At 34.5% G+C, this 72,089-nt stretch overlaps 2 protein-coding genes across 4 annotated transcripts; one reads left to right on the top strand and one right to left on the bottom strand.

Moving 5' to 3' along the window:
• Window positions 1-3,562: 3,562 nt before the first annotated feature.
• Window positions 3,563-8,521, bottom strand: LOC149142737 (uncharacterized). Its single transcript, XM_089451568.1, has 4 exons — window positions 8,036-8,521; window positions 6,342-7,600; window positions 5,343-6,233; window positions 3,563-5,195 (listed from the first exon to the last, which is right to left on the bottom strand). Exons 1-4 carry the CDS (start codon window positions 8,519-8,521, stop codon window positions 3,563-3,565), a joined length of 4,269 nt encoding a protein of 1,422 aa, XP_089307694.1.
• A 26,289-nt stretch (window positions 8,522-34,810) lies between these two features.
• Window positions 34,811-45,618, top strand: LOC149142736 (glutathione S-transferase L3-like). 3 transcript variants are annotated; one of them, XM_089449447.1, is made up of 7 exons: window positions 34,813-35,256; window positions 35,568-35,655; window positions 35,758-35,823; window positions 35,939-35,999; window positions 36,098-36,181; window positions 37,067-37,221; window positions 43,243-45,618. In XM_089449447.1, exons 2-6 carry the CDS (start codon window positions 35,645-35,647, stop codon window positions 37,217-37,219), a joined length of 375 nt encoding a protein of 124 aa, XP_089305573.1. In that variant the 5' UTR covers window positions 34,813-35,256; window positions 35,568-35,644; the 3' UTR covers window positions 37,220-37,221; window positions 43,243-45,618. The 3 variants fall into 3 exon arrangements, with proteins under 3 accessions (XP_089305572.1, XP_089305573.1, XP_089305571.1); XM_089449445.1 differs by having other exon boundaries at window positions 34,813-35,655; XM_089449446.1 differs by lacking the exon at window positions 43,243-45,618 and having other exon boundaries at window positions 34,811-35,655; window positions 37,067-37,289.
• The last annotated feature ends 26,471 nt before the right edge of the window (window positions 45,619-72,089 follow it).

Raw genomic sequence — 72,089 nt, 5'->3', positions numbered from 1 at the left:
GAAGAACCCAGATTATTGGTCCAACAACTAACTAAGAAAATTAATTTAGCCATGTGCAGCAACTGCATATGCTAATTAATTTTATAACAGATCATATTTGAATTCGCAAACATGTATCAAGCTTGAAATTATTAAAGATAAATAGACTTTTAACAATAAAACATCAAAACCTACGATTATAAGCCTAACTGCATAGATGAATAATTACAATCACAATGTTTTGGGAAAGAGAAATAGTAAATTACAAGTTCCAACCATGTGCAAGAATTCCAAAGTCCAATAAATATCCCATTATCTATCATGTTCATTGATCCATAAACGGATTCCAAAGTCCAATAAATATCCCATTATTTATCATGTTCATTGATCCATAAACGGTGGGCCGTTTCGTCAACAAAGATATTGTGTGGAATTATATTTTGTTCTTGGCTTTTGAAAGGGTACCTTTGTTCAAATTTTGGATCAAGGCCTCCATTCAAGATCTACCCAAATTTACGATGCACTTATGTTTCATTTGAATTTGTTAAAACATACATCCATTTTTACTTAACAATGCTCTGAACAAAAAGACCTCTGTTGTATAATGAACTTTCAAAAGCTGATATGCGCAAGTCTTTGTCAATGTATTCAAGCTCCGTTATGACAGTGCCAATTCTTTGCCCATTCACACACCTAAGGACATATCTTGCTGAACGGGGGGGCCTTGGAGACACTAGCTTTCCTGCGTTTGGAAGTGAATCACTTTGCACTCTATTTACTTAATTGTCCACAATTCAACCTAGATATGATCGCCACTCACAACGACAGTAAAGGAAAAACATGTGTGTCTCGCTTTCCACAACACTCAATGGTTTGACGATAGGAGAGTCGATGGCCTGAATGCTCTGGTTTCAAGGCTTCCGGGAAAATAAAATCATTTACTCAGCTCGCGTTCCAGCAAATCATCTCTTTGGGTTGTAGATTGCTATGGCACTATATGAGCCAAATCGTGCGCAGTTGTGGGGCTCAATTTTGCGAATATGTGTTTGTTGTGGTGGTAAACAATTATGTACATAAATTATAAAATGCTTAGTTGAATGCAATGTTTTTAGAATTGGACCGGTCATGAAATTAGTGGCCTTCACACAACTGACCAGGTAAAAAAATAAATTAAAAAAAACTAGTTAAACACATAAAATATTCAAAATTTGAGAAAAAAATATATATATTTATGTATTTGTTTAATAAGCCATGAGACGATTCTCCTCCGACCATTGCTCTAAACAGATGTACGTGTTCACCCAATGTTATGGTTGTCTTTTAACCATAGACATTGATGTACCATTAGAAAAATGAGTGGAGATTTATGAAATAATAATTAAAGACTCAAAATATTGAATCAACATGAAAGAGAGTGAATGTATAATGTATTTTTATTTGATTGGTATAATTTTGTATTTATTTTATAAAATTTTGGTTAAATACAAGTTAAATTTTTGTTTAAAAAGTTTATAAGTGTAAAGATTTTGTTATTATATTTAGATAATTTTAATCATATATCATGAGAGAGAATGAACGTACAGTGTATTTTTTTTAATTTGTAAAATTTTAATGAAATACAAGTTAAAATTTTGTTAAAAAACTTTATAAGTGTAATAAGTTTTGTTATCATATTGAGGTAATTTCAATAAAAAATTAACTAAGGCAACTAAGGTATGACTATCTGGTAACATTGTGAACATTATTCTAGGCAACTAAGGTATGACTATCTAGTAACATTGTGAACATTATTCTTCAGGTATTTTATTGAGTTTGTTTAAGAGATAAAAGCGCACTAGTGGAATAAATTATCTGATTTCTTTGATAGGGATAGTATTGGATTTGACCCGCTAATAGCTTTGATTGAGAAGATATAGTAAATTTCAAGAAAATAATATAATTGAGGAAATGTAGATAGGAATGACTGGAAAAGAACAGCCTAATACTTTCTTAACACTTTAAAATTATAACTAAGGAATTTTATTAAAAAAATTATCAGTCTAATTATTTATCTAGTATAGATGGAATTAATTTTAGTAAATTTGATTAAACTTCATGTTTTGGTTCTTATAGAAAAATAATAGAAAAAATTGATAAGTGTCGATGACCAACACCCTTTTAACACTTTTTAAAACCCTAACTAAAAATTTTTATTAAAAAAAATTAGCAACCCAAGCCCAACCATACTAGAGTCTAATTTGGCCTAACATATAAACATAATACTCCATGTTTTTCGTGTTGCCCTTTTTGTCCAAAACACTCCAATTCTTATGCAAATTCAAACGCGTCACGCCTGACAACCTAGGTGTAACATAAAATGAATGTGTTGTGTGGCACATATGAGAGCCTATCTGCACGGATTTTCCACTTGGGGCTTGCAGAACGTTTTGGATAGTTCGAGTGGGAGGCATCTGGGCACAACAAACTCTCAGTTCATTTCTGAATTCATGCAAGGGTCGCGTATTTCCCATCCGCAGTTGTACCAGCACAAGAGAAGCAAATGAAGTTGAGAGCAGGCGGAGAAGTGGTGTCGGTGGGGTGAAGCAGCGATGGGGTAGAGAGGCGTTAGGCAGAGGCCATGGCGTGTAAATGGCACAATAAACCAGTCGGCGATAACGAGGGCTTGTCTTTCATTTTTCAGAATGCGTGTCAGGGCGCAGCAGCTCTAAGATCTTTCCTTGTGGATATTTGCCCCAAATCCGTCAATGGATCGATCAGTCTGTGCATAAGCGTCGACTCAATTTGTTGTTTTTTTTGTGATGATTATTATTTCATATTTTAAAAAAATCATAAAATTTAATTAAATTATAATATTATTTCAATCTCATAAAAAGAACACAGAGCTTTGAGTATATGCCTAGGTTTGGGCATAATTAAATCAGTGAGAAATATGGATGATTATTATGGCTTATTTTAAAAAAATTTATAAAATTTAACTCAATTATAATATTATTGTAAATTATTATTATTATTATTATTAACAATATAAAAGTAATTAATATAATTAACAATAATAAAAATAATTAATATAAGAGTTTTATATATAACATGTAACCAAATTCATAAGTATTAAAATTGACTTCCTCTTTATTATTATAAAAACTCTTAACTTATAAATAGATTAGGTTTTGTTGGAAAGAGGACATTACACCCACCCTTTGTTTAAGACATTCAAAACCTTCTTCTCTCTGCAATTTGTACTTTTGTTTAAATGCATTACACCAAAAATCTATATTCCTAATTTTTTTTTTCCCTTGGGAAAAAGTCGTAATTTTCATTAAGGTTAAGAAAATTACATTTTGCAGATGCCGAAGCATATTCAAAAGCAGGCTTATGCCTATCGAGTTCGTTTAAATCAACTATATATATAAAAGTCTCCACGCAGGGAGCATGTGAATAAGTCAGATCTATGTTCAAAATTTGTGCCTAGCTCTTCGCAGAGAGCGATATATACTGTAATATAAACAAAAAGATGTTCTGTTAAGCTGTATCTACATACTGAAAAAGCAAAAATATCTGCATATGTATATGGGCTTATAGCCCATCATTCCAATAGTTCATCAAATGGCCGATGATAGTACTGATAAAAGGTGCCATCGATTTCCTCTTGGATCCACCAATCCTCCCCTATTCTGTGCGCTGCCTCTTTGGAGAGCTGATCTGCAGTGGTGTTCTGTTCCCTGTAGATGTGATGACAGACAAAAGATTCAAATGACGTAATCAATCTCTTAGCTTCGTCAAGAATATGTCTTAAAGCAAATGCATGACAATGAGATGCATTATTGAGCCAATTGCAAACAACTTTGGAGTCACCAAAAATCTGTAAGTGTCTGCATTGTTTTAGGATAGCAAAATGAATGATATGCTTGGTTGTGATGAGTTCTGCGAAGTTGTTTGTGCCTATGCCCAGGTTAATTTGAATCTTGTAGCGGTGTCTGTCGGTTAGGTGAAGTATGGCACCCCCCCCGCACCCATCATCCTGGGCGGATCCATCAAAAAAAGCCCAGGGCTTAGAGTGATCAATGGGGATAGGAGTGAGAGTTCTAGGTGCAGTGGCAGGGTCCTCATCAGGTAATAAATTGTAATCTGCCACAGTATGAAGAATAATCGATGGCCAGTGTGGCATCTTCAGTTGGAAGATGGATTGATTACGAGCTATCCATATAGCCCAACAAATCAACAGAGGTAGGTTCTTGGCCTTGCCTGTATGCTCTGAGCACCAGTTAGACCAAGCCCCCTGTAGGGTGTTCCCATGCCAATGCTTCAGATGCGGGATATGTGGTGATATGGATTGCCAGAAGTTAATGGTCGAGCTGCAAGTTAGAAACAAGTGCTCTGTGCTCTCCTCAGCATTTAGACAAAGATGACAGCGAAAGGGTCCATAGAAGGATCGTTTCATGAGATTAGAACCTGTGGGTATCTTATCAAAGATGATATTCCACATCAGAAGTCTTGTCCTGGGCACGGCCTTGAATTTCCATATCGACTTCCAAGTGGGAAGGATGTCAGGTGGTTTATGAGGCTCCATAAGCTTAAGGTATCCCAGCTTGGGTGAGTACACACCATGTTTAGCATGTGCCCAGATAATCTCATCTGGTCCCTCCATTAATCGGATATGTGCTTGAGTGAGAGCAGAAGTATAATCCTTCCAATCATCATACCATTGGTGAGGCAGATTTAGAGCTCTGGCAGATAACCAAGCCTGCTGGAGGAATGAGGAATTAGCTTGATCACCAATGTGTTTGATATATGTGATTCCTCTGTCATGGAGATATTGAATAAGATCAGCCGGCAGTCTGTGGGCATTCCCACATCCAACCCAAGGGTCCACTCCAATACGAACTGCATTCCCTTCTTTGATCCGCCATGTGATGCCTTCTCGCAACAGGGGAATTGAATCAATGACAGCTTTCCAAATGTTGGAGAAGTGATAATTGTGTCCATGTTTGATACAGAACCAATCTAATATGGTCAGAGGCTTAATGTACTTGGAATAAGCCACCCTGGTCCAGAGACTGTCTGCAGTGAGTAAACTCCATCTGAGTTTGGCTACCAGAGCTTTAGAGAAGATAGCCAGTCTCTTAATGCCCCATCCTCCCCAGCTCTTAGGCTTAGTAATGGTCTCCCATTTCACCCATGCAAAAATGCGCCCTGGCTGGTGCCCTTTCCAAAGGAATCTGCAGCATATGCTCTAGAGCCTGTTCAGTATGCCCCTTGGTATCCAAGCCAGGGCCATCCAGTACACAGGTGTAGCTTCAATGATCGCTTTAATGAGAACAAGTCTTCCGGCTCTCGAAAGATATTTGTGGTACCAGACTTGTAACCTCTTCTCTACTTTGGAGATGAGCCATAACCAGTCAGCAATCTTATAGCCTGATGGCTTCAATCTAAAACCCAGATACTTAATCCCATCCGATAATTCCAAGGTGACAAATGGGAATCGTTGTGAGGCATAGTTGATTTCATGTGCTGAGCAGCCAACTGATGTAATGGTGGATTTATTATTGTTAATCTGCATCCCCGTGGCCTGCTGGAAAAGTAGGAAGGAGTTATGTAGAGTGGAGGAGTCACCAATACTGCCATTAAGGAAGATGAGGATATCATCAACGAATAAGAGGTGAGTAAGGAAGAAATTATCCACTATTTTGATTCCAGTGATTAGGTGTCGATCCTTGGTGGATAAGATTATCCTACTCAGCCCTTCCATAATCAGGAGGAAGAGCAACGGTGAGAGAGGGCATCCCTGCCTGAGCCCTCTCTCCGCAGTAAAAAAGGAAGTAGCTTCTCCATTGAGGAGGACACTATAAGTTACATCAGTGATGCAACTCATCATCCATTTGATAAAATCATATGGGAATCCAAGATGAGTGAGCAGCAACCTAAGATACAGCCAGTTTGTTCTGTCAAATGCCTTAGAGAGGTCTACCTTGAGAATCATTCCTTTCTGCTTCTTGATTTGAAGAGTATGCATGAGCTCCTGTGCTGTAGCTATGGCTTCATGGATATGCCTATGATGAAGGAAAGCAAACTGTTCTGATGATATATGCTGAGAGAGGATGGGCTTGAGACGGTTTGCTATGATCTTGGCAATAATCTTGTAAAGGCAGTTACAGAGTGAGATGGGTCGGAAATCATCAAAGGAGGTCGGATCATCAGTCTTAGGTATGAGGGCTATGAATGTGGATTTGATAGCTGATGATATCCGACCTCTTTTCCTGCTGTCCTCCACTATACTCAATAAATCTTGGCCCAAAATGTCAAAGAAAGAGATGTAAAATTCAATGGTCCATCCATCTGGACCAGGGCTTTTGTCCTTTTTAAACCATTTCAGAGTTGCTTCCAGCTCATCCATGGTCACCTCCTTTAGTATCTCCTCCGAATTGTCCTGGTCCACATATCTGGGAAAAAGCTCCGCCACTCTCATGATCTCCAGTATATTAACATTCCCTGGCGCCTTATAGATACCTCTAAAGTGTTCGGTGGCCAGCCTGGCCAAATTCTGCTGATTGGAGATGGTGAGGCCATGCTCATCCTTTAATTCCCATATAGTATTGATGGCTTTCCGACCATTAGCAAATTTATGATAGAACTTTGTGTTATTGTCGCCCTCAGTGAGCCAAATAGCCCCGCTTCTCAATCTCATGCTCTCTTCTCTTTCCTTCAATATTTGAGATCGCTTAGCAAGCAGTTGGTTATACTGTTCCTTACTCTCCGGGGAGATGAAAGTTCCTGATGAAGAGTTTTCATACTCAGTGATGATCCTTTCTGCCTCCATGAGAGTGTGGTTATCCTGGATCCTCTTCTGATGTGCCCACTTTTTAGTAATCAGCTTGAGTTCAGTTAACTTCCTGACAAATCCTGTAGACAGTTCCTCATCTTCCCGGATTGGGTTGTTTTGCCAGTATTCATGGACCAGCTGAATGTATGATGGATCTTGAAGCCAGGCAGCATTGAATTTGAAGGGGCTCTTAATTTTGCGTGCGAGGCCATCTACCTCCAGGAAGATAGGCCTGTGATCCGATAAGCCACCCGATCCTACCCATTGACGAACTCTTGGAAGATCATTATATAACCCTTCTTTAATGAGGAATCGGTCAAGTCTTATGGCTAAACTCTGATCTCCACTCCTATTATTTGTCCAGGTATACTGGAGTCTAGCAGAGGGTATGTCAACCCAGTGGTGGCCCTCCAATAGGGAGGAGATGGTATCAGAGAGAGTATCCACTTGGGCCATATGCCCCCAGGATTCACAATAGCCCAGGGAGAAATTAAGGTCCCCCCCCAAAATGATGTTATCAGCTTGAAAGAGCCCCCTTTCAAGTAGGGATCTCCAGAAAGTACCTCGATCAGAACAGGGTCCATAGACATTTATAATGCGGATATCCCTTGCAAGAGTATGTTCGTGTATGTCGAGGCCTATGAACCCTTTACCTCCCCAAAAATTGCAAATGTCCACAGTCTTGTTACAGACCCCAATAGCCAGGCCCCCAGATCTGCCTAATGCATCAAGTGCATGGAAAGTCCAATTCGGGAGCCAAGAAGAAAGAGAGCGAATGAGATGGTCCGCCTGGCAGAGGGTCTCCTGTAGAAAAATAATATCCAGTCGATCCGAGGTTAACAACCTCCTGAGTGCTAGTTTTTTGGCTGAACTAGCAAACCCCCTACAATTGTATGAGAGGAATTTCATGAGGAAGGAGGTGGAGGGCCATCCTTCGCTCTAAGGGCCCCAAAAATGGTATGCTGTCACCCAAGGGCGACCTCCTCATCCACAGTCTGCCTAGCTTTAGTGATACGGGATGGACGACCTAGAGTGGACTTGTGGGAGGTGGGGGGACTAACAGGGTCAAGACCAATAACATTCGGTCCTCTGTCTTTGATCCGAGGATGAAGGGAGTATCGGGGAGATGGCTTAGATAGTGCAGAGGTCGAAGTAATCAGGGGGGGGAGCCAAAGGAGGAGGAGGCGGGATCGAGCAAGTGAGGGATGAATGTGAGTGAGAGAATGATGTTAGAGTAACAGGGGGAACAGAGTGTGTAGAGACCGATGAAATGCAAGATGCATAAGATGTCAAAGAGTTAGGAGGAGATGACATACCCGTAACCGCTGTGTCCGTCGAAGGGGTCAGTGTGTGCTCCTGAGCCTCTAAGGACGATGGCGGTGCCGGGGGAGGTGCAATAGTCTCAATACTTGCAGGTCCAGGTCCATCCTGAGGTGTATCTTCCCCTGGTGAGCGCTGATGAGTCTCAGGAGGCTGAACCGGATGTTGATCCAGAGGTGTCGACCGGTTGATATTAGCGACCTCTTCTTGCTCATTCCTTTGTGTTTTCCGTAGAAGCGGGCAGTCCCTGTAGAGATGCCCTACTTTGTGGCATCTGCGGCAGCGATATGGGATGCCCTCATAGTCGATAATATGCCTTCGCGCCGAATCTCTCCACTGAATAGTAATGTATTCATAAATTCCTCCCCGAGTATCCATGTAAATGAGGATCCTGGCATAAGCCATCATGCCCGTCTATAGATAGGACTTGTCATAGCCCATATAAGTTTCGAGTGCATTGCCTATGCGCTTGAAGATTTCTTCTGACCAGTATTGAAGAGGGAGTCCGGGTAGTCGAATCCAGGTAGGACCAACCCCAATCTGCTCTGTCTCAGGATCAAATAATGGTGTCCATCGCTTGAGGAGCACAGGCGCGTGGTCAAAGTGCCAATGTGAGGACAAAACCCAGTTTGTGTGATCGACACGCGCGAACCTAAGTGCAAACCATCCCGTCACAAATGTCTGCATAAACGGGATATCAACCAAGTGATGCCCCCAAATCTCAGTAGCCCAAGCCTTCAAGCGTGCCGCCGTATAGCTGCGTCCCCTGATGCACCCGACCAAAACCCGATCTGCAAAATCCATCGCTTCGCCCCACTGAATGTCCTCTTCCAGTCTGAGAAAATAATCAACTTCTCTTGATTTGAAACACTTTGATTTCCTTCTAGGGCCGCCGGGCGGGATAGGGTTCCTCGGATTGCCAGAAGCCGGTGGAGGGATATGAGCTGGTGCCGAGGGTTGGAAGGTTGCAGGGATACCAGCAGGAGAATCGTGAGAGAAACCAGAAATGGGGCCCGAGAGCGGGGGTACGGAAGAAAAACAGCCTGATGAGGGACCAAGGTAACCCAGGGGGCCGGAAGAGGCAAGAACCAGGTTAGGGTTGTGGGGAAGGCGGTGAGATGAACCGACAGTCTGTGGGGTTAACCCTAGGGTAGGGTTTAGGCTGCCAGCAACAAACCCCAGGGTCGCCGGAGAGTGGGGAGGCGTCGAGAGAGCCGGCCAGGTGGGGGGTTCGTCCGGGAGGACCACCGGTAGAGATCTGGAAGATTCACCATGCGAGTACTGAGAGTAAACCCCAGAGAAATCATCGAAAAACATACCTTCTGAGCTGGCATTGGGGGTTCGCCAGATGGAGACCCCCTCCAAGGGGTCAGCTGAGTAATCCACGGTCTCCAGGTCTTCCATAGTTATCTGCTCCTCGAAACGGTGAGCGCTTTGCGGTGCAGTGAATCCCGGCGAAAACGATATGTAGCGGTAGAAGGTTGATGAGAAACCGCCCACTATATTCTTAATTATTAAACTACTTAAATTATATAAACATTTTTATGTTAAATATAAACTATTTAAATATTGTTTCTTTCATTACATGCAATTCCATTTTATGTAGTTATCAATTTTCTGTATTTAAAATAAATTTCATTTATCGTTGTCCGTATATCGTACATAGTATTTTTTGTGAAAATATTTCTACATTGCATCATACTTTTGGACAACGGAGATATTTAAAATCGTTAATATTAGTTGTACTGTAATTTTTTTGTATAGTCATAAGTTATTTGACTAGTTCGTTTAATTCCTTAGCATTAGTTCTAGCTTGTTTATCAATAGTAGAAAATGTATTTTTTCTTTCATTATTTTTGTTACATGCCATTGTAATTTATTCTCAGATGTAACTTATTTTGTGGCAAGTATTACCATTAGCTTCACTTTATTTTTTTTTATATATAGATTCTCATAGTTATCATAATTGTTTTCTTGTTTTTCTAGTAAAATGTATTTTAGTTTAATTTTTTTTGGTACTATATGAAAATATTTGTGCATAAATTATAAAGAATATAAGTGGTAAAGAATATATTTACTAAGTTAAATTAATAATGACATAATAACTAAAAACATGTATATATTGCTAAGAATTTTATAAAAGTATCAATGATCTCACGTAGTTATTAAATTAGGTTTATATAAGAGCATTGTAGTGAGATGTCACACACCACTTAAACGCCCAACTAACATGTAGAAGGGAAAGGGTGTATAATAAGAAAAACAGTTCAAGTCTAAATACATTGCATTTAAGTTAAATAAGTAAAACATGGAAATAATGTATACAAGTTCTATTATAGATTTGTAATAGAATTCAATGTGTGATACTACTTGGAACACTACACCATAATTTTAGGGTTATATGAAAGATTGTTATTAATTATTTTCTTTGATGTGTCTTCTTGCTCATTTGATGATTAATTGTCATGGTCACACGAACAACTGGTGGATTCACACTCATTGTGGGTAATTTAGTCTTGTTGGATGATGTCCTAACATACATGTTTTCATTGGTTAGTGGATATTTGTTGCCACTGAAAGTCCAAAGCTCTAAGGTGAAGTTCAACCCTTCATTAGCTAGTTGGTCTACCAACTTGTTGCATTTTCGTAGGACATGTTGGAGAATGATCACGTTGATGGATACGAGTTGATGTGCAATATTTTCTAAGCTAGCTAGGAGATACCAAATTTCATTGAATTTGGGTGGAGTGGAACCATTTTGCATTCTTTCGAGCATGTCGATAATGATTTTAGAGTCACCTTCCATAACAAGAATTTATATGCCTAGTTTCCTTGTGATTTGTAATCCTTTTTCTACCACATAAAGTTCGACAATGTTGTTGGTGTTATGGTCAATGGCCCCTATGCACAAATGTAAAATGTTTCCTTTATCATTTTTTAATGCACCGCCATAATTGGTAGGGGTTACCCTCGGATGTACCATCAAAATTCAGTTCTATGAAGCCTTTTGTCTAAGGTGACCAATGATTTGGACTAGCTTGGGTGCGAGGAGTGTGTAAGCTATGACTTGTTAGCATTGATAGATAAGATCTAGAAGAGAGGGGATGGAGGCTTCAGAAGGGTCACATTCCTAACCTTGACTATGCCATGGAGAAGCCTAAATGGATTCCGTGATCTTATCCATAAATTTTTTCCAAACCATGTTTAACGTTCTTAAGGTATCTATAAATATTCTTTGATTGCAATCTTTCAAAATTTCCTAGACTATTAACCCTTGGAATAATTGTCAAAATCTGTTGATTATTGGATTATGAAACACTCTAGTGTGCCATTCCTTCAAAGTTTTATTTAGGTTCATATTGTCTCTGAGGATTTTCCTAAAGATGGTTTCTAGGTAATCCCATAATTCTAACGAAACCAAATAGTCATTCATAAGATGTTCTAATGTTGGAATGGAAAATTCAACATTGCGTAGGGCCTTGAAATCCCTATTTTTGTACATAGTCTCAGGTGAGAGTTTTATTATGGATAATGATCCAGATAAAGAATGATATTTTGTGCCAATGATTTAGTTTCCAAAGTTGTTTTCAAGAGTTCTCTTCCACTTGAGTTCCCAAGATCATGAGTAGGTAGTGGGACTCTTTCATGTTGCATTCCCATTTATGATTTTGTCCCCATATGAGGATATTATTTCCATTTTGAGATGTAGCTTCCAAATTAGTTTCCAAGAGTTCTCCTCCACTGGAGTACTTGAGTTCATGAGTATGTTGTAGGCCTATTTGATGTTGTATTCTCCTTAGTGGTTCTATCCCCATACGAGGATATCATTTTCCTTTTGAGTTTTGATTTTTCTTTGTTCCAACTCTTGACGCAAGGCTTCGTGATTTTTGGAGGTGATGGTAGAATTCTCTCCTAGGTCGTTGTTCCATATCCTTCATTAAGTTTTCTCCATTGTGTTGTTCCAATAGTATTTAGCCAATTTTTTTTTCTATTTTTTCATTTATGTCTTTAGAGTTATTTAAAGAGAATTGTTGTTTCCAAGAATCCTCCCAAAATAGAGCTAGGTTTCCACTACGGATTTATGAGAACCTACATTTTTGTATTAAATTCTTATTACTTCAAGCATGATTCCATAGGTGTGACCCTTTGATTTTTTCCTACATCTTGATGACTTGATTTCTATTGACATTAGGAATGTATTTACTTTTCCATATCCTTCTCTAGAGAACATCTGGGTTTTTAAACCACCTACACCAGGTTCGAGATGCGATAGCTTGAAGTGAATACTCAAATAGGATGGTTCTACTAGCAATATTGACAACTTTGAAAGTCCAACAAGATATTTTTTTTGTAGTTTGAAGAGTACGTTTCCCCAAATGTTGAAGCAGATAGGGTCTTGCACTAAAGAAATGCCTAAATATTTGGTTAGAATAGAGCTCCGTTGGAAACCAAGGAATATGGAAATGTGGGATTGGATGGGAATATGGGTGTTGAAGAAAAAGATTTGATATTTGATCATATTTACGCAACTTCCAAAACACTGGTGAAGTAAGTAAGAATGGATTAATGGTTTAAGGCTTCCTTGATGGTTGGTTGGCCCATGAGAAGGGTGTCATCAATTAATTGCTAGTGGGAGGAAGGTTATCATTTTATTAAATTAAATAAGCAATATAGGGATCTAGTGGAGATGACATGTTTTATGTATCTTCCCAAGTCTTCGGCCATGATTAGGAATAAATAGTGTGAAATGAGATCTCCTTGACGAATGCCTCTGGATGGGAAAAATGTGCTTGAGAGAGATCCATTGAAAACGATGGAGTGGAAGGTTTTGGATATGAGGCTTGATATTGAGGAGACCTAGGTGTCTTGTTAACTAAAGGTTGTTAGCATGTGTGATATAAATTTCCATCATAGCTTGTCAAATACCTTTGACATGCCCAACTTGATACTCATGCCTAAAGATTTTTTGTAGATAAGTGAATGGATTTGTTCTCAGGCGATGATGATACTATCTAGGATTTGTCTACATCCAACTTAGCTTGATTTCTCATTGGACATTATGAGGGACAAGAGAGGTTTGAGCCAAAGTTTTATGACTTTAGAGATAATTTTGTAAATGACATCGTAAAGGGAGATAGGTTTAAAGTTTACAGGGGATTATGACTGGGAATTCTTGGGGATGAGGGTTAAGAAAGTGGCGTTAACACTAGATGGGATGCATAGGTTCTTTCTTGAATATTATATGGGCTGAGTGACCTCATTTCCCACAATCTTCTAGCACTCTTAAAAAAAATCTATTGTGAAACCATTAGGTCCTGGGGCTTTGTTCCTGGGCATGCTCATAAAATTTTCTTCCACTTATGCTATTTTAATTTCCCTCATCAACATTGCATTTTCATCTTAAGTGATTATTTTGGGAACATGGGTTATAATATTTTTGATGGTTGGAGCTATGTCTTGAATGGGTTCTGCAATGGGAATTTCCTCCTGCTATAACCTTTCATTCATTCAAATTTTTAAATTGATTTATTTTATGGAAAGTTTTCTATTTTTGCTTGGTCCATGATGTCTTGTTCAACTCTTGATATTTTAGATGTAAGTTCTTCTTTATGCTCATGGATGTTTCCAAATTCGGAATCATTTCATCACTTCATTTGTTGTTTGAGTTCTTTTATCATTTGATGGAACCTATACATAGCATTTCCCTCTATCGAGGTAGAATCATACCACCATTAGTAGATGTTATTTTAGAAATTAGGAATCTGTTTAGGAAGGAGGAAACTTGAGATGATATGTCTCTTCCTTCTTTTCTAAGTATACATGATATTGTTGGTTTCTATGTCAATAAGATTTGATTACTAATGAATATTAAGAAGTGTAGGTAGGCGTCCTCTAGTTTTGGAGTGCTTTCTTCCTTTTCCTGAATGGATTTAATTAAATTGAAATATTCTCCAATGATCCAATGGTTAGGGTGGACAAGTTTTTCTAGGTATTGTAGGTTGTCTAGGAAGGGTTTTTTTTGTCTCTGGGAGAGATAGGGCCATAGACATTAGTAATGAAGCATGGTTTTCAGATCCAATGGGTTGAAATTAGGCAATGAGGGAGTGTTGGTTGACAAGGAGTTGTCCAAAGTTATGGTTTATGGGTTGCAAAGGATTTAATGCCTTAAGAGGCGCCTAAGGCATCATTGGCTATAGCATGGAAATTTATCCAAATGGTAAGGGAAAGGGTTTGGCGAGTGGAGGTAGAGCATTTGGTTTCTTGTAGTAGTAGGATATCATGGTTTTCATCTTTAATTTTTTGTTTCAAGAGTATTTTTTTTCTTTTACATTAAGACCCCATATATTCCATGAAGTAATATTCATTAATAAGGAATATGGGGGAGGGTTGGTCTCTATCATGGGTTTGAATCAACCAAATTTTACTGGGCATTCTCCCATCTCCTTGATTAATTGTTGGGATTTTATACCTTGTTTTTTTACCTTCTATGCAATTTTTAGAGTGGCCCTTATTTATGTTTCCTTTAATTCCTAATGAAGAGGAATGCGTAGACTTAGAATTATTACTTGAGTATTTTTTTCCTACATTCTTCTACTAGTTGAAGTAGAATTTCACAATCAACTAGACTTGTTCCTTAGGGATGTTGATGGGATCTGTGGTCTTCTATTCTTGGGTGATCTGGAGGATATCTACATCTCATAAGTCAACGTATTGTAGATATTCGTGTTATAATTCATCCTTCTCATCTTCTAACATCTCTATATCATCCTCTATATTTTACTTTATTGTAAACATGTGGGAGCTCTTAGATAATTCTTATCCTTTGACCAACCCCTAGTAATTTTTGTGATATTTTGTGTTCCCAAGGTTTTTTCTTCTTCTTTTAACTCTTCTTTTACTATATTCAGAGTTGAGAATCTATTTGTAGGTGTTTCTTTGGAAGAAGAGGGGTTGAAAAGTCCTTTCTTTGTGGATTTTTCCCTTTTTAATACTTTTGTGTAACCATACTTTGTTACTTGATGATTACCTTGTGCATCTTTCTGTGTTTGATTTTTGGGGAATTCCTTAAATAGATTCCCATATTCATGGCATTTCCTCTAGGGGAAGGAGATATATTCATAATCTATGTGATATTCCCAAATGTTATCATGAGAATTGATGTTTATCTTAGCTAGAAGGGGTTTGGTGAAGTACAAGTAGATGCAAAGGTGGGAATAGGAGGTGTAGTGGCCATGTTTCGTGACTTCCAATAGCATCACAAAGGAACGTATTTCATTTCCCAAGAATTATAGGTTGTTTAATTCCCAAAATTCTTGTGGAAATGAATAGAGGTGAATCCATACAGGAGCGAAACTGAATTTTTCCTTATTTGGGTTAAAGGATTCTACACGTGATGTCATGTACAATCCCACTAAGTTGACAAAAATGAACCTCCCTAAAAAAGCTCCTATGAGTATTCAACAATGTTGAAAATTACTATGGAGAATCCCTTTGGGTGGAGCTTTAGTTCTATGTCACCTTTGATCTACCAACTTTTTCTCATATAGGTGATGAGGGTTTTATTTGTTGGCCAATAACCCATAAACTTGCAGAGAAATGCTTGGTCTACAATGTGTTGAATTATTTCCCCGATTTATCATATATTATCTCATAGGTTAGTGCTTATTTGGTTTGTGGGAGGCAAACATTTGAGCGAGAATCAGTTGATCTCTTTGAAATGTTAGGTTTCTTGGCACGAGTGTTTTGGATTTGGTAGCATCTAAGCTTAGTTGCTAATTGTTTTTGTGTGAGGTAGCTGGGAACTTCTGAGCATTGGGGTGGAAGCTCTTATTGGCTACTGCATTGCAAAATTAGGTGCTTCCTCCTTCCCCCATGGGGCCGCCATGATCCTTCAGGAAAAGGGGAAGTTAAACCCTAACATAGGTTTCTTATTGTATTCCTCTCACTATTTAAGTTTGAGATCTCTAATATTAAAGTGTGTGTATTTAATAAACAAAAAAATCATCCTTTGAGATTTGCTTTAAGAAAAACTCAAATATAAATATATGAGATAATTTTATTTTATTTTTAGATTAAAATAAGGTTTTAAAATATCCACCAGATCCAATATCTCATCCCTCAATGGAGGAGACCCATCCTTTAAATGAGATGGAAAGATAATCAGACATAATTCTTGCTTCTACAATGAGTTGGTGAAAATGTACCCATGCGTCGAATTAATTGGATAGCGACAATGAAACAACAAATATGGAAGAACCTTTGAAAGTGGGATAATCTCAAAGAAATGATGTGAATGCCCCCCCCCCCCCCCCCCCCCCCTTATAGTAGTTCCTGATAATTCTACAGAATGGATTGATGTCTCGAAAAGAAATGGAAAAAAAAGAAAAATCCATGATCAATCATGGGATATGACACCAGGAATGTAGTAAATGTATTTTGTTGTATTGTTCTTATTGGCGATGGATGATATATTGTAATATGATATTTTGAGGCAATATAAATTAACTTACAATTTTTTTTAAGAAAATATAAGTTTAGAAAAATTTGAAATTGAAAAAAAATATAATTGTATAACTTTCTTTATTAAAAAAAATACAAAAGTTAAGGTAACATAGAGAAAATGTAATTACTTAAGTAATGATTGACCATGGAAAAATTGTAATGTGGATAGTACTTGGGCCCAAAAGCAACATTATTCTATATTTTAGTACATAGGCATGTTGTAATATGTTATAGCATTAATAACATAATTGTTTTTATTTGCTATAGGAGATGTTGTTTTATTGAGATGGTTTAGGGCCTATTTTCTGGCCAAAATCATGAACCAAAAGAAGCCAAATCTAAGAAAAGTTTCATATCTATTCCAAGTTATATTCTGAGGCCAAGTTTGGGAGAAAAAATGTTGAGTAAGGATGTTGCAGAGTATGGTAGTAATCACATCATCTTAGAGGAATGTGAAAATAAGGACATTTGGGACACCATGCTTAGTATGGTTTCCCATGAATATGGTTTCTAGTTGACAAGGAGGTTTTTCCTATCTTTTGTGGCAGAAAAGGGTCCATGCTTCATTAGTTTGATTTTTGATGTATTTTTCCATTTTGGAGAGACCACATTTGAATATATATTGGCATGCCTTGGATTTGCAGACTCAGACCCTATCAATTGACAATTATAGTTTACTTGCACAAGACAGAAGGAGAACCCATGCGATCAGTCAAGAATTGACTTTTATTTCATTTATAATAGTTGGTTCTATCATTCAGACTAGCCAAAAACCACAAACCTATAACAAAGGCAGAGTGATTGGCATTATTTCCATGTGTTCCAAAATGTACATAAAAAGGCCAACACTTTGATATGGCATTATTCAATCCAAACATGGTTATGTTAAGAATATGTACCTAAAAAATCATGTGCCACACAAGGTCACCAATGAACTGATTTATTTCTGGCAGGTTCTACAATTGGAAATTCGTAACCATTAGTCTCTCCATCAGTTTCACACTATAGCATAGAAAGAACCTTGATTTTATTTCTACCATGCCTTGTTTTAGAGGGAAGAATGTAGGAAGGAGTTTGTCAACACATGTGATGTTACATGTATTTTCATCTTAGTTGATTAGTATGTTCTATGTCATCTGGATGGATTTTATGCCCATATGTAATGCCCTAAACAATAGCTATGTGTCGAGTGTACAACTTGTTCCAACAAAAAATTGACAGTGAAACAATCAAACAAGGATTGTGATTTGTTAGTTGGAAGACAAGGAAAATGATTGGTCTTGAGTCAACATATACTACAGTGACCCATTCGTTGGATGTGAAAAATGATCATATCAAATGTAAAGTCCATCCTTTGAAGGAATATCTAAAGTGTGCCAAAACTTATAGGATAGTTCTTTGTTCATAGTTTATATTTTAGAAGGAGCAAGCGTAGACAGTTTGATGGCATAGATTTTTCTTGCATTCTAGTCAAAATGGCCATGCAAATAGTGTAAAAAGTAGCTCTTACAATGGCCTTCAATCTCATATATCATGCCATATGTGTATCCAAGTCCAACACTAATTTGTGTTAAAAATAATATTCAGACCTGTAGCAGCCCACTGTTTGAAATGAAAAAGTGTAAAGAACTATGAGGATAGCCACACTTACAAATTTGTGTGGCTTGAAGTTGCGAAGACTTAAGAAATAAGTTTCCTTAAAGAGGTTAAGGTCTACACATGATAATGTGGACAAAGTTAAGTACAACTAGAAATATTTCAGAGATGACAACAATAATGTGACAATGTATATAACAACATAGTGACAGAATTTGAGGAAGTGCAATGACAGAGAAATAGTGGTATTGATAGTTGTATTACTCACAAGAGTGGTTCGACAACGATCATAATGATTTTGTAGTGTAGTGGTTGTGTAGTGTAATCTGTGCGATCTATCTTATTCATTCTTATTTCATTCTTAATGGTTGTTGGGTGGTGAGTGGAGGAGATCGACTACTCGTTCATGTTGGTGCCTAAGAACATCTTTTATCTTAGGGTGGTAGGGAGGTAGAGATTGAAGTCTCCTTCAGGTTGGTGCCTCAGACCACTTGCGGGTGGCAGGGTGGTGTTAGGGAAGGTTGGTGCTTGTACGGTGTTTGTGCACCCTTTCAATTGGAGCTGATAAAACCAAGGGGTTGTTTCCTCCTTCTAGTTGGTGTTGGAGAATTTTCGAAGTTGGTTATTAATATTGATGCAATATTCAAAATATGTATTAAAATCATTTTGTGGTTTTCTCCCGTTTTGGTTTCCATGTAGAAATGTCTTGCGTACTATATGTGATGTTTTGCATTGTTGAATTTAATTTTTCACTATTAATGTTTACATTATATGATTAAATTTTTTAAAATATGCTCAATATTGATTCAGCCCCCCTCTTAGTATTGGTGAATAATCCAACAAATCTATCTTAACTCTGGATTTACCAAGGGTTGAGAGGGATCAAATCTCTCAGTATACAAACTAATTTTCACCTAAGAGATTTGATTCCTCTTAGTGGTTCTTGCTAAATCCCAAATTAAGATGGATATATCACATCTCTATATTTAAAATATTTTAATTTTTAATTTGATTAAAATCCTAATAATACATATACTTGTGTATATGTAGTTGGCACTTTTTTGACATGTTTTATAATTTTTATAATTGAATTTTTTGATGTGATATACATAGGATGATTTTTATTTGAAAGAGAGAGAGAGAGAGAACTTAGAAAAAGAATCTATGGTAATTATTACGCTTTTAAATAATTATTAATTAAATTTAAATACAAAATTTTGAAATATAATAGTTATGAATATGAATATGAATCATTATTATCTAAATTTATTTTAATGTGATATGTATATTATAATTTTTTTGGAAAAATTAATTTCTTTTAATTTTATTAATAAAAGTAAAAGTAAAAATTGAATTTATTTATTATGTCTTAATTGATTATATATATATATATATATATATATATATATATATATATATATATATATATATATATATATATATATATATATATATTCACCATCGCATCTCCTCTATACTAGAGAACAATCACCAACATTAATAATAATAATACCTTGGTATCAACCCTTTCATTATATTCCCAACATGGTGATATGCATGTATAAATGGAATTTAATACAAATTCCTAGCAATTTACATTTTCACACAACCACTATACTTCACTCACAATAAGTTAAATTTATACATAGCACAGAAAAGGGTTCATAAGAAATTGCAGCATAATTAAGTGAATGTTGCATAAATACTTGTATTTTAAATGTCCAATTGGTTGTATACTTTTGACATTCCTTCTAGACATATACCATGTTATTCATTTTCTCTCAATAGTGGGTGGTCCCTGAGTTGATACATTGACACCATGGGAAACAAGTGTCCCAAATATGGGTACATGTTTAGTACCATCAACCAAAAAACATAATAAACCCTAGTAGCCTCCAACGTAAAGGCTCACACCCCCATTAAATTACAGCCAAGTCGTGCCCACCCTTTTCTACACCTATGGTCACTCAGGCTACGCCACCACCTCTAGAGCATCTTACACAGTCGTATAGGGACATCTGAGGGACTTATAGCTCCAAGATATCTTGCTACTCTCTAAGGTCTCTAGGTACCCTCGAGGCCCTCATCTCAAACCCTGATAGCTTCCAACCTCGAGGCTCACATCCCCCATCCACCTACATACAAGTAGTGCACACCCTTATCTACACTTGCATTCCTTTGGGTTGTGCTACAACCTCTAGGGTGCTCAAATCCACCATACAAGGATGTTCTCAACACTAGCGATCGAAGAGTTCCTACTTCCATCCTTAGATGTCAATTCTAACCCACTAGCTAACCCCCTTCACAAGGAAAACATCCTTCTTTTATGTGCATTTATTTTGTTTGACATTTGGCACCCCCTAAAGTCACTTATGGACTTTTTTTATATTCTTGTGATATCATTGATTAATTATTAAATTATATCAACATTTTTTGTGAACTCACGGTGTCTTGGTCCCCCATAATATTTTTGTTGTGTTCGATCTGTAGAAATTGCGTGGTTATTAATATGCATAAATTAAACATATTTGCAACATTGGGTTTTCTATCCTCATAACATATAAAAACATATACACATGGGCACAACAACCCCAAAATATACACACACATACACATGGGTGCATCACCCTAAAATAAAAGTCTTGGATCACCAACCTAATTAATATGATTTGGCTCAGTAGCCTAACTTTTTCATGTATATGGTATTGACAATACATGGGTCAAGTAGGGGTGTTACACTCCAATTCAAACAAGTGTTCTCCCTTGACTAAATGTTGTTGTTTCTTTTTTAGCAACACATATTCCCATTCTTCCTCTTCCATTAATAGGGCTTCCATTTGAGGTACCTAGTAATTGTTCGATTTACCTACTGCTTCATCCTTATTTCTATGATTTATTTTGGTTCTACTATGATTTCCCCTTCTTCATCAATCTTTGGTAAAATAATTTTGACTAATATCTTATCATTGATTACCTTCTTTAAGCAATAAGCATGGAAGACTAGATGTGCACATGAAGATTCAACAAACTCCAATTATGAATTCATAGTTTGAATCCTTTGCAACACCTTATAGGAGCCATAATGTTGGCATTAGGGTTTTCATTATTGCATCTAGCTGGTGTTGGCATTGTTTTCATGGTTGCAACTAGCTTGTGTTGGCATTGAGGTCAAACTTATGATGGTCTACATAATGCATTGATGTCAAACTTGTGATACATCATAATGGTATAAATGATGGAGTTGATGTGGTAGCTTCATGGCTTGTATCTAGATCTATTAGGCATTGATTTGATGTAGAGAGGAGTTGAAAATGATGTTGGATAATGTTTGTGCTCCATGATGATGAGTGTGAAAAACTAGGTATTTGTATTCATGACTTGTTACAAAGGTGCTTGGCCTAGTACACCAGTTGAAGTCTTAGCCTATTTGGTATGTTTTTAAAGGTTCTATATTGTTGTAAAAAGTTGTTGCAGGATATGCAAATTGTGTTAGAGAATAGATGACTTGTTGGAATTCATAGCAACCTTTGACTTGTTGGATTTTAGGTCAACTTTGTGGTGGAACTTCATTGTGATGTTTAAATTATTTGTAAAGGTGTCACATAGCTTGGCAAAGGTTTGGAGGTGTGTACATATACTGAAGAAGGTGTGAAAGTAGTTGGTAGAGGTTATGAGCTAGAGGGCTATTGATTTTCCCTATAATCTTCCCTAGCTGCTAGGAAGTAGTGTCATTGGTGCAGTTGTAAACCTTCAACTGAGATCTTCCAATGTTATGGGTGCAGATTTATCCAAGAGTTTCTTGTCTTATCCCTATGACTATGGGCGAAAATGAAAAATTATCTGCATTCCTCACACACATCAGCAGAAATTCGACTTGGTAATTCCCAGAAGCTTTTTAATTAAGTATAAAAGTTTTCAAATGGTCGAAATAGTATTCTAATGGGTGTGAATTCCTTTAGTGAACAAGTAGTGATGGTTATGGATCGATTTCATCAACTTAATGCACCTATGAGTTCAATCCAAAAGTGGAATTCGCCCAAAATTTTATAAATATCGAATTTTGGATATGAGATATGGTTGGTTCATGTGATTGAGAGTGTGAGAGGTTTAAAGAAAGGAAAAATGCACCATCCATATTGGTGAAAAGAGATACTTTGGTTTATGAGTGCAGATGGAAACATAGTGAGAAAATCTAAACTCTGTAGTAGATTATTGAAGTAGAGTATTAGTTTACAGATCATAATTGTGGTAGAGAGAAATCAAAGGCAGAATGGTTTGGTTCAGAGATTGATAGCAGTGGATCGATTTAGGAGTGCATCTACATCTTTATTTGACATTTATTTTGTATGGTTTCTAGTGCATATGGATGAATGCCATTTATTTTTATGTTTGTAGTTTGTTGAGGGTTTAATGTTATCACTGAGTGTGAGGCATGTTTCTTCTATTAGATAGTTATGTTATTAGGGATTTGATCTGTGTATTGTAGCCATTATTTTCTAGAGTAGAGAGCATATTGCTTGTGGTGTCTTTTATTATGATTTGCACAGTCTTTCTTGTTGTCGAGAAGAGTTTCTTGGTGATATAGTTTCAAAATGAATGAAATTGAGGTCCACATAGAGTAATGGAGGAGTGTTCCTTGGCATGTGGGTGATTACTAAATTAGAGTTGTGATTTTGTGCTAGTGCATACTAGTAACAATGTTGCAGAAGTGGTTGTTTCTGTCCAATGGTAGCTGGAATAGTTAGTGGTTTCCAACTTACCGTATTTTTTCGATCAAGTCTCATGACTGGTGGTGGCTAGCTATTTATATACGAGGATAATTATTCTAGCGAGTAGTAGCCATAAATTTATGTAAAAGACATATTTTTTCTTGATACATAATAGAAGATTCAGAGTGGCACAACAATAGAAAGGGTGGTTTTTATCGTGAAATGGTTTCAACGAGATATCCTTGTGTCTCATGTGTATGATCATTATGTTGTGCATTGTTTATCTTATGGTTGTCTTAATTTAGTTTCTCACATGATTATATGTTTATGTGATGATCTATTAAGATTTTGTTGGTTAGATTCATGCATGGATGAACTAAAGTTAAAATTCGTAGAAATGTCTCATAAGTCACACCATTCATTCACCCTCCCCCTGATTAGTGTTCAAGGTTTCTAAAACATAATTGATGCTAATTTATTTTCCTTATTTTGTTACTAAAGGCACATATGTTTATATAGTTTTAGTCTCAAAAATACCTAGCCTACACTTCAAATTCCCTTTTATTTCAATATTGATTTTCTTGTCGTTTCATCCTATTTTGTGTTATAACCAAGTTGTCCTTTAATAGTTTCATAACCTCTTGTTGGTTCCCTACATGGTCCTCAATTTCTTGAGCCTTTGTATTACCTTTTATGGGTAATGTGATGGATGGATGTGGATATCCATAATGTTCCATAATTGAGGACATTTTTGATGAAATACGGAAGGATGTGTTACACAACCATTCTACTCAGGGAAAGCCTTTGACCCATTAGGTCTATCTACCAAGGTAGAGAAACAAATATATCCTTCTAAATGTGAATTTAGAATATTATTTTTCCACTATATTAGGTATGATAGGATGATTTGTGAGTTGATTGACTACCCAAACAAAATTAATCTAGTCCAAAAATTTTCCAATAAAAGTTAGATCTTTGTCACTTAAAAATTAATCATGGGGATTCCATGTAGCTTTTGGAATTTTTCTATGAATGTTTATACTAATAGAATTTATTTAAAAGGGTGATAAAATATAAATAATGGGAACAAATTATTAGTTTATATACCAATACCATAATGACATTTTTTTCGTTCATATTTGGGTAAATTTGTAAGAAAAATCATTGAAACTTCTTCCCAATGTTTACCTAATATGGATAATGGTTGTAGGAGACCCGAATTATTCATTATATATCCATTATTCTATCATAAAACCACACATTCCACTAAAAAATGTTGAACATCATATTTCAGACCTTCCTAGGAAAAAACTATTCTTGATTATGTGGTAAGTTTTTCAAGGATCCTGGACATCCTCATATAGAAGAAGTGTGCAGTTCCAAAAGGACATTTTGTTTGAGTTCGGAATCATTACATAGATATAGGTAATCTTGAGACCACAATAGATCATTCTTCCACATATTAAAGTCTAATGCACTTGGGTTCTCTTGTAGTTGTTGAATGATATTGCATACCATTTTATCTTGCTTCCATTCTACCCTTGCTTCTTCCACCCAATTAGATTCTGAAATATAAATAGCACATAGAAAACCTTTGATTTCTTCTTCTTTTCTTGAAAGTACATCTACCACCATATTATGTTTTCCCTTTTTCTAGATAATTTTAAAATTGTAACCTCGCATCTTTGTAACCCATTTTATTTCTCTTCTAAAGAGAATTGTTTCTCTAAGAAGGACTTGAAAATATCATGAGCTAATTTTACTTAGAAGTGTCTTCCTATTAGATAAGCACATTATTTTTTAACCACATGTAGTATGGCCAAATTTTATTTCTGATAAAATGGTTTTGAGGAAATTATTTCATTTAAGTTCACTACTTTGAAAGTAAAGTGGCTTTCATTATTACATTGCAACTACACCAATGCCTTGCCCTAAGGAATTACACTCAGCCAGAAAGCTTTTTGTGAAGTCAGGTGTGGCCGATATAGGAATGGTACACATAGGCTCCTTAAGTTTCTTCAGAGGACTTACTTTTTAATTCCAAGGAAATACTTCCTTATTTAATAACTTTGTTAAATGTGCTACTATTTGACCATAATTCATAAAAAAACTTCTTGTAATATCTTCTCAGTCCTAAGAATTCTCTAAGTTTCTTTAATGTTATTGGTATTGGCCATTCCGTCATAAGTTTAATTTTTTTAGGATCCACTTTGACATATTCATGAAATACAATATGACCCAAGTAGTCCACTTACTGAACCCCAAAAGGAATACTTGGAAAGTTTCTCATATATTAGATTCTCTTCCAATATTTTTAAGACCATATAGTCATGTTGTACATGCTATCCCCAATATTTTCTATAAGTTATTATGTCATCAAAAGGTACTAATACAAATTTTCTTAGTGTGGGTTTCAAAATAGAGTTCATTAACCTTTGAAATGTTCAAAGTGCATTACTAAGTCTAGATGGCATAACCAAAAACTCATAATGACATTCACGTTTTCTAAAGGCTATTTTGGGAATGTATTATTGCTTCATTCTTATTCGATGATACCCTTAATGGAGATCCAATAGAGTAAAGAAAATTTATCTATGCAATTCATCTAATAATTCATCAATGAAAGGAATAGTAAGCTTATCTTTGATGGTCCTTTTCTTGAGTTATCTATAATTTAGACACATATGCCATAAACCATCCATTTTTTTAACCATCACATTATTCAATATAAATCACTTTGGCTAGGTTGAATGACATCAACCCCTATAATTCCTATAATTAGACATTCAATCTCACTCTTAAATGCATATGGATACCCATAAGGCCTAAAGTTAGGTGGTACACTTCAAGGATGCAAATGAATAGCATGGTAATTGTTTCAAGTATGTGGTAGACCCTCAAGCATATTATCAAATATATTGGAATAATTCTTGATAAGCTTCTAGAGATCAATTGGAGCAGAGGTTATAGATGTTTGAATATCAAATGAACATAATAGTGCAATTACACCATGGTGTTCCCTTTTTAGTAATTTTTCATGCTACTAGAGCTTATCACTTTACATAGCTTCCCTTGGATACTTCTAACCCCAGTTTCCTTTCTCTATAAGGAAAATAACATAAAAAACTATTCAAAATTAAGGGCCATTGTCCCCAATGATTGTAACCATTGGATCCATAATACAACATTAGCAACACCCACTTGTATTAAAATCATGGGACTATATAATAAATACTCCCACATACTTAGCTTAATTTTATGGCCTTTCCTTCAAAATTTTATGGTATCTCCATGTTCAATCATTTCTACAAATTCTAGTGGTGGAAATAAAAATCTATTAAGAATATTTCCCAATTTTTAATTGATGAAGTTGTGGGTACTACCTAAGTCAATAAACATTGTTCCTTTTTATTTTTGATATGTCCTTCTATCTATATGCATTTTGGAGTACTGATAATGGTTAAAGCATGGAAAGATATTAGTGGAATAGCCTCTTCTAGCTCTGGATGCTATGGGAGTTCCAATTCTTGATCTCCTTCATACTCACTATCTATATAGATAAATATTCTCACCATATTTATGCCCCTTACTATTCTTCTTGTCACAATTGAAACATAGTGTATTTTCTATTCTTTCATCCAATTGTTGAGCTGTCAATGTCTTTAGTTTAGGAGAGGGAGCATGATGTTCTCAATATTTGTAGTGACCAATTTTCTAGTATCCATACTTTTGATTCCAAATTTATTTGCTATAATGGAAGCATTCTATAGGAATCTAGGTTTAAGGAGATGCTCCTCATGTTGGATGCTTTCCTTTAAGGTTCCTTAAATAGGTATAAAAAACTATCCTATGAAATGTTCTTTACCGCAAGAGTCAACTTTTGGAATTGTTGAATATGTTATGTAATTTGACCTTTTTGGTGAATATTTACCAATTTACAAAAGAATGTATTTTTATTAATATGCCCATAATGTCATTTGATTTCATCCATTAAAAAACCCATAGATGCAATAGAATCATTTTTCCTTTCACATAATTATACCATAAAAAATGTTATTTTATAAATATATTGGGTACCATGTTTACTCTTTATAATGATTCCATTTAATGTATATCAGAGTATTTCTCCATATAGAATAATGATGTTTAAGGGCAATTACCATCAAGCATCGTTATATCAATCTTCAAAATTAAGTTAGTGTTGACTTGAAGTCATGATGATGTGGATCTTGGATCGAAAAGTCATGATTATGGTTATGTGATTAAATATTTATTCTCTCCAACTATGATAAAATTCTCCCCACATGTGATTGAGCCTCAACACCATACTTTTCCTCATGCTCATGATTTCCTTTGGATCTCCATAACTCTTCTAGAGAGATCCTTTAAAATAATGGTTTGTAATTCTTTAATTTTCCTTATTTCTAGTCATGGGTTTTATGTATCTCTTCCTTGAAACTCTACATTTCTTCCTTGTTTTCCTTCATCTTTTGTTCCATATGTGACACTTGACCTTCCAATTTGGATACCCGATACTACAAATATTCTATTTCTTCATGATTCATGCATGAGATTTCTAGATATTTAAGTGGCGAATTAACCTTTAAAGAAACATCAAACATGATATGAGTAAATAATAATTCCCCTATTTTCCTCTTTATCGTAAATTTCTAATCACCAAAAAATTTATTCTAGTCAAAAGTTATGCCAATCGTAAGTTATGTACCTTCTGAAGAAATTATTTGTAGGCTATCCAGATGGCTAACCTTTGTCATATTATATCTCTAAAGCTTAATCGCATCTAAATCTATTTTTTTTCTTGTAATACTCTTCTATTTCTTCTTTGAAATTCCACGAGTCAATCCCAAATTTGATGTACAATGTGAAATTTAGGTAACTTTCCAAAACTTGTTGATTTTTGGCCTCTTCCAAAGAGAAAACTTGTATAGTGTCCCATGTGTACAATTTATTAAATATGATTTTAAAATTTTTACATCAATGACCTTAGTACCTGTCCTCATATTCTTGAAATTTTACTATCTAAAATTTTTGTACCAAAAGGTTACAACAAATTTTCCAAAAGCACTTGTTTGAAACTAATTTTATGAATCATCACCAACCCTAACTGCCATAAAGTATATATCCAAATTTATGGTGAAATAAAATCCAAAATTTTGATAAGAGTTACTCCAAGGTCTTTACTCAATCTCTTAAAATCGTCATTGTCATAACTATTTCATAAACAAGTTATAGTTAAAATTACATGATGACTCATTCAAAGCAACAAAACCTTATGCTTGTAGTATTGACTACCTCTTCCTAAAATTTCCTAGTCTAACTTGGCACCATTTATCATGCTCATTTATATTTCCATCAACATCATATTTATATTTTATTCAAACCCCTACTATTTAGGTCTATATGTAGTAGTATTTTACATTACTATACCACACTTCTTCTCCAAGTCTTCACTATTGTTTATCCTCAACACCTCAATTTTATTCTTTACGTAATTATCTACTAAAGCATTAAAATCATTAGGTTTACCAAGCAAATTACATTTCTTTTGGAGTAAATAAATTGTTGACACCTAATCATCAGGATTGGATGAACATAATGTAAATAAATATATAAGTAATGTGAACAATCATTGGGAGATGAAGTGAACAGTCTCTCCCTCATGTATATAATGAAGACCAACCTGAAGAAATAAACATACGAATCAATTTTGCTTTGAGGAGTTACTGCCTGGCCTGACATGGTATCAGAGCCAACTCCCAAAATAGGTGTAACTCCCTTCTGCCTACTGCTCTCTGTCCACTGCCCCTGTGCGCTCTGTCTGCCATAATTAACTATGAATTCTTTGACCTGATAGCCTCAGACCTGAAAATCTTCTCAATCACTGAGTTGAATGCCCTTGAGGCTGTGTTGCTGCATTGAATGGTCCGAGTAGCTATGTGGAGGAGCATTGAAAAGCTGCTGGTGCGTGAATTGACTCCATGACCATGTTGACTGCATGAATGTGTGTGAATGAAAGCCTCTATATGTAGATTTAGAGATCAGCTGGACGACTTACAATCATGGTATTTATGCTGGTATGGCTATGCATTGAAGTTTCTTTGGCAATTTGTTGAAGTTTTTGGCTATGCGTTGAAGTTTTTTGGCCATATGCTGGTATACAAGCGTAGTGTTCACTGGTTTATGAAGTGCAAGTGTTGAAGTTAATGTCATATGTTGAATGCTATTTTACCATTGTATTAACACTGTTTTAGTATTGTATTAACGCAGTTGTATTAAGGCTGTTTGGTATTGTATTAATGCAGTTGTATTAAGGCTGTTCTTGGCATATAACATTGATAAGGCTGAACGCTGTTCATTGCATGTTAATATGTTAAATGCCTATGTGAGTTGATGCACATGTGAGTTGAGCCATGCGTTGAACTGTTTTTGGTACGATGTCCTATAATGTATATGTGAGTTGAGCCCTGATTTTGTGCATGTTTTAAAATCGCCTTTGTGTGTTAATTTTTTTTTGAAGGGCTACACTGGGTGATCAATGTAAAAATAAACTGATATATATTTTGAATAGTGCAGATATATATGTCTTGGGTATTGACATTTGCTGTCAAGTTGAGTTTGTTGTCCAGTCATATCAGAACTATATTTCTTTCCCATTAAGAGTAAAAGTTTTGCAGCAGAAGTTTTTTACAGTATGCATTCAATCATATCCATCGTGGGAATATTTCTCAATGGTAAGGAGAACTATCTTGAGTGGTCCCGGATGATAAAACACATGCTCATTTTCAATGAGTTGTGGAAAGGAGTGCGTGTTTGAGACAGAGACAAAGAACCAGAACAGCCTACCTCAGAGCTTGTCATTTGGGAAAACAAGAACAACAAAGCTTATGCATTAATCGCAGCATCTGTAAATGAAGAGGTGAGTCGCCATATTTCGCCATTTTCAACTGCTTTTGAAGCCTTACAAAAGCTGAAAGAACTCTATGACTCACATTCTGCACTTGAAGTTGTTCAACTCATGATTAAACTCTTCACTCTTGAACTGCAAAATAATGATCCTCTTTCTCTTGCATCTGAAGTAAAGTCTATAATGCATGATATCAAATCCACTAAGGTTGAATTGGATATTCCTCTTATCGCTTTTCTCAAGGAACTTTATCCTACTTACTCCAATTATCTTGAGTCATTGCAAGAAAATGGAAATCTCAAAGATATCACCTTTGACTCTCTTTTCAAAAATTTTGCTGAAAGAGAGAAAGATTTTGGAAAGAAGACAGCCCCTGAATCTTCTAAAGAGGTTGTGTGCCATGCTCATAAAGAAAAGAATCCTGTTAAAGATTCTTCCAGAGGAAGAGGTGGTCAAAGAGGAAGAGGAAGATATTTTAGAGGCAGGGGGGCAAAAACTCTCAAGGAGAAAAGGCAGATTTTCACTGCATACACTACAAAAGAAATGGATCACATGATGCATCTACATGCAAGTTACCATGGGACAAAATTGAGCAGCAAAGAAACCAACAGAAAGGTAAAATTGATGATACAGACAAAGGTAAAGCACCTGAATCCACTCACTCATCATTGTCTAATAATATTAGTATTATGATCAGTAATATTGTAAATATAGTTATTTCTATCTATGATATATTAATTTGTAATTATTATTTATATAAAATATTACAAATTATAACATGTTACTTTAAGACAACTCTCTAAAATAGTACTTATATTTATATTATATTACATTTTTAACCGACAATATGTAATACATTATAAAATTGAATATAATAACATATAATTTTAATGATATTCATGACAACTTAATAACTTTAAGTTATTTAAATATAAACATTTAATTCATCTCACAAATAAAAATATATACAAAATATATAAACGATGCAATGCTAAATGCGAAATATTATTATGAATATGTTTTTATGTATCTCTGTTATGTCGATGTAAAAATCATTAATGGAAAAATCATGTTGCACTGTAAATTAACAATATTTTGCAGATAATATCCCTCAACTATGTTCATTTCGGCTATAAAAATAATGAAAAATTATCGACATTTGAGAAAATAATGAAAATATTAACCAACATTATTTGTATAAATAATGTTTGTCACAAACTTTAGATTAAGTGCTAATCTACTTTATAAATTTAGCTACCTACGGATCAATACATAATTGCAGTTTGTCATAATTATCGACTACCCACATATATTTTTATTTGATTTCAATATTAGTTTATTTACCTGTTATTTCCAGTCACTATGATATATGACATAATAGTATGCATTGTGTCGTGCTCATGGTGGAGACCTCTACTTAAGATAGGATAGTGTTGCTATATAAACTAGCATCTGCACTGAGAGGTGCAAAGGAAAAACTATTTGATTATTAGATCCAAACTATGTTTGTATTTTTAGGAAAGTAATGTGGCCAATTAAAGGGAGTACTTAATTCTGTTGTTTGCAAATGTACACATGAGGAAAATCTCTAAGCCTACTCAATATTAAAATTGGATAACAAAAACCATAGACCTCATGCCCAAAGTCTTCATGAGGATCAGTTTATGACTTCTTCAAGATAGTTGTGCCAAATTTCACAAAACAAAGTATTGAAACCCTAACACATATGAAATCCATTTTTTCATTCATCATTTTTCAATTGTGAATTTCTATTATTTAAAATATATTACATCAAAAAAATATTTTATATAAAACTCACATTTCCTATTTTTTAAATAATATTCAGTTAAATGTAAATAAAATCCAATAAAAAATAAAATATAAAAGTTAAAAAAACATCAAATAATTAATACACTTATTAGAAATATTATTCCTCATTTTAATTGAAAAAAACAATAATTATCACATTTAACACTAAATAAAAATAAATACAATTTTTAAATATGATAAAAAAATATAGAAGATAGACTAAACACATTACACTCTTTGAAAACAACCAACCAATTATTGACTTTGAAAACATTATTGTCCACATGTACTGACATAGTGTACCAAATGCATATCCATATATTGGATGCACCAACTATTCCTTTGACTATTCCCTTTGCATTAAGGAAATCGTTGACTTGGTATTGCTTTTGATAAGTCTTCTTTAATAAGAACCCAAATTATTGGTCCAACAACTAACTAAAATTTTTTTGCCATGTACAGCAACTTCATATGCTAATTAATTTTATAACAAATCATGTTTGAATTTGCAAACATGTATCAAGCTTGAAATTATTAAAGATAAATATACTTTTAACAATAAAACATCAAAACCTACGATTATAAGCCTAACTGCATAGATGAATAATTACAATCACAATGTTTTGGGAAAGAGAAGTAGTAAATTACAAGTTCCAACCATGTGCAATAATTCCAAAGTCCAATAAATATCCCATTATCTATCATGTTCATTGATCCATAAACGGTGGGCCTATGGCCTATCCGTTTCGTCAACAAAGATATTGTGTGGAATGATGTTTTGAAAGGGTACCTTTGTTCAAATTTTGGATCAAGGCTTCCATTCACGATCTATCCAAATTTACGATGCACTTATGTTTGATTTGAATTTGTTAAAACATACATCCATTTTTTTATTTTTTTTAACCGTGCACGCACAATGCTTTGAACAAAAAGACCTCTGTTGCATAATGAACTTCCAAAAGCATATTCCAAAAGCTGATATGCGCAGATCTTTGTTAATGTATTCAAGCTCCATTATGAAAATGCCAATTCTTTGCCATTCACACACCTAAGGACAAATCTTGATGAACGGGCTTTGGAGACACTAGCTTTCCTGCGTTTGGAAGTGAATCACTTTGCACTCTATTTACTTAATTGTCCACAATTCAACCTAGATATCGCCAGTCACAACGACAGTAAAGGAAAAACATGTGTGTCTCGCTTTCCACAACAGTCCATGGTTTGACGATAGGAGAGCCGATGGCCTGAATGCTCTGGTTTCAAGGCTTCTGGGATAATAAAATCATTTACTCATCTAGCGTTCCAGCAAATCACCTCTTCGGTTGTAGATTTCTACGGCACTATATGAGCCAAATTGTGCTCAGTTGTGGGGTCAGTTTTGCGAATACGTGTTTGTTGTGGTGGTAAACAATGATGTACATAAATTATAAAATGCTTAGTTGAATGCAATGTTTTTAAAATTGGACTGGTCATAAACCTAGTGGCCTCCAAACACCTGACCAGGGAAAAAAAATTACCAAAAAAATTAATTAAACACATAAAATATTCAAATTTTGAGAAAAATATATATATATTCATGTTTTTGTTGAATAAATGCAGTCACACATTACCTGACATCATTTAATAGGCCATGAGACGATTCTCCTCCAACCACCGCTCTAAACAGTTGTAAGCGTTCAACAAATGCGTTGGTTGTCTTTTAAGTTTTAACCATAGACATTGATGTACCATTAGAAAAATGAACGGAAATTTATGAAATAATAATTAAAGACTCGAAATATTGAGTCAACATGAAAAAGAGTGAATGTATATTTTGTAGAAATTTAGTGAAATACAAGTTAAATTTTTGTTTAGAAACTTTATAAGTGTAGAGATTTTGTTATCATATCGAGATAATTTCAATCATAAAACTTACAATGTATTTTTTTTTTAATTTGTAAACTTTTGTATTTAATGTGTAGAATTTTGATGAAATACAATTTAAATTTTTGTTAAAAAGACTGTGTCATAAGTTTTGTTATCATATCGAGATAATTTCAATGAGAAATTAACTAAGGCAGCTATGGTATGAATATCTCGTAACATTGTGACCATTATTCCTCAGGTATTTTATTGACTTGCGCACTATTGGTATGAATATCTCGTAACATTGTGACCATTATTCCTCAGGTATTTTATTGACTTGCGCACTATTGGAGTAAGTTACCTGATCTCTTTGATATGGATAGTATTGGATTTGATCGGCGAATATCTTTGATTTAGAAGACCTAGGAAATTTCAAGAAAATAATATAACATATAAACATAATACTCCGTGTTTTTTGTGTTGCCCTTTTTGTCCAAAAACACTAAAATTCTTATGCAAATTCAAACGTGTCACGCCTCTGACAACCTAGGTGGAACTTAGAATGAATGTGTCGCGTGGCACATATGAGAGCCTATCTGCATGGATTTTCCACTTGGCTCTTGCAGAACGTTTTCGATAGTTCAAGTCGGAGGCATCTGGGCACAAGAAACTCTTAGTTCAGTTCTGAATACATGCGAGGGTCGCGTATTTCCCATCCGCAGTTGTTCCAGCTCAAGAGAAGCAAATGAAGTTCAGAGCAGGTGCAGAAGTGGTGTCGGTGGGGTGCAGCAGCGATGGGGTACAGAGGCGTCAGGCAGAGGCCATGGGGTGTAAATGGCACAATAAACCAGTCGGCGATAACGAGGGCTTGTCTTTCATTTTTCAGAATGCTTGGGTGGGGTGAACCGTGTTTGGGTGGGGTGAAGAGTGTTTGCCTAATCAATCTCACAGAAATTCACCTAATCTCACAAAGAGAACACAGAAAGCCCAATCACAAAGAGAACACTGAAAACCCACCGAAAGCCCAATCACAAAGAGAACGTCCAATCTCACAAAGAGAAAGCTCTCACAAAGAGATTCTCTTTCTACCTGCTTAATTAAATGAATGAGAAATATTGATGATTATTATTTCCTATTTCTAAAAAATTCATAAATATTATTTTAAATTAATATTTTTCATGATTATTAATATTATTATTAATAATTACGCCGTAAGGCGTTCCCTCGTAAGGCGTTCCCTCTAAGCGAACTCCCCTCCATGCTACCGTGTCTCGATGTGGGCCGTTAGATGGATTGTTAGACGATTAAATCATCTCCACCCATCGGATCACTGCAACAGAGTCGTTCGCCCTGAGGTCTCAAGCGACACAGCGAAATTGGGTCGTTCGGCCTGAGGTCTCAAGCGACACAGCGAAATTTTATGGGTCAGCAGCGGTTTTTGATGTGCAAAGAAAACCTCTGAAGATGAAAATCAAGGCGTATATTTCTGATTTCAAGCTTGCATTTGAGCGTTTCTGTATACATGCTCGAGGGGGCAGTCTTGGATGGAGAAGAATATACCGTATCGGAATGATCTGCTTTGTATCTATTTCAATATGGAGGACCAGGCCCTGGATCTGTTAGGGGCATTTCCAGGGAAATTGTGGAAAAGAGTTTCATCCGGATTCGAACTCCAGACCTCCCAGATGATGCACATAATGTTTTTTTACTGCAGGAGCTGTTGTTCAACGGCTGGAAGACTCAATCATGCCTTGGTTACTCGCTTACCCTTCTTGCTGTATTGCTTTTTTCTGTATTTCATGACTATATTGTCAATCTGCGGTCTCGTTTCAAGGGGATTTTCTGAGTGGTAAAGCTGCCTTGGACCTCAATGCTCCTCTGATTGGAAGAAACCTTAGAGCACTTGGATTTAGGGTCATGGAATCCGCCCTTTTTGGTCTGAATGCAGGGCTGGGATATTTGCTCATGTTGACAGTGATGTCTTTCAATGGGTTTATTGTAACTTTGTCAATATTCCATGGTAATAGGAAGCATAGAGATCTAAAGGAAACAATCATGTATGCAGTAAGGTCTCTCAGAACACTGCAGGGGGTGGTTTGAAAACGGCTATGATGATTACCAGAACACTGCAACCAGGTTAAGATGGCAGCACTGTAAGTCAATACATTGTTTGATTATATATTTAATTTATTATATCCAAACTTGTACCCGATTTACCAAAATATTTTCTGTGGCATCGTGTTGCTCGACTGCAGCTATGCAATTCCACCCGCTCTCACGTCCAAATCGGAGCCTCCTCCATTGTTTGATGGAACGACCAGGTGGGTAGCTAAATTTTTATCGTTACTGTATCTAAATCATCACTTTCTGTTGGAATGTGTATAGTATCATACTCTGTTTAGCGATTAAATACTGAAATTGATCTGGGGTTTGCAGATTGTATATCAGTGTGACATGCCCATATGCCCAGCGAGTTTGGAGTGCCAGGAACATCAAGGTTTTTATCATGTTGATCCCCTATTTTGTGTGGGTAGTTCTTCTATTGATATAAGATACCATTATGCAATGACTGAAACGATTGAAAATAAAATGCAGGGTCTTAGTGAGATTCAGATAGTTACGATTGATTTGCAAGACAGACCAGCATGGTACAAGGAGAAAGTTTATCCTCCGAACAAGGTTGGCTCTTGTTTCTATGTTTATCTAATTTTATTTTTCTTTTAGTTACTCAAGGGCAGTTGGATCCGCTATTTGGGTCATGGTTTAATTGCTATGTAATTAGGGCCTGTAGTGTAAAAACTTTGTTATTAGTTTCTCATCTTGATCCAAGTAGATGCAAAAGAGAAATTAGATGGGTTGGTCCTCGTTTTACCTTAGCTCAGGTAAAAGGGAACACGCTTGCACATTAACCAGCAGTCTAGCAACCTTTTGTTAATTGATAGAGTATTCTGTTTGGCTCAGTAGATTTGATCTATGACCAAGTAAATTGGGGTGGGGATCATAGGGTTATTGCATGAGCTGGATAAGGTTATTACCTTGCCAAATTTGGGGTCTGTCTTGCCACAAACCCAAATCTTTTATTATATGTGCATTGTGCTGGCTACAAATTAGTATGTTGTCAGATGTAACTTGAATTAATAAGTGATTTATGAGATAACACACTGTTGCTTAGGGTTCAGATGCAACTCCAAGCTTAAGATCCACACACTTCTCACTGTGTCCTGATAGGTTTGAAGCTTAGAGTTCAAATGCTACTCCAAGTTTATGAGCCATCCTCTCACTGTTGCTTGAGAGGCTGCAATGAGTTTTTGATCATCACGGTTTTATCCTTTTACAATTTGGGCACGGAATAAGAAAGACCAACACAGATTTGGGATTGCTTTTAACATTCCTAGTCAGCTAGGAAGACCTATTGCTTGTGTGTTTTTGTGTGATCATCACTAATCTTTCAAGCAAGGAATGTGCAGAAATAGAAGTGCCAAATGTCAAATGTTACAAAAGGGCCAAATGTCTGCAAGATATAGAGCGGAACTTGCAAATAACTCGCTATTTTCAATTTTTCAGGTTCCTTCTCTTGAGCACAATGGCAAGGCCACAGGAGAGAGTCTGGATTTACTTGAGTATCTCGAGAACAATTTTGAAGGACCTAAACTTTTTCCCACGGTTTTGCAAGTGATGGTTCAACTGACTGAGCTAACCCTTCAGGGTTGGACATGATGGTATGCACTCATCCAAATGCATGTAATCTAATAAAACAATCTACTTTAATGAATGGATATTCACTCTACTCTGCTGAAAACAATCAATAGGATCACAAAGATCCAAGTATGGCTCAAGCAAAACATTTGGAATTGGGTAACCAACACTGTCAATCCACATAGGTGGAAAATGACAAATGTGTTGCTGGTGACAACATTACCAATGGAGGTGATTCAAGGTAAAAAGTTAAAAACACTCTTTCACCACTTGCCCATGACCACCTTCAATGACTTTTGTTTCTTTTTCAAACAATACATGATGCTGATCAGAAAATTTATGATAAAAGGTGAGAATTCCATCAAAGAGAAGTTAAGAGATCTTCGTTACCTCTTCTAAATCCTATTCACATGGAGATTCATCATACAGAGGACTATATTCAGAACTAGAAGCTAAAAGTAATTATATTCACATAGATGATGTCTACATATAATTCTTCACAAACACTCCCAAATCCGACCATGCATCTATTTTCTCTTTCTATGCCAATTGAAATAATAAACCTGTCACATACATCCATCATTTTTTCCAAGGTTTCCATCATAGCCTTCCTTGAAAATGTGATTTTTTTTTCAACCAGAACCAGAAGCTAAAAGTAATTATGTTCACATGGTTGGATGATGTCTACATATCATTCTTCACAAGCCAGTCCCAAACCTGACCATGCATTTATTTTCTCTTTCTATGCCAATTGAAATAATAAACTTGTCACATGCATCCATCTTTTATTCCAACATTTCCATCCTAGCCTTGCTTGAATATGTGTTCGTTTTTTCAACATTTTTTCCAAGCTAGGATTTCATACAAAAAATAAAAGATCAGTTGCACTCACTAAATCTCCCTTAATAATACAAATGTGAGACTAAGAATGTGTATGCAAGTTGATTTGAGTTGTTTCATGAAACAGTAAAACACGGCACTTGATTTGCTTGCCCCAAATTGAAATTATGGTGGTTTTCCCATTTCCTCAGCGATCTTGAAGCTGAAAAAGAATGGAAGCCTTCAGAAAATGCAACTCGTTGAACATCTCTCAGAATTATAACAAATAATATAGCATATTGTCGTCGCAGAATTTAACTTTCAAGTCGTGTTGGATTGCCTTCAATTTCGATAGTCTATCAAAAGTTATGAGATATGCAATATATAAAAAATTTCATGTCCTGAAATTAAAAATGTGCTCATCCAATTTGAAATTACCAGTAACTTCTTTCATTATACATCCCAAATAAAACATATGATATTATCAAGATTCAATACGAAGCTAAGAATATGGACTTCCAATGGGTAATTCAAACCTAGAATTTTCTTATGAAAAACAGCCAAAATTTTGAAATAATAGTCACGGCCGTAGTAGAAACATGCTTTTGGTATGGCTTTTAAACTGCCATGTCTTGATCATCTGATCTCCTATTTGGATAGGTTCTCTTTTTAAGTTTTTAAAACCATCTACAGTTTGAACTTTGAAGTACTTTCTGGAACCCAATCTTCCATAGGCGGCAATAACAGCACAAAATGATGAACAATTAGGCACAAACCGAGCTGCCCGGATGAAACTATTCGATGCCAAATGAAACGCCCAAACCGTTTGGGCAACCCTTTTGAATCAAGAATCAACGTCTAACATATAATCGTGTGGCTTACAAGATGACAGGTAGGCAGAGAGGGGAGTTGATCTCAAGCAAGCCTCTTCTAACTGTCCACTACACCTAACTAATCTGACCAGTTTTTATATTCTATTATAAATTCGTATTCTTATTAATAAAAAAAAAATATATAAAGTGCAAGATAAAACCGATTAATCCAAACAAACACATCAATCACGGTTGTGTTTAATATTTACTGCCAGAGAAGATTTCCTTTAGAGATCTAAGTTACCTGTGCCGATTTGATACTTGTAACAGAGAACTAATCAATCGGTTTTGAGTCCTGACAATTGCTCTCTGTTTCTTCTTCCTCTGTAGCTTTGCCCGATTTACTTGAGTATCTCGAGAACAATTTTGAAGGACCTAAACTTTTTCCCACGGTTTTGCAAGTGATCTTTCTCCAATTTAATGACGTCTCTTTCATAACCTGAATGAATATTGAATCATCCTTATCAATCATGGTGTAAACATCTTCCAATGACACTGACTAGTTATGTCATGATTTGATTTTCTTGACATGTGAACATTGCTAAGGCCACAATAACCCTGTTGTGTTTTTCTTGTTCTTTGTTATTTTAATGATTTCCTGGTCCTTAATTGCTTGAGCACTTTGTGCCAATTTCGTTTTATTCACTTTGTAAGGACTGACTTCTTTTTCATTAGATGATGTGGAATTAGATATTTGATGGCAAGCTTTTGAACTTATCAAATCTGAAAATTAAGAGTATGGAAACACTGACTTGCTCTCGGGGGCTCAATAGAGGACATAGAAAGCAGGATGCATGGTTGGGGTCACGAATTTGGATTCGTCTCTCTTTTTTGAGGAGCTTCCATGTCTGATACCAAAGTAAGCCCAATGGCAAGGTAGAGTTTGATGGTTATTAGTTAGTAGGATGACCATCAATAATTTTCACCATTTTCTCATTCTTAGGGCTAGAAGTGAAAAGCAGCCACCTTACTCTAAGATCTTTTTCCATAGCATTAAGTTGTGAGTGTTTTAAGAGTTTCCTGAAATTGGAATTGGGATACCTTTCTTGATTTTCTTCAACTATTCACTAGTCTTTCTTTTCTTGTGAATTTGAGGATGAGTTTTATGAGGTTTCTACGATGGATTCTAATTCACTGGATATAGTATGTTTCTCTCCGTATTAAACCATCACTGGGTATAGCACACTAGGCTGGGATTTATAGATATATTTTAAGATGCATTACCTTGCTCAAATTACCATGTTTCTTGCTAAAGTTTCCCTATATTGAAAAAATTGGGTCAATGCACAATTTCCCATATAATCCAGCTTCTTCAAAAGAACTTGGGTCTTAAACTACAATATTTCTTGTAAGGTTACACATTGGCATATTGTAATAAGATATTGAAAAAAAGGTGCAAATCCTTCCTACTGACTCACTTTTTGGTGTACTATCTCATATGCTTGTTCAGCATCTTCGTCCTTATGTCTTGTGATCCTTATTACTTGGTCTGCAAGCTCGTTGAGATAGTTGTGCACATGGTTAGCGCTGCACTGTCCAAACTGCCATACTTTTCAAGGCCAGAATCTTCCTGGTGACTCCACCGGCTCCAGTCATTCTCGTTTTATCTCTTTCTGAAATTCGATGGTCCAATCCACCAAGCTTTAATCGATGACCGTCTGATGTACGTCACTTACCAGCTTGCATGAACCATAGTTATGAAAACTGTTCAGTTCTGATTCAGACCAATTTTGCCCCTAAACTGGTTTGGAGCTGTGTTTTCCAACTTTACTGGATGACGCTGATCCATGGGAATTTATGTATTTTTCGGTTGCCCAATGTTTTAATCTACTTTTTTGGTAAGTACAGTTTATTTTGTGATTTTGGAAATTTTGGTTCTTGACCTGTGTGGTTCTGATAACTTTGGCAATAATGTTTTGACATGCACATTAAATCCTTTCACTTCACAATCTGACCTTTTAAAATTCAGCTGTAAAGTTTTTCTAAAGAGCACATCTTAAGCATTTTGGAGAAGTCGTGTATCATATTTTGTCCCAATAAATTTTTATTGTTATGGCTTGTCCAAACTATTAGATTATGTGGCCAATACTTTTCATTAACATTACATTTGTTTCTTAAATCTTTTTTAGATCTTCATTTCAAAATATAATTTAATGTCAATGTTATCACTTTAATGTGATGTATTAATCCTATAATTGCTTTTTGATAGGATAAGTCTCACCACGAAATTATGAATTTTTTTCAGGTGATATGGTTGTCTCACTAATATTTTAATAATTTATTTTTCATATATATATATATATATATATATATATATATTGTCAAAATGGTGTCTTCTTAAATATAAAAAGGGTGAGTGATACTTAAATGTTTCCTTTCCTTTTCATTCAATGTTTTTTGGTAGGATAAGTCTCATCACAGAACTATCTTTTTTTCAGCTGATATGATTGTCTCACTAATATTTCAATAAATATTTTCTTATTACCTTTTTGTGGTCAAATAGTGTGTTCATAAATATAAGAAGGTTGAGTGATACTTAAATATTTCCTTCCCTTTTCATTTGATGCTTGGAATCAAAGTTGTCTTGCACACTATTTAACCACCTTATATAGATGGTGCACTTGAGAAATACAACTTGTATTCACTTTCTAAAGGTCTGCATAAAATTCTTAGTCATTCTCTTCTAATTTCTCTAAATATCAACTACGTGTCATAGACTAATGGAAAAATTACTTAATCCTTTTTATCATATAAAAAAAAATTCAAACACACTTTTAATCTTTCATCCAAGAAAAATATTTAGTGAGAAAGGGTTATCTACCACTTTTTTCATACAGTCCTCTGCTATTATTAAACAAGGGTAGCTACAAAGTAGCAAGTACCTATTTAAAGTTCCTAAATTTTAAGTTTCGAGAATTCAAATTGCTAGAATTTAAGTTGTGAGAATTTAGTGTAATATTGGTTTTTTGTAAGAGAATTGTTCAAAGTTGCTAGAGTTTTAAGTTGTGAAAATTTTGTGTGGTTTTGGGTTTTCCATGTTATTAAATTTTGTCAAAAGGAATTAAATTTAAATTTGTGAGAATTATGTGTGGTATTGGGATTTTGTGTTTTTCAATTTTGTAAAAATGAAAATAAAGACTAGGTATATCAGTGATCAAGAAAGGTTATAATATCACAGACATTGAGTCTAGCAGCCACAAGGAACCTTCCATATTGTCTTTCTTTATGTGAACCTTCTATATAGGCATATTATGTGCAACAAATTTCAGACCAATTTCACTCATGCATAGGGGTGAGACACTATATTTCCATAGTCGTTGTTACAGAGGTCATGGGGAGATGTTATTACTTTAATTTCTTTAAAAACTATGTTGAGTAGCCTTCCAAGTTGCTAAGTAGATTCACAAGTGGTTTATGATGTAAAACATTTGTGGAAGATCTTATTAATTTAATTTCTTTAATAACTATGTTGAGTAGCCTTCCAAGTTGCTAAGCAAATTCACAAGTGGTTTATGATATAAAACCTAATTTCAAATGAAGAGCAACCCATCTCAAAGATACTTGTTCAAATCCTCAATGTAGCTTGTGTCAAACTCTTATACTTGTTTCCATCTTCCAAATGGCTATTTGATTATTTAATTCCAAACAAAAGTATCTTATGAACTGCAATGTCCATCTTCACAAAAGCACATACAGTAAATTATAGATGTAGGTTATGATATCTTTATTGTGTGCATATGGATCCCTAAGTATTTTCAGTTGAAAAGCAAATCTACATACTAATTCTCCATGGCTTAACAAAGATGTTTCTTCAAATGTATCTAGCTTAGGGAAACCTAGTATTTAAAAACTACTTAACTAAAATCTTTCCCTCGCCTCTGGTGAAACTGTCATTGAAATTTGTTGTTCAATACTGGAAAACTAAGAGGCATTGCTTGGTTATTTAAACCACAAGGAGAACTGACACATATGGTGGAAATGCGGATCAAAGTGGAAGAATGATACACTGCCTTGCAAATGCTTTCAGCGTTCACTACTTGTGTGCTGATTAATTATTTAAAGTTTCTTCAGTTTTTCAGCTCAGAGTTCATGTTTGCTCTGTTTTACCAATTTTTTTAGCTTTGGGCTTTTGAAAAGTTGCACCTCAGGATCCATGTTTGCTCATTACCAATCCATTAGCTTTGTTACTGATTTCTGTAAGGAGATGCTAACTTTTGTCACCTGTTACTACCGAGATCTACCTCTAAGCCACAGGCCAAAGTGGCCCATCATTTTCTTTTCTACGTTAATATAAGCTGGGGTTTTGATGATTGTAATAACTTTTGTTTCTCTTCTGTGGGACATTTTGTGCAGGAGTTCAAATGGTGTATATAAATAGAAAGATGCAGAAAGTGACAGTCATGGGATATGTGAAGCTGAACAATGTACTGAAGAAAGTGAAACGCACTGGGAAGCATGCACAACTGTGGCCATACGTGCCATACAGCTCGGTTACCCAACCTTTCTCTACTCAGAATTATGACAAGAAAGCCCCTGCCGGGTTTGTGAGGAAAGAGAGCTTCAACACCAGTTCTGTCTCCAACAACCAAGATGATCAGTACGCTACTAACATGTTTGGTGAAGAATTTCTGCTATTCTCTTGTAATCTATAGGCCCCCAAAGCTCCTCATAGATGAGAATATTTGCAGGATGTTAATATTGTTGTAAGTTTGAAGTAGATGTGGAATGACTAACTTTTGTGCTGCTTCTCATCTTCAACAACAAGAGTTTCTGTGGTGAATGAAGGGCTTACATCCTGTAAGTAGAATCCATGTCCTGCCTTGTGAAGCAGCTCTCCATTGTGATAGCGATCTTTGTAATGTTTCTGGTAAATCCTTTAGAATGCTATTTCATTCTGTAATATGATGGGATTCACTCTACAAGATTAGGGGATTCACTCTACAGAGTCCATGTCATGCCTTGTGAATCAGCTCTCCACTTATGTTTATTTTCTCTGTAATGACCCTAGTAAATCCTATAGAATGAGATTTCATTCTGTAATATGATGGGATTTCACTCTACAAGATTGGTTTCAGTTTTACTTGTATTGTGGTATATGAAATTTCTCAGTTTTACTTGTAATAGGATGGGATTTAATTCTGTAATATGATGGGATTTCCCTCTGCAATATTAGCTACTAAATTTTACTTGTATGGAAAGATTACTACTTTCTTTGTTCAATATTTTATTTTAATTTTATTCATTTCAGTCTATTATATTATATTTTATTATAATTTTGTTCATTTCAGTCTATGATATTTTATGATATTTTATTCATTCTATCACATTGTTTTTCGAAATTATAAAAGTAAAGGCAGCTTCTTGTCTGTCAAACTGACATCACACCTATTGAGGGCATTTCTGTGCATGCTGGCCTTCAGATAAGGATTTTGCAGCATAGGGTCAAAACTTTGTAGATGACAAGTATCGCCTTTTGCACATCATAGATCCTACTCTTCGACCAGATGTTGAAGGAAGGGAAGAAATCTCAGTGTCTGTGGGGATTGCATTGAATTGTGCTTCTGCTTCCCCTCAAAAGAGACCATCAATGATGAAGGTATTGCATTTTCTAGAAAAAATGCCATCATCCACAACCGATTAACCAATTCTTTCTTCCTATGTAGCATCCTTGCTTTGACATAAGTTGGACAGAGATGAGGACTTACACCCACATTCCATATTCAACAACTCTACTTAGACATTGACATAACTCATATAGACATCTCTATGATTGGGACTCAGCAACAGACAAACTCTGCTGTCAACTCAGCTGCTTATGAAATGGCCAAAGTCTTCTTAAGAATTTCAATATTTCTACAGTTGAGAATTGTAGCAAAGCTCAGGGATCAAACTTAACTCCATGCTTATGAGGCATCCACATTCTCACAGTTTACTTGCAGCTCATTCTCAGTTTAATGGGAAGGTGATATATGGTGTATTATTGTTGCAGTGGCAGGGGATGGATTTTATCCATTTACTGGAGGAAAAAAATACCTGGTCACAATGTGTCTGTTTGATTTAGACTGGTAATTTTTTGTTTCAATAGCTATCAAATGTTGGAGGAAGGCTTATCATTGCAACTGATGGTGTTTGGGATGCATTGAGCTCTGAGAAGGCTGCAAATTGCTGCCGAGGCTTGCCAGCATAACTTGCTGCAAAACAAATTGTTAAGGTACAAACACTGTTGACAAGGATAAGCGACCAATGTCACCATCTTTAAGTTTATATTCTATCATAGCCTAACCGTTTTAACTGTAGGAGGCTTTGAGGATAAGAGGACTTAGGGACGACACTACATGCATTGTAGTGGATTTGATCCCACCTAAGAAATCCGCACCACCAGCTCCAGTTAAGAAGGAAGGCAAATTTAAGAATTCTTTTCAGAAGGAAATCTACTGATTCATCGTCTAAGTCAGTTGAAAAGCAGCAAAATATAGACATTGTCCAGGAAATCTTTGAGGAAGGGTCAACAATGCTCGCTGAAAGGTAGATAGCCATTTCCAGCTTAGCATCCTTGCAGTAGATTATGTTTTGTAAACACAGACTTATCATTTAAAATTGCAAAGGGAGTAGCCAGAGGCCTGGCTTATTTACATGAAAGGAAGTTTGTTCATGGAAATATTAAGCCAAGCAACATCCTTCTAGGCTTTGACATGGAGCCATACATAGCAGGTTTTGGGCTAGAAAAGCTACTGGACACTGCCAATGTCAAGTATAGTAGCTCTGCTATCCACGTAAGGAACCTTGAAGGTATATTTTGAGGGAGCAAACGATGAGAGGTTGTATCCTCCATGGTCACTCTAGAAATCCTTATAAACCCATGTAAATATGGTCTTTGATTAATATAAAACCTTAAGTTACAAAATCTCTTTCTCTCTCTCTCTCTCTATATATATATATATATATATATATGTATGTCTTATTGATAACCAAATATGTATATATTATTTAGACATATAAGGTATCATCTTCACATTGGATACTTTGGAGAAAGGCAATCTTGAGTACCATGATTAAATAAAGAAACACAGAAACACATAAGATATCATCTTCACATTGGATACTTTGGAGAAAGGCAATCTTGAGTACCACGATCAAATAAAGAAACACCGGACTACGGAAGAAGTGAGTGTTAATTTTTAAAATTTTGATATAAACATTGGTTTTCAAGAGAAATTGCAATTAACAATGTACAAATTACTAAATAAATAATTACCAATTAAACTTTTAAGTCACGTTTTAAAGGTGCAATTAAGTTCAGCTTTCATCTTGTCATTCAATTGATGGACACTGAATATTAGATATAACATAAATATATAGGAGTAGCATGTGAGTGTCGGTTTTATAAAGAAGATTCCTTTTATTATTAATAAAAATATAGATAGTCAGTTTCATTTTACAGGGTTATAAATATGAGTTATAAATACAAGACTTAAAAGGTTATAAATATTTAAAGGGTTGTAAATATGAGTTATTAATTGTTTTTACTCAAAACCTGATAAATAGCAATTTAGCAATTTCTTTTTAATTGAGTGACTCAAATTCATGTTTCTTTAGGTTGAAGGTAAACCCACTAAAGTAGAAAAAACTGAGATGCCAATAATTAGAGGGATTGTCATCATGGGGTGATAAGAAATTTAATATTCCAAGAAGAGGAGGTGGTAGTAGATTCTAAATAAATTAGAAATGCAACAACATAAATGTTTGCAACGAATTTAGAGAGATCCACCTTGTTGAATAATGCACACACTACATGGATAATGGATTTCTGCACTTTATGCCTTACGGCGTTTTCTTTGCAACATCTGGTGCAAATGCTAGTTATAAAAATAATAAAATTTAACTAAATTATAATATATGAAGAGTGTTTGTCTATCCAATCTCACAAAAAAAACATCGAAAACACAATCTCACAAAGAGAACGCCTAATTTCACAAAAAGAACGCCAAGAGCTTTGAGCAAAAACTGAGCTTTTTGCCTAATTAGCCATGGGCAAATTTTCCGCCTAATTAAATGAATGAAAAATATCGATGATTATTATTTCATATTTCAAAAAAAAAATCATAAAATTTAATTTAATTATAATATTATTTCAATCTCACAAAGAGAATACTGAGCTTTGAGCATACGCCGAGCTTTTGGCGTAATTAAATGAGTGAAAAATATGGATGATTATTATTTCATTAAATGAGTGAAAAATATTGATGATTATTATTTCATATTTCTAAAAGAAATCATAAAATTTAACTAAATTATAATATTATTTTAAATTATTATTATTTTTTATTGTTATTAAAATTATTATTAATAATTATAAAAATAATAAAATTTAATTACATGATAGTATTATTATTATTATTAATTATAAAAATAATTAATATAATTAACAATTATAATTTTTTTTATTATTAATATAAGAGTTATATATAATATGCAACCAGATTCATAAGTATTAAAATTGACTTCCACTTTATTATTATAAAAACTCTTAACTTATAATTGATTAGATTTTGTTGGAAAGAGGAAATTACACTCCCCCTTTGTTTAAGACATTCAAAATTGTACTTTTGTTTAAATGCATTACACCAAAAATCTATATTCTTAATTATTAAACTACTTAAATTATATAAACATTTTTATGTTAAATATAAACTATTTAAATATTGTTTCTTTCATTACATGCAATTCCATTTTATGTAGTTATCAATTTTCTGTATTTAAAATAAATTTCGTTTATCGTTGTCCGTATATTGTATTTTTGTGAATATATTTCTACATTGCATCATACTTTTGGACAACCGTGATATTTAAAATCGTTAATATTAGTTGTACTGTATTTTTTTGTATAGTCATAAGTTATTGGACTAGTTCGTTTAATTCCTTAGCTTTAGCTCTAGCTTGTTTTATCAACAGTAGAAAATGTATTTTTCCTTTCCTTATTTTTGTTACATGGAATTGTAATTTATTTTCAGACATAACTTATTTAGTGGCTAGTATTACCATTAGATTTACTTTATTTTTTCCCTCTCATAGTTATTATAATTGATTTCTTGTTTTTCTAGTAAAATGTATTTTAGTTTAATTCAACCTTAATGACTTTTTTTTTTCATTTTTTTTGGTACTATATGAAATATTTGTGCATAAATTGTAAAGAATATATTTACTAAATTAAATTAATAACAACATAATAACTAAATTGCTAAGAATTTTATAAAAGTATCATTGATCTTAGATTGTTATTAAATTAGGTTCATATAAGAGCATTGTAGTGAGATGTCACACACCACTTAAATGCCCAACTAACATGTAAAAGGGAAAGTGTGTATAATAGGAAAAACAGTTCAAGTCTAAATGCATTGCACTTAAGTTAAATAAGTAAAACATGGAAATCATGTATACAAGTTCTATTATAGATTTGTAATAGAATTCAATGCGTGATACTACTTGGAACACTACATCATAATTTTAGGGTTATATGAAAGATTGCTATTAATTATTATCTTTGATGTGCTTTCTTGCTCGTTTGATGATTAATTATCATGGTCACACGGACAACTGTGGATTCACACTCATTTTGGGTAATTTGGTCTTGTTGGGTGATGTCCTAACATACATGTTTTCATTGGTTAGTGGATATATGTTGCCACTGAAAGTCCAAAGCTCTAAGGTGAAGTTCAACCCTTCATTAGCTAGTTGATCTACCAACTTGTTGCATTTTTGTAGGACATGTTGGAGAATGATCACATTGAAGGATACGAGTTGATGTGCAATATTTTCTAAGGTAGCTAGAAGATACCAAATTTCAGTGAATTTCGGTGGAGTGGAACCATTTTTCATTCTTTTGAGCATGTTGATAATGATTTTAGAGTCACCTTCCATAAAAGGATCTTATATGCCTAGTTTCTTTGTGATTTGTAATCCTTTTTCTACCACATAAAGTTCAACAGTGTTGTTGGTGTTATGGTCAATGGCCCCTATGTACAAATGTAAAATGTTTCCTTTATCATTTTTTAATGCACCGCCATAGTTGGTATGGGTTACCCTTGGATGTACCATCAAAATTCAGTTCTATGAAGCCTTTTGGGGAAGGTGACCAATGATTTGGACTAGCTTGGGTGTGAGGAGCGTGTAAGCTATGACTTGTTAGCTCTAATAGATAAGATCTAGAAGAGAGAGGATGGAGGCTTCAAAATGGTCACATTCCTAACCTTGAGGGGAGATTTATGAAATAATAATTAAAGACTCAAAATATTCAATCAACATGAAAGAGAGTGAATGTATAATGTATTTTTATTTGATTTATATAATTTTGTTTTTATTTTGTAAAATTTTGGTCAAATACAAGTTAAATTTTTGTTTAAAAACTTTATAAGTGTAAAGTTTTTGTTATCATATTTAGATAATTTCAATCATATATCATGAGAGAGAATAAATGTCCAATGTATTTTTTTTATTTGTAAAATTTTGTATTTAATTTGTAGAATTTTGGTGAAATACAAGTTAAAATTTTGTTCACAAAACTTTATAAGTGTCATAGGTTTTGTTATCATATTGAAGTAATTTCAATTAAAAATTAACGAAGGCAACTAAGGTATGACTATCTGGTAACATTGTGAACATTATTCTTCACTTATTTATTGAGTTTGTTTACAGGATAAAAACGCACTAGTGGAGTAAGTTATCTGATCTCTTTGATAGGGATAGTATTGGATTTGAGCGGCGAATAGCTTTGATTGAGAAGATAAAGTATATTTCAGGAAAATAATATAATTGGAGAAGAACTGTAGATAAGAATGACTGGAAAAGAACGGCCCAAAATTTTCTTAACACTTCTTAAAATTAGCAGTAAAGAATTTTATTAAAAAAATTAACAGGCAAATTATTTATCTACTATAAATAGAATTAATTTTAAGAATTTGATTAAACTTCATGCTTTGGTTCTTATACTTAGAAAAATTGTAAAAAAAATGATAATTGCTCATCACTACCCAACGCACTCTCAACACTTTTTAAACCATAACTAAGAAATTTTATTAAAAAAAATTAGCAACCGAAGCCCATAGTAGAGTCTAATTTGGCCTAACATATAAACATAATACTCCATGTTTTCCGTGTTGCCCTTTTTTCCCAAAAACACTCCAATTCTTATGCAAATTCAAACACGTCACGCCTGACAACCTAGGTGTAACATAGAATGAATGTGTCGTGTGGCACATATGAGAGCCTATCTGCATGGATTTTCCACTTGGCTCTTGCAGAGCGTTTTCGATAGTTCGAGTCGGAGGCACCTGGACACAACAAACTCTCAGTTCAGTTCTAAATTCATGCAAGGGTCGCGTATTTCCCATCCGCAGTTGTTCTAGCACAAGAGAAGCAAATGAAGTTTAGAGCAGGCGGAGAAGTGGTGTCGATGGGGTGGAGCAGCAATGGGGTACAGAGGCATCAGGCAGAGGCCATGGGGTGTAAATGGCACAATAAACCAGTCGGCGATAACGAGGGCTTGTCTTTCATTTTTCAGAATGCGTGTCAGGGCGCAGCAGCTCGAAGATCTTTCATTGTAGATATTTGCCCCAAATCCGTCCATGGATCGATCAGTCTGTGCATAAGCGTCGACTCAATTTGTTATTCTATGCAATGAAGAAGCGATAAACATCTTCTATTGAACCCTCGTAGCTTTCAACTTGTCCACACATTGTGAATTTGCGGCATATCTACATCCACAGTTTTTAGATGTCAATATGGTATTTAGTGGTTGTTTGCCTGAGATTTCTCTTCGAGTATAGCATAAAAGTGCGAAAATTGCTATATTGGGCAAGAGTTTGAGTGGGTTTTTTTTGGACCGGAGGTTAAGCATTTGAAAATTTGCTTCAAAGGGCAGTTATTAGGTTAATTGATCGAACGAATCAGGAGGGTTTTGTTTGCGTTTGCAGTTTGTTGTCGAATTCCAGAGTGTTGTTGAATTCACTAGATCAATTTAGAGTTTTTTGATCGAACGAATGAAGAGGGTTTTGTTTGCCTTTGCAGTTTGTTGTCGAATTGCAGAGTGTTGTTGAATTCACTAGATCAATTCTTTGAAGTATAAAAAAAGCCGTTGTTGGAGAGTGAGGCTGTGGATTCTGACGGCAACCACAATTTTTTCGATTTGTCTTTTATGTCAAATGGCCACGTCTCCATTTGACATGGATGGTGAATCGGATGAAGATTTTTTTGACAAGCTCGGTGACAATGATTATCCGATCACTAAATCTGATTATTTATAGAATAAGACTAATCTAAAACTACTTTAATTTAGAACTAATTTCTTGTGAGACTAGACAAGTACACTAAGCCAAACCTCCACTCAACTCTTTCCACGTCTTAGATTTCTATTAGACTTGGATTTCGATTAGATTGAAGGACGAAAATAAAGTCTTAGAACTAATTTCTTGTGAGACAAGACAAGTTAACAAAGCCAAACCTCCACTCAACTTTTTCCACGTCTTAGGTTTCAATTAGAGTTAGATTTAGAGTTAGATTTCGATTAGACTGAAGTACGAAAATAAAGCTTTTAGATTGGGTGGGGATTAAACTTTTTCCATGTCTTAGATTTCGATTAGACTATTAGACTGAACGAAGAAAATAAAGCTTTCAGATTGGGTGGGGATTAGACTGAAGGACGAAAATAAAGCTTAGCTTTCATCTTTCAGATTGGGGTGGGGTGGAAAATAAAGCTTTCAGATTGCGGTAGGGTGGGGTCAGGTAGGGTGGAATGGGGTGAACCGTGTTTGCCTAACCAATCTCACAAAGAAATCACCTAATTTCATAGACAATCTCACAAAGAAATCACCTAATCTTTGTGAAATCGCCTAATCTCACAAAGAGAACACGGAAAGCCCACCGAAATCCCAATCACAAAGAGAACGCCCAATTGGGGTGGGGTGGGTGGGGTCGGGTGGGGTGAACAATTTTTCCCTGGTGGGGGTGGGGTGGGGTGGGGTAGGGTCGAATGGGGTGAACAATTTTTCCCTGGTGGGGTAGGGTCGAATGGGGTGAACAGTTTTTGCCTAACCAATATCACAAAGAAATCAACTAATCTCACAAAAAATCTCACAACGAGAACATGGAAAGCTCACCGAAATCCCAATCACAAAGAGAACGCCCAATTCGGGTGGGGTGGGGTAGGGTCGAATGGGGTGAACAGTTTTTGCCTAACCAATATCACAAAGAAATCAACTAATCTCACAAACAATCTCACAACGAGAAGATGGAAAGCTCACCGAAATCCCAATCACAAAGAGAACGCCCAATTGGGGCGGGGTAGGGTGGAATGGGGTGAACAATGTTTGCCTAACCAATCTCACAAAGAAATCACCTCACCTAATCTCACAAACAATCTCACAAAGAAATCACCTAATCTCACAAAGAGAACACGGAAAGCCCACGGAAATCCCAATCACAAAGAGAACGCCCAATTGGGGTGGGGTAGGCAATGGGGTGAACACAAAGAGAACGCCCAATTGGGGTGGGGTAGGCAATGGGGTGAACAGTGTTTGCCTAATCAATCTCACAAAGAAATCACCTAATCTTTGTCACAAAGAGAACGCCAATTGGGGGTGGGGTAGGCAATGGGGTGAACAATGTTTCCCTAACCAATCTCACAAAGAAATCACCTAATCTCACAAAGAGAACACGGAAAGCCCACCGAAATCCCAATCACAAAGAGAACACCCAATTGGGGTGGGTAGAGTGCTTGCCTAACCAATCTCACAAAAAATCACCTAATCTCACAAATAAATCACCGAATCTCAATTATTAATAATAATATTATTAATAATTATAAAAATAATAAAATTTAAAATTTAATTAAATTATAATATTATTTTAAATTATTATTTTTTTATTATTAATAATATTATTTTTAATAATTACAAAAATAATAAAATTTAACTAAATTATAATATGTGAGCAGTGTTTGCCTATCCAATCTCACAAAGACAACATCGAAAACCCAATCTCACAAAGAGAACGCCCAATCTCACAAAGAAAATACCGAGAGCTTTGAGCATACCCTGAGCTTTCCGGGTGATTAGCATACGGTGAGTTTTTGGCGTAACTAAATGAATGAAAAACATTGATGATTATTATTTCATATTTCTAAAAAAATCATCAAATTTAATTAAATTATAATATTATTTTAATCTTACACCGAACTTTCGACGTAATTAAATAAGTGAGAAATATTAATGATTATTATCTTATATTTCTAAAAAATTCATAAAATTCAACTAAATTATAATATTATTTTAAATTATTATTATTATTATTATTATTATTATAAAAATAATTAATATAATTAACAATAATAAAAATAATTAATATAAATATTATATATATAACATGTAACGAGATTCATAAGTATTAAAATTTACTTCCACTTTATTATTATAAAAACTGTTAAACTTATAAATAGATTATTATAAAAACTGTTAAACTTATAAATAGATTAGATTTTGTTGGAAAGAGGAAATTACACCCACCCTTTGTTTAAGACATTCAGAACCTTCTCTCTGTAATTTGTATTTTTGTTTAAATGCATTACACCAAAAATCTATGTTCTTAATTATTAAACTACTTAAATTATATAAACATTTTTATGTTAAATATAAACTATTTAAATGTTGTTTCTTTCATTACATGCAATTCCATTTTATGTAGTTATCAATTTTCTGTATTGAAAATAAATTTCATTTATCGTTGTCCGTATATGGTATTTTTTGTGAATATATTTCTACATTGCATCATACTTTTAGACAACGGTGATATTTAAAATCGTTAATATTAGTTGTACTGTATTTTTTTGTATAGTCCTAAGTTATTTGACTAGTTCGTTTAATTCCTTAGCATTAGCTCTAGCTTGTTTAACCATAATAGAAAATGTATTTTTTCTTTCATTATTTTTGTTACATGGAATTCTAATTTATTTTCAGATGTAACTTATTTTGTGGCCAGTATTATTATTAGATTCACTTTATTTTATTATTATTTATTTTCTGATAGTTATCATAATTGTTTTCTTGTTTTTCTGGTAAAATGTATTTTAGTTTAATTCAACTTTAATGACTTTTTTTTTTTCATTTTTTTGGGTACTATATGGAAATATTTGTGCATAAATTGTAAAGAATATAAGTGGTAAAGAATATATTTACTAAGTTCAATTAATAACGACATAATAACTAAAAAAGTGTATATATTGATCTCAGGTTGTTATTAAATTAGGTTCATTTAAAAGCATTGTAGTGATATGTCACATACCACTTAAACGCCCAACTAACATGTAGAAGGGAAAGGGTGTATAATAAGAAAAACAGTTCAAGTCTAAATGCATTGCACTTAAGTTAAATAAGTAAAACATGGAAATCATGTATACAAGTTCTATTATAGATTTGTAATAGAATTCAATGTGTGATACTACTTGGAACACTACACCATAATTTTAGGGTTATATGAAAGATTGCTATTAATTATTTTCTTTGATGTGTCTTCTTGCTCATTTGATGATTAATTGTCATGGTCACACGAACAACTGGTGGATTCACACTCATTTTGGGTAATTTGGTCTTGTTGGGTGATGTCCTAACATACATGTTTCCATTAGTTAGTGGATATATGTTGCCACTAAAAGTCCAAAGCTCTAAGCTGAAGTTCAACCCTTCATTAGCTAGTTGGTCTACCAACTTGTTGCATTTTCGTAGGACATGTTGGAGAATGATCACGTTGATGGATACGAGTTGATGTGCAATATTTTCTAAGCTAGCTAGGAGATACCAAATTTCATTGAATTTGGGTGGAGTGGAACCATTTTGCATTCTTTCGAGCATGTCGATAATGATTTTAGAGTCACCTTCCATAACAAGAATTTATATGCCTAGTTTCCTTGTGATTTGTAATCCTTTTTCTACCACATAAAGTTCGACAATGTTGTTGGTGTTATGGTCAATGGCCCTTATGTACAAATGTAAAATGTTTCCTTTATCATTTTTTAATGCACCTCCATCGTTGGTAGGGGTTACCCTCGGATGTACCATCAAAATTCAGTTCTATGAATCCTTTTGGGGAAGGTGACCAATGATTTGGACTAGCTTGGGTGTGAGGAATTTGTAAGCTATGACTTGTTAGAATTGATAGATAAGATCTAGAAGAGAGAGGATGGAGGCTTCAAAAGGGTCGCATTCCTAACCTTGACTATGCCATGGAGAAACCTGAATGGATTCCTTGATCTTGTCAATATTTTTTTTCCAAACCACGTTTAACATTCTTAAGGTATCTATAAAGATTCTTTGATTGCAATCTTTCCAAATTTCCTAGACTATTAACCCTTGGAATAATTTTCAAAATCTGTTGATTATTGGATTATGAAAAAATCTAGTGTGCCATTCCTTCAAAGTTTTATTTAGGTTCGTATTGTCCCTGATGATTTTCCTAAAGATGGTTTCTAGGTAATCCCATAATTCTAACGAAACCAAACAGTCATTCAGAATATGTTCTAATGTTGGAGTGGAAAATTCAACATTGCGTAGGGCCTTGAAATCCTTATTTTTATACATAGTATCAGGTGAGAGTTTTATTATGGATAATGATCCGGATAAAGAATGATATTTTGTGCCAATGATTTAGTTTCCAAAGTTATTTTCAAGAGTTCTCTTCCACTTGAGTTCCCAATATCATGAGTATGTTGTGGGACTCTTTCATGTTGCATTCCCATTTACGATTTTATCCCCATATGAGGATATTATTTCCATTTTGAGATCTAGCTTTCAAAGTAGTTTCCAAGAGTTCTCCTCCACTGGAGTACCTGAGTTCATGAGTATGTTGTAGGCCTATTTGATGTTGTATTCTCCTTAGTGGTTCTATCCCCGTATGAGGATATCATTTCCATTTTGAGTTTTGATTTTTCTTTGTTCCAACTCTTGACGCAAGGCTTCGTGATTTTTGGAGGTGATGGTAGAAATCTCTCCTAGGTCGTTGTTCCATATCCTTCATTAAGTTTTCTCCATTGTGTTGTTCCAATAGTATTTAACCAAAATTTTGTTCTATTGTTTCATTTATATCTTTAGAGTTATTTAAAGAGAATTGTTGTTTCCAAGAGTCTTCCCAAAATAGGGCTAGGTTTCCACTACGGATTTCGCATAACCTACATTTTTGTATTAAATTCTTGTTACTCCAAGCATGATTCCATAGGTGTGACCCTTTGATTTTTTCCTACATCTTGATGATTTGATTTCTATTGATATTAGGAATGTACTTACTTTTCCATATCCTTCTCTAGAGAACATCTGGGTTTTTAAACCACCTACACCAAGTCGAAGATGCGATAGCTTGAAGTGAATACTCGAATACGATGGTTCTACTAGCGACATTGACAACTTTGAAAGTCCAACAAGATAGTTTGTTTTGTTGTTTGAAGAGTAGATTTCCCCAAACGTTGAAGCGGATAAGGTCTTGCACTAAAGAGATGCCTAAATATTTGGTTAGAATGAAGCTCCATTGGAAACCAAGGAATATGGAAATGTGGGATTGGATGGGAATATGTGCGTTGAAGACAAAGATTTGAGATTTGAGCATATTTATTTCAACTTCAAAAACATTGGTGAAGTAAGTAAGAATGGATTAATGGTTTAAGGCTTCCTTGATGGTTGGTTGACCCATGAGAAGGGTGTCATCAGTTAGTTTCTAGTGGGAGGAAGGTTCTCATTTTATTAAATTATATAAGCCATATAGGGATCTAGTGGAGATGACATGTTTTATGTATCTTCCCAAGTCTTCTGCCATGATTAGGAATAAATAGTGTGAAGTGAGATCTCCTTGACGAATGCCTTTAGATGCGCAAAATGTGCTTGAGAGAGATCCATTGAAAACGATGGAGTGGAAGGTTTTGGATATGAGACCTGATATTGAGGAGACCTAGGTGTCTTGGAAACTAAAGGTTGTTAGCATGTGTGATATTAATTTCCATCATAGCTTGTCAAATACCTTTGACATGCCCAACTTGATAATCATGCCTGAATATTTTTTGTAGAGAAGCAAATGTATTTGTTCTCAGGCAATGATGATACTATCTAGGATTTGTTTACATCCAACTTAGCCTGATTTCTCATTGGACATTATGAGGGGAAAGAGAGGTTTGAGCCAAAGTTTTATGACTTTAGAGATAATTTTGTAAATGACATCGTAAAGGGAGATAGGTTTAAAGTCTACAAGGAATTATGATTGGGAATTCTTGGGGATGAGGGTTAAGAAAGTGGCGTTAACACTAGATGGGATGCATAGGTTTTTTCTTGAATATTATATGGGCTAAGTGACCTCATTTCGCACAATCTTCTAGCACTCTTAAAAAAAATCTACTGTGAAACCACTAGGTCCTCGGGTTTTGTTCCTGGGCATGCTCATAAAAGCTTCTTCCACTTATGCTATTTTAATTTCCCTCATCAACATTGCATTTTCATATTAAGTGATTATTTTGGGAACATGGGTTATAATATTTCTGATGGTTGGAGCTATGTCTTGAATGGGTTCTGCAATGGGAATTTCCTCCTACTACAACCTTTCATTCGTTCAAACTTTTAGATTTATTTATTTTATGGAAAGTTCTTCTATTTTTGCTTAGTCCATGATGTCTTGTTGAACTCTTGATATTTCAGATGTAAGTTCTTCTTTATTCTCATGGATGTTTCCAAATTTGGAATCATTTCATCACTTGATTTGTTGTTTGAGTTATTTTATCATTTGATGGAACCTATACATAGAATTTCCCTGTATCGAGGTAGAATCATACCACCATTAGTAGATGTTATTTTAGAAATTAGGAATCTATCTAGGAAGGAGGCAACTTGAGATGATACGTCTCTTCCTTTTTGTCTAAGTATACATGATATTATTGGTTTCTATGTCAATAAGAATTGATTACTAATGAATATTTGAGAAGTGTAGGTAGGTGTCCTCTAGTTTTCGAGTGCTTTCTTCCTTTTCCTGAATGGATTTAATTAAGTTGAAATATTCCCCAATGATCCAATGGTTAGGGCGGACAAGTTTTTTCTAGGTATTGTAGGTTGTCTAGGAAGGGTTTTTTGTCTCTGGGAGAGGTAGGGCCATAGACATTGGTAATGAAGCATGGTTGTCAGATCCAGTGGGTTGAAATTAGGCAATGAGGGAGTGTTGGTTGACAGGGAGTTGTACAAAGTTATGGTTTATGGGTTCCAAAGGATTTCAATGCCTTAAGAGGCACCTCAGGCATCATTGGCTATAGCATTGAAATTTATCCAAATGGTAAGGAAAAGGGTTTGGAGAGTGGAGGTAGAGCATTTGGTTTCTTGTAGTAGTAGGATATCATGGTTTTCATCTTTAATTTTTTGTTTCAAGAGTATTTTTTTTTCTTTTACGTTAAGACCCCATATATTCCATCAATTAATGTTCATTAATAAGGAATATGGGGGAGGGTTGGTCTCTATCATGGGCTTGAATCGGCCAAATTTTACTAGGTATTCTCCTATCTCCTTGATTAATTGTTGGGATTTTATACCTTGTTTTTTACCTTCTATGGCATTTTTTAGAGTGGCCCTTATTTATGTTTCCTTTAATTCCTAACGAAGAGGAATGCGTAGACTTCGAATTGTTACTTTTGTATTTTTTTCCTTCATTCTTCTACTGGTTGAAGTAGAATTTCATAATCATATAGGCTTGTTCCTTAGGGATGTTGATGGAATCTATGGTCTTCTATTCTTGGGTGAGCTGGAGGATATCTACATCTCTTAAGTCAATGTATTGTAGATATTCATGCAATGATTCATCCTTCTCATCTTCTAACATCTCTATATCATCCTCTATATTTTCCTTTATTGGAAACATGTGGGAGCTCTCAAATAATTTTTCTCCTTTGACCAACCCCTAGTAATTTTTGTGATATTTTATGTTCCCAAGGTTTTTTTCTTCTTCTCTTAACTCTTCTTTTACTATATTCAGAGATGAGAATATATTTGTAAGTGTTTCTTTGGAAGAAGAAGGGTTGAAAAGTCCTTTCTTTGTGGATTTTTCCCTTTTTAATACTTTTATGTAGCCATAATTTGTTACTTGATGATTACCTTGTGCATCTTTCTGTGTTTGATTTTTGGGGAATTCCTTAAATAGATTCCCATATTCATGGGATTTCCTCTAGGGGAAGGAGATATATTCATAGTCTATGTGATATTCCCAAATGTTATCACAAGAATTAATGTTTATCTTAGCTAGAAGGGCTTTCGTGAAGTACACGTAGATGCAAAGGTGGGAATAAGAGGTGTAGTGGCCATGTTTCATGACTTCCAATAGCATCACAAAGGAACATATTTCATTTCCCAAGAATTATAGGTTGTTTGATTCCCAAAATGCTTGGGGAAATGAATAGAGGTGAATCCATATAGGAGCGAAACTGAATTTTTCCTTATTTGGGTTAAAGGATTCTATGCGTGATGTCATGTCCAATCCTACTAAGTTGACAAAAATGGACCTCCCTAAAAAAGCTCCTATGAGTATTCAACATTGTTGAAAATTACTATGGAGAATCCCTTTGGGTGGAGCTTTAGTTCCATGTCACCTTTGATCTACCAACTTTTTCTCATCTAGGTGATGAGGGTTTTCTCTGTTGGCCAATAACCCATAAACTTGCAGAGAAATGCTTGGTCTACAATGTGTTGAATTATTTCCCCTATTTTATCAAATATTATCTCATAGGTTAGTGCTTACTTGGTTTGTGGGAGGCAAATATTTGAGCGAGAATCAGTTGATCTCTTTGAAATGTTAGGTTTCTTGGCACGAGCGTTTTTGAATTTGGTAGCATCTAAGCTTAGCTGCTAATTATTTTTGTGTGAGGTAGCTGGGAACTTCTAAGCATCGGGGTGGAAGCTCTTATTGGTTATTGCATTGCAAAAGTAGGTGCTTCCTCCTTCCCCCATGGGGCCACCATGATCCTTTATGAAAAGGGGAAGTTAAACCCTAACACAGGTTTCTTATTGCATTCCTCTCACTATTGAAGTTTGAGATCACTAATATTAAGGTGTATGTATTTAATAAACAAAAAAATCATCCTTTGAGATGTTCTTTAAGAAAAACTCAAATATAAATATATGAGATAGTTTTATTTTATTTTTAGAATAAAATAAGGTTTTAAAATAGCCACCAGATCCAATATCTCATCCCTCAAGGGAGGAGACCCATCCTTTAAATGAGATGGAAAGATAATCAGACGTAATTATTGCTTCTACAATGAGTTGGTGAAAATGTACCCATGCGTAGGATTAATTGGATAGCGACAATGAAACAAAAAAATATGGAAGAACCTTTGAAAATGGGATAATCCCAAAGAAATGATGTGAATGTCCCCCCATAGTAGTTCTTGATAATTCTACGGAATGGATTGATTTATCCAAAAGAAATGGAAAACAAGAAAAATCCATGATCAATCATGGGATATGACACCAGGAATGTAGTAAATGTATTTTGTTGTATTGTTCTTATTAGCGATGGATGATATATTGTAATATGATATTTTGAGGCAATATAAATTAACTTACAATTTTTTTTAAAAAAATATAAGTTTAGAAAAAATTGAAATTGACAAAAAAGATAAAAAATTATAATTTTCTTTATTAAAAAAAAATACAAAAGTTATGGTAACATAGATAAAATGTAATTACTTAAGTAATGATTGACCATGAAAAAATTGTAATGTGGATAGTGACTTGGGCCCAAAAGCAAGATTATTCTATAGTTTAGTACAGAGGCATTTTGTAATATGTTAGAGCATTAATAACATAATTGTTTTTATATGCTATAGGAGATGTTGTTTTATTAAGATGGTTTAGGGCCTATTTTCTGGCCAAAATCATGAGCCAAAAGAAGCCAGATCTAAGAAAAGTTTCATATCTATTCTAAGTTATATTCTGAGGCCAAGTTTGGGAGAAAAAAAGGTTGAGTAAGGATGTTCCAGAGTATGGTAGTAATCACACCATATTAGAGGAATGTGCAAATAAGGACATTTGGGAGACCATGCTTAGTAACGTTTCCCATGAATATGGTTTCCAGTTGATAAGGAGGATTTTCCTATCTTTTGTGGCAGAAAAGGGTCCATGCTTCATTAGTTTGATTTTTGATGTAGTTTTCCATTTTGGAGAAACCACATTTGGGTATATATTGGCATGCCTTAGATTTGTAGACTCAGATCCTATCAATTGACAATTATAGTTTACTTGCACAAGGGAGAAGGAGAACCCATGGGATCAACTGAGAATTTACTTTTATTTCATTTATTATAGTTGGTTCTACCATTCAGACTAGCCAAAAACCACAAACCTATAACAAAGGGAGAGTGATTGGCGTTATTTCAATGTGTTCCAAAATGTACATAAAAAGGCCAACACTTTGATATGATATTATTCAATCCAAACATGGTTATGTTAAGAATATGTACCTAAAAAATCATTTGCCACACAAGGTCACCAATGAACTGATGTATTGTTGGTAGGTTCTACAATTGGAAATTAGTAACCATTAGTCTCTCCATCAGTTTCCCACTATAGCATAGCAAGAACCTTGATTTTATTTCTACCATGCCTTCTTTTAGAGGGAAGAATGTAGGAAGGAGTTTGTCAACACATGTGATGTTACATGTATTTTCATCTTAGTTGATTAGTATGTTCTATGTCATCTATATGGATTTTATACCCATATGTAATGTCCTAAACAATAGCTATGTGTCAAGTGTACAACTTGTTCCAACAAAAAATTGACAGTGAAACAATCAAACAAGGATTGTGATTTGTTAGTTGGAAGAAAAGGAAAATGATTGGTCTTGAGTCAACATATACTACAGTGACCCATTTATTGGATGTGAAAAATGATCATATCAAATGTAAAGTCCATCCTCCGAAGGAATATCTAAAGTGTGCAAAAACTTATAGGATAGTTCTTTGTTCATAGTTTATATTTTAGAAGGAGCAAGCTTAGACCGTTTAATGGTATAGATTTTTCTTTCATTCTAATCAAAATGGCCATGAAAATAGTGTAAAAAGTAGCTCTTACAATGGCCTTCAATCTCATATATCAGGCCATATGTGTATCCAAGTCCAACACTAATTTGTGTTAAAAATAGTATTCAGACCTGTAGCAGCTCACTATTTGAAATGAAAAAGTGTAAAGAACTATGAGGATAGCCACACTTACAAATTTGTGTGGCTTGAAGTTGCAAAGACTTAAGAAATAAGTTTCCTTAAGGAGGTTAAGGCCTACACATGATAATGTGGACAAAGTTAAGTACAACTAGAAATATTTTAGAGATGACAACAATAATGTGATAGTGTATATAACAACATAGTGACAGAAGTTGAGGAAGTGCAATGGCAGAGAAATAGTGGTATTGATAGTTGTATTACTCACAAGAGTGGTTCAACAACAATCGTAATGATTTTGTAGTGCAGTGGTTGTGTAGTGTAATCAATGTGATCTATCTTATTCATTCATATTTCATTCTTAATGGTTGTCGGGTGGTGCGTGGAGGAGATCGACGACTCATTCATGTTGGTGCCTAAGAACATCTTCTATCTTAGGGTGGTAGGGAGGTAGAGATTGAGGTCTCCTTCAGGTTGGTGCCTGAGACCACTTGTGGGTGGCAGGGTGGTGTTAGGGCAGGTTGGTGCTTGTAGTGTGTTTGTGCACCCTTTCAATTGGAGCTGATAAAACCAAGGGGTTGTTTCCTCCCTCTAGTTGGTGTTGGAGAATTTTTGAAGTTGGTGATTCATATTGATGCAATATTCAAAATATATATTAAAATCATTTTGTGGTTTTCTCTCATTTTGGTTTCCATGTAGAAATGCCTTGCGTACTATATGTGATGTTTTGCATTGTTGAATTTAATTTTTCACTATTAATGTTTACATTATATGATTAAATATTTTAAAATATGCTCAATATTGATTCAACCCCCCTCTTAGTATTGGTGAATAATCCAACAAATGTATCTTAGCTCGGGATTTACCAAGGGTTGAGAGGGATCAAATCTCTCAGTACACCAACTTATTTTCACTTAAGAGATTTGATTCCTCTTAGTGGTTCTTGCTAAATTCCAAATTAAGATGGATATATCACATCTCTATATTTAAAATATTTTAATTTTTAATTTGATTAAAATCCTAATAATACATATACTTGCGTATATGTAGTTGGCACTTTTTTGACATGTTTTATAATTTTTGTAATTGAATTTTTTGATGTGATATACATAGGATGATTTTTATTTGAAAGATAGAGAGAGAGCACTTAGAAAAAGAATCTATGGTAAGTATTATGCTTTTAAATATTTATTATCTAAGTTTAAATACAAAATTTTGAAATATAATAGTTATGAATATGAATATGAATCATTATTATCTAAATTTATTTTAATGTGATATGTATTTTATAATTTTTTTGGAAAAAATAATTGGTTTTAATTTTATTAATAAAAGTAAAAGTAAAAATTGAATTTATTTATTATGTCTTAATTGAATATATATATATATATATATATATATATATATATATATATATATATATATATATATATATATATATATATATATATATATATATATATATATATATATATATATATATTCACCATCACATCTCCTCTATACTAGAGAACAATCACCAACATTAATAATAATAATAATTTTGATTCATAATTTTGTGTCAATACTACTAAACCCCATCACCTTGGTATCAACCCTTTCATTATATTCCAAACATGGTGATATGCATGTATAAATGGAATTTAATACAAATTCCTAGCAATTTACTTTTTCACACAACCACTATACTTCATTCACAATAAGTTAAATTTATACATAGCACAAAAAAGGGTTAATAAGAAATTGCAGCATAATTAATTGAATGTTGCATAAATACTTATATTTTAAATGTCCAATTGGTTGTATACTTTTGAAATTCCTTCTAGACATATACCATGTTATTCATTTTCTCTCAATAGTGGGTGGTCCCTGAGTTGCTACATTAACACCATGGGAAACAAGTGTCCCAAATATGGGTACATGTTTAGTACCATCAACCAGAAAACATAACAAACCCTAGTAGCCTCCAACCTAAAGGCTCACAACCCCATTAAATTACAGCCAAGTAGTGTCCACCCTTTTCTACACCTATGGTCACTTGGGCTATGCCACCACCTCTAGAGCATCTTACTCAGTCGTATAGGGACATCTGAGGGACTTGTAGCTCCAAGATCTCTTTCTACTCTCTAAGGTCTCTAGGTACCCTCGAGGCCCTCATTTCAAACCCTGATAGCTTCCAACCTCGAGGCTCACATCCCCCATCCACGTACATAGAAGTAATGCACACCCTTATCTGCACCTGCATTCCATTGGGTTGTGCTACTACCTCTAGGGCGCTCAAATCCACCATACAAGGATGTTCTCAACAGTAGTGATCGAAGAGTTCCTACTTCCATCCTTAGGTGTCAATTCTAACCCACTAGCTAACCCCCTTCACAAGGAAAGCATCCTTCTTTTATGTGCATTTATTTGGTTTGACATTTGGCACCCTCTAAAGTCACTTATGGACTTTTTTTATATTATTGTGATATCATTGATTAATTATTAAATCATATCAACATTTTTTGTGAACTCATGGTGTCTTGGTCCCTCATAACATTTTTGTTGTGTTCTATCTGTAGAAATTGTGTGGTTATTAATATGCATAAATTAAACGTATTTGCAACATTGGTCTTTCTATCCTCATAACATATAAAATCATATACACATGGGCACAACAACCCCAAAATATACACACACATACACATGGGTAGATCACCCTAAAATTAAAGTCTTGGATCACCAACCTAATTAATATGCTTTGGCTCAGTAGCCTAACTTTTTGATGTATATGGTATTTACAATACATGGGTGAAGTAGGGGTGTTACACCCCAATTCAAACAAGTGTTCTCCCTTGACTAAATGTTGTTTTTTCTTTTTTAGTAACACATCTTCCCATTCTTCCTCTTCCACTAATAGGGCTTCCATTTGAGGTACCTAGTAATTGTTCGATTTATCTACTCCTTCATCCTTATTTCTATGATTTATTTTGGTTCTACTATGATTTCCCCTTCTTCATCAATCTTTGGTAAAATAATTTTGACTAATATCTTATCATTGATTACCTTCTTTAAGCAATAAGCATGGAAGACTAGATGTGCACATGAAGATTTAACAAACTCCAATTAGTAATTCATAGTTTGAATCCTTTGCAACACCTTATAGGAGCCATAACATTGGCATTAGGGTTTTCATTATTGCAACTAGTTGGCATTGGCATTGTTTTCATGGTTGCAACTAGCTTTTGTTGGCATTGAGGTCAAAGTTATGATGGTCTACATAATGCATTGATTTCAAACTTGTGATACATCATAATGGTATAAATGATGGCATTGATGTGGTAGCTTCATGGCTTGTATCTAGATCTACTAGGCATTGATTTGATGCAGAGAGGAGTTGAAAATGATGTTGGATAATGTTTGTGCTCCATGATGATGAGTGTGAAAAACTAGGTATTTGTGTTCATGACTTGTTACAAAGGTGTTTGGCCTAGTACACCAGTTGAAGTCCTAGCCTATTTGGTATGTTTTTAAAGGTTTTATATTGTTGTACAAAGTTGTTGCAGGATATGCAAATTGTGTTGGAGAATAGATGACTTGTTGGAATTCATAGAAACCTTTGACTTGTTGGATTCTAGGTCAACTTTGTGGTGGACCTTCATTGTGATGTTTAAACTATTTGTAAAGGTGTCACATAGCTTGGAAAAGGTTTGGAGGTGCATACATATGCTGAAGAAGGTGTGAAAGTAGTTGGTAGAGGTTATGAGGTAAAGGGCTATTGATTTTCCCTATAATCTTCCCTAGCTGCTAAGAAGTAGTGTCATTGGTGCAGTTGTAAACCTTCAATTGAGATCTTCCAATGTTATGGGTGCAGTTTTATCTAAGATTTTCTTGTCTTACCCCTACGACTATGGCCGAAAATGAAAATTTATCTGCATTCCTCGCACACATCAGGAGAAATTCGACTTGGTAATTCCGAGAAGCTTTGTAATTAAGCATATAAGTTTTCAAATGGTCGAAATAGAATTCTAATGGGTGTGAATTCATTTAATGAACAAGTAGTGATGGTTATGGATCAATTTAATCAACTTAATGAACCTATGAGCTCAATCCAAAAGTGGAATTTGCCCAACATTTTATAAATATCTCATTTTGGATATGAGATATGGTTGGCTCATGTGATTGAGAGTGTCAGAGGTTTAAAGAAAGGAGAAATGCACCATCCATTTTAATGAAAAAAGATACTTTAGTTTATGAGTGCAGATGGCAACATAGTGAGAAAATCTAAACTCTGTAGCAGATTATTGAAGTAGAGTATTAGTTTACAGATCATAATTGTGGCAGAGAGAAATCAAAGGAAAAATGGTTTGGTTCAGAGATTGATAGCAGTGGATGGATTTAGGAGTGCATCTACATCTTTAGTTGACATTTATTTTGTATGGTTGCTAGTGCACATGGAAGAATGCCATTTATTTTTATGTTTGTAGTTTGTTGAGGGTTTGATGTTATGACTGAGTGTGAGGCATGTTTTTTCTATTGGATAGTTATGTTATTAGGGATTTGATCTATGTATTGTAGCCACTATTTGCTAGATCGAGAACATATTTCTTGTGGTGTATTTTATTATGATTTGCAGAGTCTTTCTTGATGTTGAGATTTGATAGTAGAGTTGAGTCTTGTTGAGAAGAGTGTCTTGGTGATATAGTTTCAAAATGAATGTAATTAAGGTCCACATAGAGTAGTGGAGGAGTGGTCCCTGGCATGTGGGTTCTTACTAAATTAGAGTTGTGATTTTGTGCTAGTGCATACTAGTAACAATGTTGTAGAAGTGGTCATTTCTGGCCAGTGGTAGCTGGAATAGTTGGTGGTTTCCAACTCACCATATTTTTTGGATGAAGTCTCATGACTGGTGGTGGCTATCTATTTATATACGAGGATAATTATTCTAGCCAGTGGTAGCCATAAATTTATGTAAAAGACATATTTTTTCTTGATACATAATAGAAGATTCAGAGTAGCACAACAATAGCAAGGGTGGTTTTTATCGCGAAAGGGTTTCAACGAGATATCCTTGTGTCTCATGTGTATGATTATTATGTTGTGCATTGTTTATCTTACGGTTGTCTTAATTTAGTTTCTCACATGATTATATGTTTATGTGATGATCTATTAATATTTTGTTGGTTACATTCGTGCATGGATGAACTGAAGTTAAAATTCGTAAAAATGTCTCATAAGTCACGCCATTCATTCACCCTCCCCATGATTAGTGTTCAAGGTTTCTAAAACATAATTGATGCTAATTTATTTTCCTTATTTTGTTACTAAATGCACATATTTTTATATAGTTTTAGTCTCAAAAATACCTAGCCTACACTTCAAATTCCCTTTTATTTCAATATTGATTTTCTTGTTGTGTCATCCTATTTTTTGTTATAACCAAGTTGTCCTTTAATAGTTTCATAACCTCTTGTTGGTTCCCTACATGGTCCTCAATTTCTTGAGCCTTTGTATTACCTTTTATGGGTAATGTGATGGATGGATGTGGATATCCATAATGTTCCATAACTGAGGACATTTTTGATGAAATACAGAAGGATGTGTTACACAACCATTCTATTGAGGGAAAGCCTTTGACCCATTAGGTCTATCTATCAGGTGTAGAGAAAAAAATATATCCTTCTAAATGTGAATTTAGAATATTATTTTCCCACTATATTAGGTATGATAGGATGAGTTGTGAGTTGATTGACTACCCAAACAAATTAATCTAGTCCAAAAATTTTCCTGTGAAATTTAGATCTTTGTCACTTAAAAATTAATCATGGGGATTCCATGTAGCTTTTGGAATTTTTCTATTAATGTTTATACTAATAGACTTTATTTAAAAGGGTGATAAAATATAAATAATGGGAACAAATTATTAGTTTATATACCAATACCATAATGACATTTTTTCGTTCATATTTGGGTAAATTTGTAAGAAAACTCATGAAACTTCTTCCCAATGTTTACCTAATATGGATAATGGTTGTAGGAGACCCGAATTATTCATTATATCTTTGTTATTCTATCATAAAACCACACATTCCACTAAAAAATGTTAAACATCATATTTCAGACCTTCCTAGGAAAAAATTATTCTTGATTATGTGGTAAGTTTTTCAAGGATCCTGAACATCCTCATATAGAAGAAGTGTGCAATTCCAAAAGGACATTTTGTTTGAGTTCAGAATCATTACATAAATATAGGTAATCTTGAGACCACAATAGATCATTTTTCCACATATCAAAGTTTAATGCACTTGGGTCCTCTTGTAGTTGTTGAATGATATTACATACCTTTTTATCTTGCTTCCATTCTACCCTTGCTTCTTCCACCCAATTACATTCTGAAATATAAATAGCACATAGCAAACCTTTGATTTCTTCTTCTTTCCTTGAAAGTGCATCTACCACCATATTATGTTTTCCCTTTTTCTAGATAATTTTAAAATTGTAACTTCACACCTTTGTAACCCATTTTATTTCTCTTCTAAAGAGAATTCTTTCTCTAAGAAGGACTTGAAATTATCATGAGCTAATTTTACTTAGAAGTGTCTTCCTATTAGATAAGCACATTATTTTTTAACCACATGTAGTATGGCCAACTTTTATTTCTGATAAAATGGTTTTGAGGAAATTATTTCCTTTAAGTTCACTACTTTGAAAGTAAAGTGGCTTTCTTTATTACATTGCAACTACACCAATGCCTTGGCCTAAGGCATCACACTTAGCCAGAAAGGTTTTTGTGAAGTTAGGTGTGGCCAAGATAGGAATGGTACACATAGCCTCCTTAAGTTTCTTCACAAGACTTACTTCTTAATTCCAAGGAAATACTTCCTTATTTAATAACTTTGTTAAATGTGCTACTATTTGACCATAATTCATAAAAAAACTTGTTGTAATATCTTGTCAGACCTAAGAATTCTCTAAGTTTCTTTAAGGTTATTGGTATTGGCCATTCCCTCATAAGTTTAATTCTTTTAGGATCCACTTTTACATATTCATGAGATACAATATGACCCAAGTAGTCCACTTATTGAACCCCAAAAGGAATACTTGGAAAGTTTCTCATATATTAGATTCTCTTTCAATATTTTTATGACCATATAAACATGTTGTACATGCTCTTCCCAAGATTTTCTATAGATTATTATGTCATGAAAAAATACTAATACAAATTTTCTTAGTGTGGGTTTCAAAATAGAGTTCATTAACCTTTGAAATGTTCAAGGTGCATTACTAAGTCTAGATGGCATAACCAAAAACTCATAGTGACCTTCACATTTTATAAAGGCTATTTTGGGAATGTATTATTGCTTCATTCTTATTCGATGATACCCTTAATGGAGATCCAATATAGTAAAGAAAATTTATCTATGAAATTCATCTAATAATTCATCAATTGAAGGAATAGTAAACTTATCTTTGATGGTCATTTTCTTGAGTTATCTATAATTTAGACACATATGCCATAAACCATCCATTTTTTTAACCATCACATTATTCAATATAAATCACTTTGGCTAGGTTGAATGACATCAACCCTTATAACTCCTATAATTAGACATTCAATCTCACTCTTAAATGCATATGGATACCCATAAGGCCTAAAGTTAGGTTGTACACTTCAAGGATGCAAATGAATAGCATGGCAATTTTTTCAAGTATGTGGTAGACCCTCAGGCATATTATTAAATATATTGGAATAATTCTTGATAAGATTCTAGAGATCAATTGGAGCAGAGGTTATAGATGTTTGAATATCAAATTAACATAATAGTGCAATTACACCATGGTGTTCCCTTTTTAGTAATTTTTCATGCTACTAGAGCTTATCACTTTACAGGGCTTCCCTTGGATACTTCTAACCCCAATTTCCTTTCTCTATAAGGAAAATAACATAAAAAAAACTATTCAAAATTAAGGGCCATTATACCCAATGATTGTAACCATTGGATCCATAATACAACATTAGCAACACCCACTTGTATTAAAATGATGGGACTATATAATAAATACTCCCACATACTTAGCTTAATTTTATGACCTTTCCTTCAAAATTTTCTGATATCTCCATGTTCAATCAATTCTACAAATTCTAGTGGTGGAAATAAAAATCTATTAAGAATAGTTCCAAATTTTTAATTGATGAAGTTGTGGGTACTACTTGAGTCAATCAACATTTTTCCTTTTTCTTTTTGATATGTCCTTCTATCTATATGGATTTTTGAGTACTGATAATGGTTAATGCATGGAAAGATATTATTGGAATAACCTTTTCTAGCTCTGGATGTTATGAGAGTTCCAATTCTTGATCTCCTTCATACTCACTATCTATATAGATAAATATTCTCACCATATTTATACCCCTTATTATACTTCTTCTCACAATTGAAACATAGCCTATTTTCTCTTCTTTCATCCAATTGTTGAGGTGTCAATGTCTTTAGTTTAGGGGAGGGAGCATGATGTTCTCAGTATCTATAGTGAATAATTTTCTAGTAGCCATACATTTGATTCCAAATTTATTTGATATAATGGAAGCATTCTATAGGGATCTAGCTTTAAGGAGATGCTCCTCATGTTGGATGCTTTCCTTTAAGGTCCCTTAACTAGGTATAAAAATTATCCTATGAAATGTTCTTTACCACGAGAGTCAACTTTTGGAATTGTTTAATTGTTATGTAATTCGAACTTTTTGGTGAATATTTACCAATTTACAAAAGAATGTATTTTATTCCCATAATGTCATTTAATTTCCTCCATTACAAAAATCATAGATGCAATAAAATCATTTTTCCTTTCGCATAATTATACCATAAAAAATGTTATTTTATAAATATATTGGATACCATGTTTACTCTTTATAATGATTCCATTTAATGTATATCAGAGTATTTCTCCATCCAGAATAATGATGTTTAAGGGCAATTACCATCAAGCATCATTATATCGATCTTCAAAATTAAGTTAGTATTGACTTGAAGTCATGATCATGTGGATCTTGGATCGAAAAGTCATGATTATGGTTATGTGATTCAATATTTATTCTCTCCAACTATGATAAAATTATCCCCACATGTGATTGAGCCTCAACACCATACTTTTCCTCATGCTCATGATTTCCTTTGGATCTCCATAACCCTTCAAGAGAGATCCTTTAATATAATGGTTTGTAATTATTTAATTTTTCTTATTTCTAGTCATGGGTTTTATGTATCTCTTCCTTGAAATTGTACATTTCTTCCTTGTTTTCCTTCATCCCATGTTCCATATGTGACACTTGACCTTCCAATTTGGATATCCGGTACTACAAATATTCTATTTCTTCATGATTCATGCATTAACTTTCTAGATATTTAAGTGGTGAATTAACCTTTAAAGAAACATCAAACACGATATGAGTAAATAATAATTCCCATATTTTCCTCTTTATCGTAAATTTCTAATCACCAAAACAATATATTCTAGTCAAAAGTTATGCCAATTGCAAGTTCTGTACCTTCTGAAACCATAATTTGTAGGCTATCCAGATGGCTGACCTTTGTCAAATTATATCTCTAAAGCTTAATCACATCTAAATCTATTTTTTTTTAATGTATTCAAGCTCCATTATGAAAATGCCAATTCTTTGCCCATTCACACACCTAAGGACATATCTTAATGAACGGGCATTGGAGGCACTAGCTTTCCTATGTTTGGAAGTGAATCACTTTGCACTCTATTTACTTAATTGTCCACAATTCAACCTAGATATCTCCAGTCATAACGACAGTAAAGGAAAAACATGTGTGTCTCACTTTCCACAACAGTCAATGGTTTGACGATAGGAGAGTCGATGGCCTGAATGCTCTGGTTTCAAGGCTTCTGGGAAAATAAAATCATTTACTGATCTAGCGTTCCAGCAAATCACCTCTTGGGTTGTAGATTGCTATGGCACTATATGAGCCAAATTGTGCGCAG

The sequence above is a fragment of the Pinus tabuliformis genome, chromosome X, assembly GCF_031772625.1.
Source record: "Pinus tabuliformis cultivar Carrire ecotype Pingquan chromosome X, CPIR1, whole genome shotgun sequence".
NCBI lineage: Eukaryota > Viridiplantae > Streptophyta > Pinopsida > Pinales > Pinaceae > Pinus > Pinus tabuliformis.
This window is presented reverse-complemented; position numbering and strand designations above follow the sequence as displayed.

Coding starts and splice junctions, on each gene's coding strand:
- LOC149142737 (XM_089451568.1), bottom strand. CDS start 8,521: ATGGCTTATGCCAGGATCCTCATTTACATGGATACTCGGGGAGGAATT. Junction 6,234..6,341: donor CTGGAAGCAACTCTGAAATG/GTTTAAAAAGGA, acceptor GGAGGACAGCAG/GAAAAGAGGTCGGATATCAT. Junction 5,196..5,342: donor ATCTCCAAAGTAGAGAAGAG/GTTACAAGTCTG, acceptor CATATGCTGCAG/ATTCCTTTGGAAAGGGCACC.
- LOC149142736 (XM_089449447.1), top strand. Junction 35,824..35,938: donor TTGTTTGATGGAACGACCAG/GTGGGTAGCTAA, acceptor TGGGGTTTGCAG/ATTGTATATCAGTGTGACAT. Junction 36,182..37,066: donor AAGTTTATCCTCCGAACAAG/GTTGGCTCTTGT, acceptor TCAATTTTTCAG/GTTCCTTCTCTTGAGCACAA.